The 72,089-nt window shown below is 25.7% G+C and overlaps 3 protein-coding genes and 1 pseudogene across 3 annotated transcripts; 2 read left to right on the top strand and 2 right to left on the bottom strand.

Moving 5' to 3' along the window:
- Positions 1–5,100: 5,100 nt before the first annotated feature.
- On the bottom strand, positions 5,101–5,919 carry LOC132937937 (zinc finger BED domain-containing protein 5-like). Its single transcript, XM_061004575.1, has 2 exons — positions 5,474–5,919; positions 5,101–5,419 (listed from the first exon to the last, which is right to left on the bottom strand). Exons 1-2 carry the CDS (start codon positions 5,917–5,919, stop codon positions 5,101–5,103), a joined length of 765 nt encoding a protein of 254 aa, XP_060860558.1.
- Positions 5,920–9,054: 3,135 nt separating this feature from the next.
- Positions 9,055–12,605, top strand: LOC132934896 (zinc finger protein 131-like). The gene is made up of 5 exons (XM_061001300.1): positions 9,055–9,418; positions 9,903–10,201; positions 10,303–10,565; positions 10,623–10,704; positions 11,849–12,605. Exons 2-5 carry the CDS (start codon positions 9,905–9,907, stop codon positions 12,482–12,484), a joined length of 1,278 nt encoding a protein of 425 aa, XP_060857283.1. The 5' UTR covers positions 9,055–9,418; positions 9,903–9,904; the 3' UTR covers positions 12,485–12,605.
- An 8,784-nt stretch (positions 12,606–21,389) lies between these two features.
- Positions 21,390–22,352, bottom strand: LOC132937930 (zinc finger BED domain-containing protein 5-like). Its single transcript, XM_061004561.1, has one exon. It carries the CDS (start codon positions 22,350–22,352, stop codon positions 21,390–21,392), a length of 963 nt encoding a protein of 320 aa, XP_060860544.1.
- Positions 22,353–26,551: 4,199 nt separating this feature from the next.
- Positions 26,552–29,281, top strand: LOC132936959 (uncharacterized; annotated as a pseudogene).
- The last annotated feature ends 42,808 nt before the right edge of the window (positions 29,282–72,089 follow it).

The following is a 72,089-nucleotide window of genomic DNA, read 5'->3' as shown; positions in this document are numbered from 1 at the left end:
GTGGACCCTGTGCTGTCTGTACATAAGTTATACCAAGTTTGTCGTTTTTACTTAATTCCACCTACGGTGGATTAATATAATCAATTAATACAAAATCCTAACCTAACCTAACCGTACTAAAATCCGATAAATAAAAAAAAACCAAATTTAATCCTTTTTAAATTAGCCTATCTTCTTCCCAGAGGTCTAATCTACACACAAACATTCATATATATATATATATTGACAAAAAATAATAATACAAACTTGCAAACATGCCCGATCAACTGATAGCAACCAATATATAATACACTATTATTATTTCTATTTTTCTTTTTCTGGACAACCCTTAGGGGTATGAAAAATAGATAGTAGCTGATTCTTAGACCTACTGAATATGCATATAAAATTTCATAAAAATCGGTCAAGCCGTTTCAGAGGAGTATGGTAACTGACATTGTGACACGAGAATTTTATATATTAGATTATTTATAAACGATATTTCTTTTCTTTCCTATCTCAATTAACCGTAATTTTATTACTATAGGTTTTATAACAGTCGTATTTTAGGGATCAGAAACTTAAGCACCATTTATCCTTGACGTTCGCTCATAATATTTGACTGAACTATTGCCAACTTAAATTTTAATTGGTCTTAACTACTCTGGGCGAAACGGGAATCATAAAGAAACACAATTTGGGCGAAATTGTGCAAAAAATTTATGCCCCTGGGGGTTTTCTCCAGCACGCGCATGGCAATAACGGTTTTTCTCGTGTTTAGGGGGGTGTACAACATTTAATTTTGCTTGTACAAAATTGTACATAAAAAAGTACATAATACTGTACCATTGAAAATTTAATTTGTTCAACTTTAAGCAAAGGGAGTTTTTGGGAAACATATTAAAATTTGAAAGTGGCAGTGCTGGTGAAACGGAGCTGCATTGTGATTATAAAATGTGATTTTGTATCGGAATTGATGATTGTTAATCGTGTACCAAATATGGTACACGTAGCCCCTTGGGAATGTCAGATCTAAATATAACTCGATAATTAATTATAATTTTGTTAGTTAGGTAATATCGTTGAATAGTAGTTGTAAATAATACTATTTTTGACCACTTGTTGAGTGTGGTTTCATAACTGATAATGATTTTGTATTATTAATTGTTAAATATGTTTGTTGAGAAAAAGTATATTTTTAGACTTATAAACAAATAATATTGTGTCGTTGTCTTTCGATTGATAGTTATTAGTTGTCGTATACGCCGTTTATAATATTATTAGAAATAAATACATTATTTAAAATTATAATTGTTTTTTTTTATGATTTTTTTTTTACCTAAAAAATTGAAATTTTAAGATTTCAATGGACTATTTGAAAATTTGTTTGTCTGGTGGGCTATGAAACATTTTCCCGTGTTTAAATCGTATTTATGTGTACCACAGAAGGTACAAATACACTTTTAGGCAAAGACGTCCCGTGTACCTATAATGGTACACAAAAACTTATTCGTGCAACAACAAGTGTACCAAAAGTGCGTAGAAAAAAGTAAAAGTACACGTAGCGCTTTTGGAAATACCCCGAAAAATGACGAGGTGGAGTGGAGTGGTATGGGGTTACCCCGCAAATTGTTTGTCCACTACTCTGCTTGTCTTAAATTTAAATACTTTTAACACATAAACTGCTCGTCCTAAATTCGATTTTTATTTAGAAAAATATTCTGAATGAAATTAAAACTCTCTGTTGTCATTCAAAAAAGTAAAAAACATAAAAAAATATAAGAATAAAAAATATTTAAAAATATGATTTTATAATAAAAACGTTGTTAACTTAAAACTATGTACAAAAATATTTTTAAAAACATTGATACTTTTTGAGATGATGAGTGTTTTACACTTAATAAATCACCCTGTATAGTGCGCTATTGTTTGTTAGTCTATAGTGACCCGCGCGAGAAAAGAAGGACAATTTTATTGACGATTTGAACAAATCTCGAGGTTTGTTACTCAATTATGATTCAATAAGACAAAAACAAATTTTATATTATAATGAATTTTATTATTAGTTGTATTATAGATTTAAACCATTTTAATATCTCATACGAATTTTCGAAATATTTACTCTTTCTTTCTAGTTTTTTCCAAATAATTAGCTCATAGCTTATAATGATTTTATCATACTATATCATATTCTTTACTTGATGCGATTTTTAAAATTTTTTCACTCGTATTAACTGTTTACGGTTTACGGACATTTTCAATTTTCAATTTTTTTTATTTTTTCTTCTAAAAGTACAATACAATTTTATTCGTTGTGTCAAAAAGTTTGAAAATTTAATAAAATGCTCCTTACACATTGTTTATATGTGTATATAATATAAAGCCGTTGAAAAATACTAAAAATATATAGGCACAATGTTTTTTAAAAACAATTTATAGTTTGAATTTTGACGAAATTTATCAAATGAAAATTTACAAATTATATTGAAGGTAAAAATTTTTAATTGTTTAATTTTTATATACAAGAATTAAATATTTAAAACATGGTTCCACGTAAGCAGTTTATTCTGTATCCAAAAAATATATATACACAGTTTCTTTTTATAGTTATTAAGAGTTCAAATTCGGACGAAATTACATATTAAAACCACGAATAACGATTTTAGTAATTTTAATGTAATTTCAAATTATTATTCGTGTTTACTTGAAGCTTTTAAATATATTATTTATATATTATATTATTTTATTTTATACACACAATGACTGAATGACATTTCAAATGCAATTTTTTCGACAAAAATTAATTTAAGTAGTTATTTTACTGTAGTAGGCACCTAATCGTACACCTATTAGGTTATTTTAGGTATCTATAATGCCAGTATGGAAAAATATTAACACCATATTGTGTGCTCTGAGCCTAATTTTAAGACTCTGTTTTATATTAATTGTAATTTCTAAAAATGTTCATTTTTTTTAAAAAAATGATAAATTAAAATGTGAAATGTGGAAAAGCATTTTGGAGGTCATAACTATAGCTAATATTTGAAGAATTTTCAGGCATGAGGACTGGTTGTACAGGCTTTACTGTTTAAAATTTCACTGAATAATTATTATAATAGATTATTTTTTTGTAGGATATATTCATATAAATAAATATAATAATAATGTAGTGAAACTAATTTTAAAGTTTAGTTATAATACTTAGTACGTACCAATATATTTTTATTGGGTAGGTAGGCCAATAAAAATGTGGCTTGAAAGACTTAATAACTAAATTAAATCTATTTTCAAAACTATTTTCACTGTGAAACTCAGGTCAGTATGTTAAGACTAATTTACAACATTTAGCAGTGAGATAATTTAGATTTTAGGCGTTTTATAACACGCATATGCGAGAGCTGAGAGGGTAACGTTAACCCAGGTCACTGTGAAACGGTTCGAAATAGACTTCACAGTTAATTAAAATATGTTTTCAAAATTATTATCGTAGTGAAACTTCAAGTCAGTACCTACGTTGCATGGAACATAGCGTTGCATGCTAATATATCTTTAGTGATACATTAAATGTTCACTGGTTGTTTATATTAGCATTTTCTATACACGATATAATTTTGAAAATATTTTGATTTGTTTTGAACTGTTTACGGGCATTTTTTAGATTGTGAGCAAAGCGATGAATGTATTGATTTTACAATGATGTGTGTTTTAAGTTTTTTATTTTTATTTCATTTTTATATTTTATATTTTTTTTTCGTTTCAACTCGACTGATAGGTAGGTGTACGCCAACGGAAGAGAGTAAGCTAATAAGCTTATTCTATTCTATTTTTTTTGTGTAATGTTTACTGTATTTATGTATGTCTTATTTGTGCCTCCCCAGCACATTATAACATATTATAATAAAATTGAATCACATAATGTCCTTTATTATACTTGTCTTGTTAAGTCCTATAACTATTTTATTTAGAAAACGAATTTTGTAAAATAGAGTAGTTATTATTCTCATTTTTTTATTTGTACATTCTGTATACGATTTGATATATCAGCTATCATAGTCAAAAACTGTTCAGGCAATGATATATTATATTATGGTAATAATAATTTTAATTTTCTAATAATACTTACTTGATTCAACAAAATGATCCAGTGTTGGAGAGCACTTTTTTGCTCTAGAGCTGATATTAGAGAATACCAACATAGTCAGATATTCAAACAGACATAGGTACCGCATGATCGTTCTTCTCGACAATCTTCCTCTTTCGTTTTACGGTTGTACAACTAATATTAGTTTAAATCCAGTATACCGGCGTGTAGATATAGCTTAAACGCGATTTATGCACACCTATATATTTTTTAGATTTTTTGGTTACAGAATGAAGTATTAACACGGAATCTTGTTTTAAATTTTTGATTCTTGTATATAAAATTGAACAATTTATAATTTATACCTAGAAAATAATTTGTACATTTTCAATTGGATACATTTTGTGAAAATTTGAATTTGAAATGCTTGTAAAAAAATCTTACCTATGTAAGTTTAAATTGAGAATATATAATATTTATATAAACAATAAAAAGTAGTTTTTATTACTTTTCAAACTTTTTGACCCACCGAATAAAATTGTATTGAAATTTATAGAAGAAAAACTAAAATAAATTGAAAATTGAAAATGTCCGTAAACCGTAAATAATTAATAACGAGGGAAAAAATATTTAAAATCGCATCAAAAACAGAATATGATGAAATAAACTTTAGGTGTAAATTTAAAGTATCGTTATTCATTTTTTAATTACAACAAAATAAGAAATTCGTTCCATGAGAAATCAAGTCAGAGGTTCCCAACCTTTTTTGACTCGTGGCACCCTTGGACATTTTCTAAAAATCCGGAGTCACCCTATGCTCTATAGTCTATACTATAGAGTACTTCGGTTCTATTTATTAATGCATAATTATAATCAAAAGTAGTAAGGTGTAGGTGCATACTATATACATATTACATTTTATAAACAAATTATTACATTGTATTTATTTTTATTTGTAATTATTATTTATTTTTATTTATAATTTAATTCACAATATTAATTTAAAATTAAGGAACTTATTTATTTATTTATTATTGGAACTAATGTGACACTTGGGCTTGTTTTTTTTTACACAAATCTTTTATTTGTGGTCGAATAGTTGAAAGACATACTCTCATTTCTTCTTCAATGAACTCCATTTTCATTCGTTTATTTGATTTTATGTTAACAAGAGTGGAAAATCCTTGTTCACATAAATATGATGTCGAAAACTGCAGTAATATTTTTAGAAGTTTTTTGCCAATTTCAGCGTGAATTTTTTCAACCTGAATCCAAAATTCATTTAATGAAACATTTTTGTATTTTAATAAATGAGTTCGATTGTTTCGTATTTCAGCGAGCTTTTCTTCTTCTTCAAGGCTAAATTCAGTTAAACATATATTTTTATCAAATGGGTCATTTATTCAATCGTACTCGAAAATATCTAAATTAGGAAAATACTTGTCTATACTTTCTTCTAAGGCAGTCAAATGCTCCATTATAAATGTCATAACTTCGGAACTTTCTTCTGTTACAGATAATGAAGGAAACATATCAAATTGATTTTTTTGCACACGTTTTTTCCAGATTTGTAATTTATCTTTAAGTGTAAATAACTTACGACACGATGTTAATATATTTTCATTTGGTCCTTGCATACATGAATTTATTTGATTTAAGTGTGAAAATATGTCTGCCAAGTATGATAGATTTTCCAACCATTTTTCGTTCGTTAATAATTCACAAAATTCTGGTACATTTTCAAGAGTAAAAAACACGATAAGTTCATTTTTTAACTCATGTACACTGGACAAAACTTTACCACGCGATAGCCATCGTACTTCTGTATGTAAAATAAGTTTAGTAAATTGTGATTCCATTGCTCCACATAATAAAAAAAAAAGTCGTGTTTTAATGGTCTCATTTTAATAAAATTACCATTTTTATCACTTCATCAAGAACATTTTTTAACTGAGGACCGATAGTTTTTGTACTAAAATTTAATTAGGTATATAAAATTATAAAATATCTAGACACGACTGAAATATATATGTTTCGCAATGATGACTAAAACCAGACTGATTGTACTGAAATTGTTAGTATACCTATATTATTAAATTACTATTGTCGATACATGTTTTACAACAATTAAGATAAGATAAAAACACAAGACATCGAAGCGATAGCAATGAAACTGGTATATGAACATTAAAATAGATCGAACATCGTAATATTTCTACAAAATATATGAAACACGATAGGTTTTATATTATTATAGTCTGTTTTATTACTCACAATGCTATATTTTTAATGAATTTTTTTTTTCCAAAAAAATATTTCAAATAATTTCACGGCACCCTAAAAAAATTTCGCGGCACCCTGGTTGGGAATCTCTGAATCAAGTGAATATCCAATGTTGTAAAAATCTGAACTTCAAATGCTCATAAAACTTTAATATATTTGACTTTCCAGTAGACATTTATTTACACAATATACCATATATTTAAATATTTAATACAATAATATAGATTGTTTAAATATTTTTTTTTGTAAGCCAACATTTTAATGTGAATATATCAAGTTTTTTTTTTTTCGTTATATAATTTTTAGTTACTAACATAGTTTTGTGTTTATTTTTTATTACATTTTTATACATATCTATGTATCATATAGTAACCAATCATGTCTTCAAATTTAAAAAAAATGGTCTTTTGTACTTATGTTATACGCATTTTTAGAAATGGGGTCTGATAGACCCCCACGCGACTATGAACACAAGCATAACATTATTCCAAAAAATATCGTTACTAGACAAATAGTAATTTCCCGGATCAAAAGAAAATGTGAAAACGACTTAATTACGAGACCGAATAAAATAGTTCGACAAGAATAACGTAGCACTGAAAATGATTTTATTTAAAAATTAAAAGTATTAAAGAAAATCGAATATACAAACATCGAAAAGAACAAGAAAACAAATTTAAATTTATATTGCAAACATGGACAAAATTAGAACAACATGAAATATCTAAACTAAAATATTTGAAAGTAATGGGAGTATGGGACCACAGTTTTGTGCAATAAAATTGTAATTCTAATTCTATTGAGTTTTTTTTACACATATTTGGACATATAATATTTAAAAAATATATATATTTTAATAGTGTATACTAATGTGGACATTTAATATTATAATTATTAAAAAAAATGTAATTCGTAGTTTTTGTAATTTTATTGAGTTTTTTTAGGGCGAGACATATATATCACGGAGCGCAATCGTGTTGCGTTTTTTTGCATATAAAAAGGTAGGACGGACGCAATCGTTTTTCACCAAAATCCACCGATGGTAAATGTGGTGGGACGATTGTGCTCCTGTTTGGTTTCTCGCTGCAAATCTCTAGCCGCCCTTGCTGTAATTGTCATCTGTTCATCTAATTCATACCAATTTATTGGTGGTTAAATGTTTAGTGAAAATGAAAAGGTGAGATTTCGGTTCCCAATATTGAAAGGCTAAGGTTTCAAAACCAGTTATTTTCGGTAAGGTTCCAGTCCCTGGTTTAAATCCAATACTATCGTTTTTTTTTTCGTTTTCCAACAATAAACCTATATTATACAACAAATAATAGCGCGCCGAAATCACATAGCGTGGTACAGTTGACTGATTGATGTTGCGCGACACGGTTCATATGATAATTTTATTGTATGATACCATAATTGTCGGTCTCTGTATCACGCGGTCAAAGGAAAATTGAAAAAGCAAAGGAAAATTATCCAATCTTATGCTAATATAATATGTTTGAAAATTCTTAAAGGCAAAAAAGTTGCGATTCGTGGTTTGTGTGCTGCCAGTCTTATGCATCTATTGATTCATAATTTTGTTTATTTAAATAGCTGTTTAAAATGAACGTATGATGTACATCAGCTATACAATACACAACATAGTATGCAACAGTGCTGAAAACCAGTATTTTTTTTCGGGGGGTGGGGCTAAAATATTAAACTTAACTATACTTTACTAAAACTCCCATAATATTTTCTTCGTTAGGCAACCAGTGAAGTTACAACATTGCAATTTTTATTTTTTGTCGGCAATTTAAGTATGTGATTTTTAAAAAAGATATTGCATTACCTATCTAAAACATTTTTCCTTTAATTTTTAATTTACTCATATAGATAAGAACTATAGGTATACACAACTATAAGTTACTAAGTATGTAATTTCGAATAGAATAACCTACGTCAGAGGTGATCTTAGTTATTTTAGATTAGATTGTTACAATAGTAGTTGAAAAATATTAAAAATACATACCTATATGGCTATACACAATTTGTTTTTATAAGCATTTAAAGTTTGGATTCTGACAACATTTATCAAATTAAAAATGTAATAATTATTTTGTAGTAAAAAATAGTATGATAGCAAATTTAAAATGACGTTACCCGTAAATGGGTTATAACCTATAATAATATATAAATTACTTTATTCACATTCATATCATCAAAATATATGCTTATCATATGATTTAATTAAAATGTAACACAATCCATTACAGTGCCCCACTTGTAACATACTGTACAGCATAGCGCCACCCACTTGCCCACGTTTTTATTTTTCATTAAATATTATATAATTATTAGAAACAAATAGTAAAAAAAAAAAAAAATAATACTGCACAAAAATAATTTATTTGTATTTGTGGTTCAAATTGCCCGCCATTAGTTCTACCTAGTACAATTATTAACGGAAACGATAACGTTACCACGTTTGAGTGAAACCATACAATATTTTATGGCCCCACTGGCTGTTGCCGTTGGCACGTCTTTTCCATGGCGTCGCAGCGTCGTGTTTTGTTGTCAGTTTTCGTTCGTTGCGTTTCTAAATTGTGATCATATAATATTTATATTGTTAAACATCGTCATATTGTTGTAATAGTCATAACTGGGTACTTGTCATCTCGAATAACACTATAATTTTTTACGGTATTTGCATCTTGCTTGGATTGAATTCACTCGGTAGCACCCTTCGGCGTGTAGATAATAGAAGAATCTATTATCTTCTATTATAATATATGCTTCGCGGTGTGTGCTGGCCTCGTATTTGATTTTGTTGTGTTTAATATATTTTGAGACTTGGGTTCGATTCTAATGTCGCTATAATCTGTGACGTGTAGTACACGGTCAGTTATGTCTGGGTAGTTTTTGGACGAACGTTTCTTAGACTCCTCGTACACAAGACTGACGACTGTGCCCGACAGGTGCCAAACGAAATACCTATAGTTCAATTCGTACACATAATACGAGCCATCCGATAAGACTGCTCTGATTACTATAACTGAAACATCATCGATTATAAGACTGACGGAAAAGCAATTTGTACAAGTATGTATAGTTAGTTAATAGTTTTTTCATATACACACGGCCTAAGCACTCGCTGTCCGTGCTCTCTCAGACACATAAAATCGAAAATATCCCTCGACGACGCTCGGCGCTGTTTATTATTTAGGATCTAAGCGACTGTGGATATGAACTAAAACTAAATTTTGTAGTAAGGTACCTACATGTTAAATAAAACATGAGTCGGAGACAACAAATGTCAGTGTAAAATCTGCTTAAAAGCTTACAACCTTTCTTATACTTAAGTAGATATCTAATTGATGTTTGCTAGGCTACCTATATCATATTGGTTTGTACATTACTATGATGGTTGATTTAGAAAGTATAACATTCTCGGTGAATAAAGATTATAGTCTTATAAAATAAAATGTTTAATGTATATTATATTTCTAGTAATACTCTTAATATTCTATTAATTATTGTTAAGTTAGTTATCATTTATAACTTAGAAAATGACATTTTTTTCTAGATATGACGGGTGTCTGTTTCCTTTGTGTAGAAAAATTGTACGGTGAACGTACACAGGTGTGTTCAAGCATTACACCACATAGTAATATACTATACCCACAAATAATTGCTCAGCTTCTGGGAGATGATATTATGGTTATTGTGACCCCTGAGGACTACATGTGCAAGAACTGTTCCTTACTTTTGACGCATATGGACAAGTTGGAAAATGATCTGAAAAATGTTAAAAATTCAATATTGTTATATATACAAAAGAAATATGGAATATTACTTCCAGATCAGATTGTTAAGGGTGTTATGGTAAGGATAGAACCTAATTATTAACAAGCTATATGATATTAGGTTGTGATATAAAAAAATTACTTTTAACTTTTATTTCGATTGTCAATGGCCACATAAAGGCAGAGGAAAAATTAGAAAAAGATGATCTTAAAGTACCAAGTGGTCTGACAGTAGGAGTTTCTCCTACTGTAACTACTGCTACTGTAGTTACTCCGGTCCAAACTCCATTAAAATTGTTAAAAACACAACAGCAGCAGCAGCAACAACAACAACGATACCAACCACAACAACAATCACCAACACAACAAGATAGCACTAATAAAATGAAAATTTACAAGTGCGGCATTTGTACATTCCAATCGAATGAGTTTGATCATGTTCGGTATGTACATTATATAATATTATTTTAATGTTATAATTAACACTTTAATTATTTTAGATTTCACTTGCGCACTCATATGAACAAAAAGGAGACTGAAAAACCTATTCTTAATCAAGCAGCAGCTAAAGCATTAACTCCGGTAAGAACTAGAAAAAAAAATATGATCTTTTAATATATTAAATCATATTTTTATAGTACATATTTTAATATAGTTAATGCTACATTTTCACTTTTTCACTATTTTCAATTATAATATATGTTAATGCTGTTAACTACACTAAATTGTATTATGCATCATTGAACCATGTAACTGTGTTACAAAGACAAATTTCCATTATAAATATCTTACTTTGTTCCATAAGATCATAATTTAAAAATATTTATTATTATAGTACTAATGTTTTTATTTATTAACTTTTAAGAGTATGTCATCGTATTTTTTTTTTCTGCCTAGCCTGATCTTTTACTTTATTAATTAATATTTTTGTTGCACATATTTTAATGAAGTTAACACTTTCATTGCTACTTTTTCACTTAACAATTTTCAATTATAATATATTTGTATGCTGTTAACTACACTAAATTGTATTTTGCATCATTGAATCATGTAACTATGTTACAAAGACGTTATAAAAATCCTATTTTGTTCCATAAGATCATAATTTAAAAGTATATATTATTATAGTATTAATACTTTTATTTATTAACTTTTAAGAGAATGTCTGCGAACATTTTTCTCCCTGATACACCCACAATATAACAAATTGTTTGTTCAAAATAATGATCATTTACAAATAAATTTCTAAAATTAGAGCGAAATGACCTCTTATAATATTTGAAGTTAAGATTATTATCTAAGGCATCTCATAGGCATTTAATTATATTTTAAATTTAAAACGAGCTAAGAGTATCATAAAATTGTAAATTGTATGTACAACCTTCAATATTCATAACTTGTGTTAAAATTAAAATATAATAAAATGCCCAAAAGGTGCCCTGAATAATCGTACCTTCAAATTTTTTATGTTGTAATTTCACTCTAATTTTAGAAACTAAAATGATAATGATCATAATTGTAAATGTAATATTTGCTATGTTGGTTGTGGGCGATGGAGAAAAATGCACTGAGATCATCTTAATTGTAAAAGAATTTCTTTCAATATTAATTTTACGTAACTCATTTACTATTATTTTAAATTTAATTAGCAATATGTGACACAATTTTGATTTGATCTCTTAATTTTTATAAAAATAAATAATATTAAATATTTTATTTAATTTAGGTACCGCAACAGAAAAAACGAATTTACAAATGCCAAGTATGTTCTAAATCCTTTAATAGTCGAATTGATTGCCTTGATCACATTCATAAAGACCATACTCAGCCAACTCCATCAACCTCAAATGGAGTAAATGAAAAATTAAATAATGCTATGAATGCTATGAAATGTAATGCTATGAAATCGGAACCATCAAAGACTCAAGAAAATAAAGTGGAGTCTCATATGGACGTAGACAAATATCAACAGGATAACAATAAAGGCACTGTTGACACGGATATGATGTTGAATGACAATGTCCACACTAAAGGATCTGGAGATGTTGAACAAGAAGAAGGAACTGAAAATACAGGCGAAGGAAAGGGAACTGAAAACTCTCAGGAAGATAAGACTGTAAAAGAAGTCAAATCGAAAATAAAACCTGAGCCTGCACAAGAAAAAGCCACCGAAGAAGAAGATACAGTCTTGCTTGATCAGGAAGAAGCTGGTCAAGAAACTCCAGACAGTGTTGAGAAAGAAGTTGATGAAGACAATGCAAATGTGGAAAAAAAAATGGGAGACTTGAACATAGAATCAATGTTAGCCGCAATTCATAATGATAACCCTACTGACAGTGAGTATACACAAAACAAAGATTAAGATTTATTCAACTTCTTTAAAGTTAGTAATCAATTTCATATTTAAAAGCTCTCGTTTCATAATTTAAAAATGATTATTCTATTAAGGTTCTTTTCTAATATTTTCTTTTAATAACTTTTAAGTGGCATTAATTAGTAGGGGCATGTATTATTTTTTAAAATACTAGAAATTAAACCACTATTTTTTTTTATAAAGATAAGGATTACAGTTAAAAACAATATTAAAAAAGTTTGATAGATTTTGAAATACAATAAACAATTTTATATAATGAATCACTTAAATTATACAATACTGATGGTATGATTTCAATCAAATTAACATAATGCAATAATGTTAAAATTATATACCTAACAGTAGTTAGTTTCTACTTACATACAAGTAATTTATTGTTTGAAATTCGTGGTCTATTCTTGATCTAAGGTATTACATTTGTTTAGTAAATATTTAATACTTATAATTATTTCATGATGATAAGTTAATATTCGGTTTATTTTCAAGACAAGTACAAGGTCATATAAATATTCCTGAATCAAATTTGAAATGGTTAGTTCAAATGTAATATATTTAAGTAAATATTTATTAGTATAAAATGAATTAATTAATATTCATGAAGGTTGTGGACGTAGGATTAAATTATTTAATAAGACGAGTTCAGAAGCATAAAATATGTATGAATCTTTGTCATAGTTTTAATAATCTTAGCTTAATCAATAATTTTCCTAGGTAACATTAAATTACATTAGTGTAAAGTATTAAAGTACTAAATATTAAATTCATAATAATATAAAAAAAATTAAAAAAAAAAAAAAAGTATTTATTAGTATCCAGTTAGTTCTTACATGCTTGATATTTATTAGTATTTAATTAATTCACTAGTATTCATAAAGCTATAATAATGTAGTCTTTCCATATGGACATATGGTTTATATTAGGACAAGTTCAGAGTTATAAAACATGCATGCATCTTTGTAATAGTTTTAATAATCTAAGCTTAATCAATACATTTTGGAAGTTACATTATATTACATTAACATAAAGTACTAAACTATTAAAAATTAAATACTCAGTTATGTATATAAAAATAAAATTAAAATTAAAATCCAAAAAAATATTAATTTATTATTATCTAGTATAGTTCTTTAGTTTTAATTATTATTTAATATATGTGTAAATTAGCTTAAAATACTGAAAAGTATTCTTGAAGTTCATCTCCTAACTACTTTTAAGACAAATTCAAACGCATTTAAATATGCTTGAATCATTGTCATAGTTTGAATAATATTAGGTTAGTTAATGATTGTCTTATTATAACTATATTTGAATATATTTAATATGATTAAATATGTAGGTAACATATAAAAAAATTTAAAAATATAAAATTTTAATAAAACATGTTTTAGTTTTTTGCATTTTTTGATATTGGTTTATTATTTGTATGCTATTACATCCCAAAAGTAAATATTTTATACTAATAAATATTTCATGATTGTGTGATAATGTTCTGATTATTTTTAAGACAAATTTTTGAGGCATAAAATATGCGAAATATTTGTCATACTTTTTATAATCAGCTTAATCAAGCTTTCTAGTATCTAGTTTAGTTCTTAATTTTTGTTTTTATTTTCAAAATGTGTAGGTTAGCTTAGTATACTGAATAGTATTCTCAAAGTTATAATGTGTGTTCATTATTTGTAAGCTATTATTTTGATCTTTGCTATTTAAGTAAATATTTATTAGTATAAAATGAAATAATTAATATTTTTGAAGAATGTGGACATGCGATTAAATTATTTAATAAGACGAGTTCAGATGCATAAAATATGTATGAATCTTTGTCATAGTTTTAATAATCTTAGCTTAATCAATAATTTTCCTAGGTAACATTAAATTACATTAGTGTAAAGTATTAAAGTACTAAATATTAAATTCATAATAATATAAAAAATTAAAAAAAAAAAAAAAAGTATTTATTAGTATCCAGTTAGTTCTTACATGCTTGATATTTATTAGTATTTAATTAATTCACTAGTATTCATAAAGCTATAATAATGTAGTCTTTCCATATGGACATATGGTTTATATTAGGACAAGTTCAGAGTTATAAAACATGCATGCATCTTTGTAATAGTTTTAATAATCTAAGCTTAATCAATACATTTTGGAAGTTACATTATATTACATTAACATAAAGTACTAAACTATTAAAAATTAAATACTCAGTTATGTATATAAAAATAAAATTAAAATTAAAATCCAAAAAAATATTAATTTATTATTATCTAGTATAGTTCTTTAGTTTTAATTATTATTTAATATATGTGTAAATTAGCTTAAAATACTGAAAAGTATTCTTGAAGTTCATCTCCTAACTACTTTTAAGACAAATTCAAACGCATTTAAATATGCTTGAATCATTGTCATAGTTTGAATAATATTAGGTTAGTTAATGATTGTCTTATTATAACTATATTTGAATATATTTAATATGATTAAATATGTAGGTAACATATAAAAAAATTTAAAAATATAAAATTTTAATAAAACATGTTTTAGTTTTTTGCATTTTTTGATATTGGTTTATTATTTGTATGCTATTACATCCCAAAAGTAAATATTTTATACTAATAAATATTTCATGATTGTGTGATAATGTTCTGATTATTTTTAAGACAAATTTTTGAGGCATAAAATATGCGAAATATTTGTCATACTTTTTATAATCAGCTTAATCAAGCTTTCTAGTATCTAGTTTAGTTCTTAATTTTTGTTTTTATTTTCAAAATGTGTAGGTTAGCTTAGTATACTGAATAGTATTCTCAAAGTTATAATGTGTGTTCATTATTTGTAAGCTATTATTTTGATCTTTGCTATTTAAGTAAATATTTATTAGTATAAAATGAAATAATTAATATTTCTGAAGAATGTGGACATGCGATTAAATTATTTAATAAGACGAGTTCAGATGCATAAAATATGCATGAATCTTTGTCATAGTTTTAATAATCTTAGATTAATCAATAATTTTATTTGGTTACAAAATTACATTACATATGTGTACAGTACTAAAGTACTAAAATTTAAATATAAAGTAATAAAAAAAAAAAAATTTTAAATCAAAACCCCCAATTAAATTTACTTATTAGTATCTAGGTTTGTTCTTAATTTTTGTTTATTTTTTTCAACATTTGTAAGTTAGCGTTAGCTTAGTATACTGAATAGAATTCTTCTAGTTTTGGCTTATATAACTTTTAAGAATTATTTAAACGCATTTAATTATGCTTACATTTTTGTAAAATTTAAAGTGAAATTAAAATCTAAATGTAATGTGTAAAAAAAATTCAAAACTGAAAATAAGAAAATATTAAATGTATATGTTAGTAATTAATTATTTATGTTCATTATTTTTAATTTATTATAAGTATTTGTCAAAGTGTATAATTAATTTAACCTTTATTAGTTATTATGTAATCGTGGTGACTTGAATAGGTTTTTACGTACATAACCTCTGTATCCATGTCTTGGTCATAGTATTTATAATATGATTTATTTTATTTTTTTTGCTACTGTAGTAAGTATAAAAGAAAAAATACGCTTGTACAATTCAAATCATAACATTTACCGTTGTATTATAGATTCCAAAATATTTTTTATTATAATTTCACATTTTATTTTTTCTAAGTTTATGGTACCTGAATCAATTAGTACTTGGACTTTGATTTAAATTAAATAAAAATAATTAGAAAATGCACATTTTTTAGTTTTATGCACTATAAGAAAATAAAAATCAACTTAAACAAATTTAAAAATATATTTTAAGCAGTTTAGTGGAAGAGTTGTATACAAATAATAATATTTGTAGTTTTTAATATTATATTATACATAATTATACATCTTAATCAGAATTTTAAAAATATACTTCACTTTAATATTTTGAAATAACTTGTTTTTTGTTTTATATCATTGTGTTTGTATTCTAAATAAAAAGAAAATAATCAATAAAATATTGTTCATGTTTGTCGGTTGTCTGTCTAGATGTTTTGTAATCATAATTAACTGAAAAAGTCCTACTGTTAGGAGTTTTATTGCTTATAGTTGCTGATTGTCTAACAACTGGTTCTACAACAAACAATAAACTAGTTGGACTACGTTTGTGGTGGTTACTAGTGTCACTATCACTGCACATCAATGTATCTTCTTGTTTTCCATCTTGATACCCAAAATCATCGTTAGTAGATAACACATATGTTTATGTGGTGTTTGATAAATATAATGATGCAGAGTCATTAGGTAATGGTGGTTGTTGTATGAAGACTTTGCACACATTTTGTCTTCAAAAAAAAACAATTTCCATTAAATAATTTATGGTTAAATTGAACAAATATAATATAGTTCTTAAATATATAGATTTATGAATACAATTATAGATTAGAAATGATTTTAGTTTAGTACAATGTACAAAATGTATTTACTTCTTCTATCATGTATTCTTATAAATTTATTTATATCTTAAATGTTTAACTATTTAATACATTTTTTTATATACGTATTTACGAATGTAGACAAACTACATGGCTAATATATATTGGTAAAATATTTTCACAGTACTTTACTGAAGAAGATAAAATATTGTGATTAAATTGTTTCACACTATACCTTAAATATTTTGTCAAAATATTAACACATTATGATTTATGATTATCATTAACATATTTGAGTGAAATATTTAATATTTAGACATTATTGGATTTTAAAAATTATGTGTATATTTGAGCAAAAACCTTTTTTAAAATATTTTTAATATTTACATATTCTTTCATACACATGAAATATAAAAAAAATATATTTGTATACATAAAATGTATAGGATAAACCATTTTCAAAAACTTTATATGTATTTACTTTATTTATGATACATATAATATATACTTTATATTCACATGCAAAAACGTAATGTGATTTAATGTAAAAACCAATATTATATTGAACTTGTATAATACTCAATTTTATGACTATAAATCAACTTTATTTATTTTATAAAATATAATAAAAATAAAATATATAAACCTACACAGTTGCAAGGATTTAATTGGCAAAAATTGATATTAAAAATAAAAATAAATATTTTCAACTTGTTGATTGTTATTAGTTGTTATAATATATTATAAATTGTGCAACATTGCAGACCTTTTGCAAAACAATTTTGAATATAAAATGTATATTATTAATGACATATTAAAAAAAAAAAAAACATTTTAATAAACTTTAATAACTGTTTGTAATGAGTGAATCATGCTTTTCGCCTTTGTCAGGTAGTGCCATTATTTTGAGTTTTGGAGTAACCTGTGCCATCCAATTTTTGAGAGGCTTTTAAATTTCAACATCAGTGGAATTAGAAAAATTTTTAATTTTTCAGATTGATTTTAAACATGTTAAAAATTAATATTTTATTATTAGCAAAGAAATAATTATAATCAGATCTAAAATGTAGATAATTGCAGTGAAATATAATTCAAAAGATACAATATTTCAGGGTATGTATTAAATCACCTAAAAGGTTCTCAATATGATCAAAGTTTAACTGCAGTAATCAGCACTCTTTAGGATAAGACAAAACTTTCAGTAATTATTTGTTAAAATGAGAGTAAATAACAATAGTTTAATTGTTTTGAAAAAAAAAATAATATATATGTTTTTTAATGATTAGCTGGTTACACTAGTTACAATTACTTTTATATTAATTTAGTGTGATGTGTTGTGTACATTATTCCTATTGTTATTTAATAAATTTAACTACCAAATATGACTTAGCAAGTTTTTAGTGTTGAAATATTATTTTTTCCTTTAAATCCGATGTAAGGAAATTCACTCAGAAATGAATCAGTGAAAAGAGTTTTCATAACTTTCCTCACTGTCTCTGGTATATTTTCTCCCATCAAACGGCTTAACTGTTTAATCTATAAATATGTCACTGTTAATTTTATTGCGTTGTAATGTTGCACAATTACATAATACATATCCATACAGATAAAATTAATAATTTATGTTACGATAGATTTCTTGAAGGATTTATTCACAGATAACTTTTGTTCACGAATATTCAGGTCCTCGTTATTATCAATACATATTATATTATCAATTAATAGATTAGCAATTATTAGTAATTAAAAAGTAGTAAGTATATATTTATTAGTATTAAATGAATTGAATAATATTCATGAAGATTGTATACATGGCATTATATTATTTATCTGAACAAGTTGAGATGCCTAAATTTGCATGAATCTTCGTCGTAAATTTTATAATCTTAGCTTCATTAATACATTTTGGATCTAACATCAAATATAAAGTTATATTAGTGTACAGTACTTAAGTGCTAAAAAATTAAATTCTAAATAGTCAATGATTGTGGTAACATAACTAGATTTACATACAGCAAAGTTATACAATGAAATATGTAGGTAATATAAAAAAAATTGTAAAAATATAAAATTTAAAAAAAATTAGGTTGTTTGTTGCATTTTATTTTATTTATGTTGTTTGTTCGTTATGTGTAAGCTTTTAGTTACTTCCTTGATATTTGAAATATTTATTAGTATTAAATGAATTATTAAAATAATTTTACATTTTGTATTTTATAAGTTTATTGTACCTGAATTAATTAATATTTGGAATTTGATTTAAATAAAAAAAAGGTAGGTAAGTGGATATTGCTCAGCTGTACAGTAGGTTAAAAGTGGGTCACTGTAATGGATGTTGTTAAATTTTAAATCAATGATATAATATCATTGTATAAGAAAAACGATGCTGAGCGAAAACGGTCAGTCAGCCTATGATATTTCCTGGCATATTTAATGATATTAAGGTGTATAAAGTAATTTATATATAACCTATTTACGTTAAGACTTGTTTTAAATTTTCAATCCTTAGCTATAAAAGTTGAACATTTTATACATTTTTAACTACAAAATAATTATTGAATTTTAATTTTGATAAATTTTGTCAAAATTCAAACTTTAAATGCTTAAAAAAAAAATTGTGCCAATGTATTTTCAATATTTTTCAACTGCTATTGTAACAATATATCAGGAGCCTTGCATAAAATTTTCAAGTTTTTCTACCCAACAAATAAATTGTATTGATATTTATAAAAAAAAAAACTAAAAAAATTTAGAACTGACAATGTCCATAAACAGCTCAAAAATAGTCAAATTATTTTCAAAACTTTATCGTGTATAGAAAATGCTAATATAAACATTCAGTGAAATTTTCAAATACCCACAGTCATACGTTTTTTAATTACAACAAAATAAGAAAATCGTTACACGAGAAATCGAGTGAATATCAAATGTTGTAAAAATATGAATTTCAATCGCTCATAAAAATTTAATTTGACTTTGTTGTAGACATTTTTTTTTTTTGATAAAGGTAGATAATCTTATGGACAATCTTGCATTACATTTTCAAATTTTTATGAAAAAATTTAAGAATTTTTTTAAGAAAAATTTTTATGAATTCTCAACTCAAAATAATTTGATAATTTGCGTGATATTTCGTATTTTGACAAGATTTCTTTAAAGGTTTATAAATAAAAACTGTGACTAAGGATTTTTAATATTTTTCAAATGCAATTGTAACAATAGAGTAGGAGCCTTGTATTAAATTTTCAAGCTTTTTTGTCCAACAAATAAAATTTTATTGATATTTGTAGAAAAAAAAACTAAACAAATGGAAACTTAAAATGTCCATAAATAGCTCAAAAGAAGTCAAAATATTTGGAAAATGTTATGGTGTATAGAAAATGCTAATATAAACATTCAGTCAACATTTCATGTACCTATGGTCATTTGTTTTAAAGTTACACCAAAAACCAAAATCGATTTTTCTCTATAACAGATTTTGCGTAAAAATTCCTGTTTTTCCTTAATTTTTCTTTTGCTTTTCATGTCGCTTTTGAAAACTACTGTGAAATTTTTACTTTTGACCCCTCAAAGTACCAACTAGATTCATTTTCTTATAAGAAAAGTTACTGTTGAAGAAAATCCAAGGACTTTTACTGTCCTTAAAGGTGATAACAGAAACAAAAAAAAAATAAATAAAAAAAAAAACACATCATTGTAAAACCAATACATTCGTCGCTTTGCTCAGAATCATAAATTAGAAAATACACATTTTTCCGTTTTTTGCATTATCCTCCTGCGGCCCATCACGTATTTAAATTTTGTAGTACCACAAGCCCAATGTCTATTTCAATGGACATTTTTTTTACACGTATAAACGCCCAGCCTAACCAAAATATTTGTAGTATTGTCAACCCGATGTCCATTACAATGGACATTTGTTTTTTTTTTTGTTTAGTGTTTTTTTATAATTCTTGAGTATATTTAAACTTTCAAATACGTTATGATCTAATTAAATACAATATTTCACACAATGTAAAAACATTATATAATACTAGTTCATTGTTTTAAGTATCAGTATAGTATCAATTAAATTATATTGTTCTATGCAATCTTTTAATGTTGATATCTTCAACGTATATTTTTTATAACTATATAAATATTTTTTTTTTTATTATCTTTGTATATGTGTATATTGTAATCTTATTTTTAACATTGGGGATCTAAACAATTTGTTTAATCCAGCGGTTCTCAAACTTTTTTGTTCGCGGAGCCCTTATATTCCTAAAAAAAATTACGGAGCCCCAAAAATCAGAAATGTCTATATGAGACAACTAAAATTCATAAAAAAAATGATGCCAATTGTAAATGATTTGCTTTTTATTTTTATTTTCTGTAAAATACGAATATATACAAATTATTCAATTAATATTAATTTAATTAGAAAAAAATATAAAATAAATAATAAATAATAAATAATAAAATAATTTTAGCAATTTATTTATTTATTAATGTGATCCGTGATGTTGGCTTTTTTTATTGACCAGTATTTTTATATTTGGCTTGATAGGCGAGAGTTGAATACGCATATCTGCTTCAGCATCCAATTTATTACGATATTTGGTTTTCATTGATGCATATGATGAAAATCCGGTTTCACATAGATATGTTGTTGCGAAAGGAAGAAGTGCTAAGATAGCTTTTTTAGCCAGAGATTGATATTCGTTAGTAATACTGCTACTGCACCAAAAATCTGTTAATGATATTTTATCAAATAAAGTTTTTAAAGATGAATCGGTGGTCATTTCAATAAATTCTTCATACTCCGTTATAGATAAATCTTCGGGCTTATCGTTGATTAAAAATGGATTTTTAACCCAATTATATCGTTGGATAAATTCTATGTCTTTACTTTCTGGAAAATATTTTTCTAATGACGATAGTATTTCATTTAAATGTTGTTCAATTTCGCCATATATTTCATCAAAATCTTCAATATTACCATCAATCGATTCTAAATATTCCTTTAACAAAGGAAAACTATCAATTTTATGTTGAGAAAAACACACAGCCCAAAATTTAATTTTTTTTTTTAAAGCTCGAATTTTGTCATTTGCCGTGAAAACGGTGATCATTTTACCTTGTATTGATAAGTTCACTTCATTCAATTTTGTAAAAATATCAGCCAAGTAACTAAGTCGAAATAACCAAATTTTATCATTAAGTCTGAGCTGTAAATTAAATGGGTGATCGGTGAAAAAAACGTACAATTCATTGCGCAATTCGAGTAAGCGTACAAGTGTTTTTCCCCGAGAAAGCCATCTTACTTCGGTATGGTAAAGTAGTGATTTGTGCATACTTCCCATATCTTCACACAAAATTGTGAACAGTCTTGTGCTCAATGGTCGAGATTTTACGAAATTTATAATCTTCACTGCCTCATCAAGTACATTTTTAAGAGGTATTGGCATCTTTTTAATAGCAAGATTGTGCTATTGTAGATAAGTAAACTAAATAATTATCGTACCATTTGTCAAATGAACGAAAAACCCGACTTTTATCTAATCTCATTTTGACAATGACACAAAATATGACATATGTGGATTTATAAATACCTATTTTAAAGTTTTAAATGTTTAAATGTTTAAAATAATACATATTGGTACGGTCCAAATAGTATTGATTATAAAAATAAAAATTTAACTAAGAAATATAATAATAATTTAATAATTTAAATTTAATTAATACAGATATTCTCAGGGAGCCACGGAGCCCCTAGACTAATCTCGCGGAGCCCTAGGGCTCCGCGGAGCACAGTTTGAGAACCGCTGGTTTAATCTATTTTAATTCATAATTGAAAATTGTCCATTGAAATGGACACTGGGCTTTTATTAATACAATGAGTTCATAAACAGTGACATCAAAATATTTAATTAAAGTTATAGGTCGGTATATCAACATTTTATAATTATATTATTATTTTATATGGCTGTATTTATTTTGGGTTTTATTAAACTTCACATTGTGTTTATTATTTGTATTTAATGTTTATTACTGAATTACTGATATCGAATTCAGTTGGTGCCGTGTCGCCGTGTCGATCGTATTAGTAAATGTGCGTAGTGCGAGTATGTACTTATAAAATAATTTAATTTACGTTATAATTCATAATGAATCGTCGTGGTAAAGTATTGACGAATGACAATATAAACATACTTCTTGAACAAATTGACAATGGCAATACTTTTCAGAATTCGAAGAAAGTGAGGAAGAAGAAGATTTTGATATGGTAAATAATATAACAAACGATAACGAGGACATCGATCAATTATTATTAGAAAACGATGAATATTTTGAACAATTAGAAAACTCTAATTTGAATTTTGGTTATGGTACATCAGTGGATGCGAGTCAGATTGACACTTCTAATAATTCTAATAATAATTTGAATCCAAACGTTCAACAAATTAAATATATAAATACTATGAAAAAACTAAGTACAAATCGTTTTAAACCAAAAAAAAAATTAATTCGTTCTTCACCTGAAGAATATAACGAAGCAGAAAGACATGACTGGACCCCTATAAATAATTTTAATCAATATATTAACGAAAAAAACTATTGAAAATATGGTAAATTGCACTAATATTAAAAGTGTTGTAGAAACAGGAAAATCTATAAAAGTGACATCAATTGAAATGAAACGTTTTATCGGAAGTAATATATTTATGTCAAGCTTAGGATATCCAAGAATGCGTATGTTTTGGGTAAAAACCACTAGGGTACCTCTTATTAGTACTATGTCTAGAAATCGTTTTTTTTAATATTCGTAGTTTTTTAAAAGTTGTAAATGACAATGCAATAACTAATGAAGAGAAAAAAGATTCTTTATGGAAAGTTCGTCCGTTATTAGAAGCAGTAAGAGCTGGCTGCTACCGGTTGATACGAGATGTACATTTAAGTATCGATGAACAAATAATACCATTTACAGGAAATACTAAAATTAAACAATATGTTAGAGGAAAACCTAATCCAACTGGATTAAAAAATTTTATTTTAGCCAATAAACATGGATTAGTGTTAGATTTTTGTGTATACCAAGGTAAAGGTTCATCGTTTATTACAGAAAGTAAATATCCTCTAACTGTAGGTGAATCAGCTGTTATTAATTTATCAAAGACCATACCTCCAGGTACTTGTCTTTATTTTGATCGATTTTTTGCTACGCAAAAACTTTTAGACATTTTGAAAACAAAGAAAATTTTGAGTACTGGCACTGTTATGAAAAATAATATACAAAAAACGGTCAATTTAGTATCAGATAAAATACTTATGAAAAAACCTAGAGGGACAACGATACAATATGTTAGAGAAGATAAAAAAAATATGTCTTATTAAATGGTTTGACAACAAACCTATAAATTTGCGTTCAACTGAATGTCAAAATCCAATTAATGTATGTAAACATTGGAATAAAATGAAAAGAGTGAAAATTGATGTACCTCGGCCTATTGTTGTAAAACAATATAATGAAAATATGGATGGAGTAGATTTATGTGATCGTATGATCGCATACTACCGCATGAAGTATAGAACAAACAAATGGACATTAAGAACAATAATGCATTTTATTGACTTAGCAGTTGTAATTACTGTTAAGGATCGATTGTTGTTGTTAGGTTAGGTTAGTTTTATTTTAATCTTCATAGCTAAACATAATAAAAACTTTTTCTTGAATTATGATGAAGTTTTGGTGGCAATATGAGATAAAGTATTAATTTTGACATGATGGGGCCCAATTTCATGGGTTGGTAAACCTTCAGAGGAACTTAGAACAACCAATGGGATAGAATCATTCCATCGACATTATAACTCACAGTTGTACACTTCAAATCCACCTATTAATGAAGTTTTTAATATAATGTTAGACATCCAAAGTGAAAACTATAAAATAATATAATAATATAAAATATAATAATACGATATGAATATAATATGAATCCGTAAGGCCGTTGCTCACAACGGAGTGCTTAATAATGGATATATTACCTACATTTTCAATTTTTTTATTGTTTACTAATATTTTTATATTTTATAATATCCCATGTGTATTATAATTTCATCCATAATCCATAGTTATTTGTTGGATAGTAAACTTAAAAAATATGAATGTTCAATTAATTTCTAAAATGCACGTGATTACGTATGATGTACATCAGCTATACAATACACAACATAGTATGCAACAGTGCTGAAAACCAGTATTTTATTTCGGGGGGTGGGGCTAAAATATTAAACTTTACTACAAAACTTAACTATACTTTACTAAAACTCCCATACTATTTTCTTCGTTAGGCAACCAGTGAAGTTACAACATTGCAATTTTTATTTTTTGTCGGCAATTTAAGTATGTGATTTTTAAAAAAAAGATATTGCATTACCTATCTAAAACATTTTTCCTTTAATTTTTAATTTACTCATATAGATAAGAACTATAGGTATACACTACTATAAGTTACTAAGTATGTAATTTCGAATAGAATAACCTACGTCAGAGGTGATCTTAGTTATTTTAGATTAGATTGTTACAATAGTAGTTGAAAAATATTAAAAATACATATACACAATTTGTTTTTTGTAAGCATTTAAAGTTTGGATTTTGCCAACATTTATGAAATTTAAAATGTAATAATTATTTTGTAATAAAAAACTTATAAATATTTTATAGCTAATGACTGCAAATTTAAAATAATGTTACCCGTAAATACGTTATAACTTATAATATATAAATTACCTCATTCACATTAATTTAATCAAAATATATAATTAGTTGTATCATAGTCTGACTGTCCGCTTTCGCTTAGAATCATATTTCATATACATTGATATCATATAATTGAATTAAAATGTAACACAATCCATTACAGTGCCCCACTTGTAACATACTGTACAGCATAGCGCCACCCACTTGCCCACGTTTTTATTTTTCATTAAATATTATATAATTATTAGAAACAAATAGTAAAAAAAAAAAAAATAATACTGCACAAAAATAATTTATTTGTATTTGTGGTTCAAATTGCCCGCCATTAGTTCTACCTAGTACAATTATTAACGGAAACGATAACGTTACCACGTTTGAGTGAAACCATACAATATTTTATGGCCCCACTGGCTGTTGCCGTTGGCACGTCTTTTCCATGGCGTCGCAGCGTCGTGTTTTGTTGTCAGTTTTCGTTCGTTGCGTTTCTAAATTGTGATCATATAATATTTATATTGTTAAACATCGTCATATTGTTGTAATAGTCATAACTGGGTACTTGTCATCTCGAATAACACTATAATTTTTTACGGTATTTGCATCTTGCTTGGATTGAATTCACTCGGTAGCACCCTTCGGCGTGTAGATAATAGAAGAATCTATTATCTTCTATTATAATATATGCTTCGCGGTGTGTGCTGGCCTCGTATTTGATTTTGTTGTGTTTAATATATTTTGAGACTTGGGTTCGATTCTAATGTCGCTATAATCTGTGACGTGTAGTACACGGTCAGTTATGTCTGGGTAGTTTTTGGACGAACGTTACTTAGACTCCTCGTAAACACGATGACTGACGACTGTCTCCGACAGGTGACAAACGAAATACCTAGTTCAATTGGTACACATAATATATGAGCCATCCGAAAAGACTGCACTAACTACCATAACTGAAACATCATCGATTATAAGACTGACGGATAAGCAATTTATACAAGTATGTATAGGTAGTTAATAGTTTTTTCATATAGACACGGCCTAAGCACTCGCTGTCCGTGCTCTCTCAGACAAATAAAATCGAAAATATCCCTCGACGACGCTCGGCGCTGTTTATTATTTAGGATCTAAGCGACTGTGGATATGAACTAAAACTAAATTTTATAGTCAGGTACCTACATGTTAAAAAAAAAAAAGTGTGACAGTGTAGTATCTGCTTAAAAGCTTACAACCTTTCTTATAGGTACTTAAGTAGGTATCTAATTGTTGTTTGCTAGGCTACCTATATCATTTTGGTTTGTACATTACTGTGATGGTTGATTTAAAAAGTATTACATATTCCGTGAATAAAGAATATAGTATTATAAAGTAAAATGTTTAATGTATATTATATTTCTAGTCATACTCTTATTATTCTATTAATTATCGTTAAGTTAGTTATTATTTATAACTTAGAAATTGACATTTTTTTTCCTAGATATGATGGTCGTCTGTTTTCTTTGTGATGAAAAATTGTACGGTCAACGTACACAGGTGTGTTCTAGCATTACACCACATAGTAATATACCATATCCACAAAAAAATTCTCAGCTTATGGTAGATGAAGTTGTGGATATTGTGATCCCTACGGACTACATGTGCAAGAACTGTTCCTTACTTTTGACTCATTTAGACATGTTGGGAAATGATCTGAAACATGTTAAAAAAGCAAAGTTGTAATATATACAAAAGAAATATGGAATATTACTTCCTGATCAGATTGTTAAGGGTATTGTGGTAAGGATGGAACCTAATTATAAACAGGCAACATGTTATTAGGTTGTTATATAAAAAATTACTTTTAATTTTTATTTAGATTGTCAATGGGCACATAAAGGCAGAAGAACAACAAGAAAAAGATGTTCTTAAAGTACCTAGTGGTCTGACAGTAGGAGTTTCTCCTACTGTAATAACTGCTGCCGTAGTTACTCCATTAAAATTGTTAAAAACACAACAGCAGCAAAAGCAACAACAACAACAATCACCATCACAACAAAAAAGCGCTAACAAAATTAAAACTTAAAAGTGCTGCTTTTATGCATTGCAGTCAAAAGAACTTGGTCATGTTCGGTATGTACATTATTTTAAATTATTTTAAAGTTATAATTAACACATTAATTTTAGATTCCACATGCGCACTCATATGAACAAAAAGGAGCCTGAAAAACCTATTCTTAATCAAGGAGCGGCTAAAGCATTAACTCCGGTAAGAATTAGAAAAAAAATATGATCTTTTAATATATTAATTCACATTCATTAGTCCTACGTTTTCACTTTTTCACTATTTTCAATTATAATATATTATGTTAATGCTGTTAGCTACACTAAATTGTATTATGTATCATTGAAACATGTAACTGTGTTACAAAATTATAAAATATATCCTAATTTATTCCATAAGATCATAGTTTAAAAATATTTATTATTATAGTACTAATGTTTTTATTTATTGACTTTTAAGAGTATGTCAGCGTATTTTTTTTTTCTTCCTGACCCACCCAAATTATATGTTCAAAATAATGATCATAATCAAATTAATTTCTAAAATTAGAGCGAAATGACCTCGTATAATGTTTGAAGTTAAGATTTTCATCTGGGGCATCTAATAATTTTTATTATATTTTAATTTTAAAACGAGCTATAAGTGTTTTAAAATTGTAAATTATTTGTACAACTTAAAATATTCATAACTTGCTTTAAAATTAAAGTATAATAAAATGCCCAAAATTTGGTATATTGCTTGTGGGCGAGGGAGAAAAATGCACTGACATCCTCTTAATTGTAAAAGAATTTCTTTCAATATTAATTTTACGTAACTCATTTACTATTATTAGAAATGCAGTTAATAATATGTGACATAATTTTGATTTGATCTCTTAATTTAAATAAAATTAATTAATATTTAATTTAATTTAGGTATCGCAACATAAAAAACGAATTTACAGATGCCAAGTATGTTCTAATTCCTTTGATAGTCAAATTGATTGCCTTGATCACATTCATAAAGACCATACTAAGCCAACTCCATCAACCTCAAATGGAGTAAATGAAAAATTAAATATCTATAACAAATCTTCTTGTCTTAATTACTTTATTTTGTTTTTAGGAAAGAGAAATGGAAGATTCTCTTCCATTTATAACCAATTTTATGAAACCGGAACCATCAAAGACTCAAGAAAATAAAGTGGAGTCTCATATGGACGTAGACAAATATCAACAGGATAACAATAAAGGCACTGTTGACACGGATATGATGTTGAATGACAATGTCCACACTAAAGGATCTGGAGATGTTGAACAAGAAGAAGAAACTGAAAATACATGCAAAGGAGAAGGAACTGAAAACTCTCGGGAAGATAAGACTGTAAAAGAAGTCAAATCGAAAATAAAACCTGAGCCTGCACAAGAAGAAGCCGCTGAAGAAGAAGAAGTACTGCCTGATCAGGAAGAAGCTGATCAAGAAACTCCAGACAGTGTTGAGAAAAAAGTTGATGAAGACAATGCAAACGTGGAAAAAAAAACGAGAGACTTGGACATACAATCAATGTTAGCTGCAGTTCATAATGATAATCTTCTGACAGTGGGGAGACACGAAACAAAGATTAAGATTTATACAACTTCTTTAAAGTTAGTAATCAATTTAATATTTATAAGCTCCCGTTTCATAATTTAAAAATGATTATTACATTAAGGTTCTTTTCTAATATTTTCTTTTAATAACTTTTAAGTGGCATAAATTAGAAGCCTGTATTATTTTTTAAAATATTAGAAATTGAACCACTCTATCTATTTTTATAAATTATTAAAATAAGGATTACAGTTAAAAACGATATAAAAAAAGTTTGATAGATTTTGGAATACAATAAACAATATAAACAATTCTATTTAATGAATTACTAAAACTATACAATACTGATGGTATGATTTAAATCAAATTAATATAATGCAATAATGTTAAAATGAATAGGCTAGTAATTTATTGTTTGATATTCTTAAACTAAGCTATTACATTTGTAATGTTAATATTAAACACTTATAATTATTTAATGATGATGAGTTAATATTCAGATTATTTTTAAGACAATTACAAGGTCATATCAATATTTTTGAATCAAATTTAATATGGTTAATATTCAAACTTAATAAATAATTGTAGAAGGTAATATTAAAATATGTTAACGTACAGTAGTAAAAGTAGTAAAACTTAAATTTATAGTAATGTATAAACAATTATATTTTATGTCTAGTATTCCTTTATTTCTGTTTATTATTTTCCAAATGTAAATGTAGCTTATCTAATGATACGGGAAAGTATTCTTCAGCTCTGATCACTAATTCTTTTAGAATTCATTTGTACTCATTCAGGCATCAATTCATTACATTACATTTTATAAGGACATTCAGCGGGCATAAATCTTTGACATAGTTTTATTAATCATAGCTTAATTCATAATTTTAGGAGGTACAATTAAATGACATTAGTGTACAGTACTAAAGTAGGTACTAAAAATTAAAAATGTAGCAATATAAAAATTAGAATCAACACAATTTATTAGTATCTAGTTAGTTCTTACATGCTTGATATTTATTAGTATTTAATTAATTCACTAGTATTAATAAAGCTATAATAATATAGTCTTTCCATATGGTCATATGGTTTATATTAGGACAAGTTCAGAGGCATAAAACATGCATGCATCTTTGTAATAGTTTTAATAATCTAAGCTTAATCAATACATTTTGGAAGTTACATTATATTACATTAACATAAAGTACTAAACTATTAAAAATTAAATACTCAGTTATGTATATAAAAATAAAATTAAAATTAAAATCCAAAAAAATATTAATTTATTATTATCTAGTATAGTTCTTTAGTTTTAATTATTATTTAATATATGTGTAAATTAGCTTAAAATACTGAAAAGTATTCTTGAAGTTCATCTCCTAACTACTTTTAAGACAAATTCAAACGCATTTAAATATGCTTGAATCATTGTGTAAACATTAGTGTAAAGTATTAAAGTACTAAATATTAAATTCATAATAATATAAAAAAATTAAAAAAAAAAAAAAAGTATTTATTAGTATCCAGTTAGTTCTTACATGCTTGATATTTATTAGTATTTAATTAATTCACTAGTATTCATAAAGCTATAATAATGTAGTCTTTCCATATGGACATATGGTTTATATTAGGACAAGTTCAGAGTTATAAAACATGCATGCATCTTTGTAATAGTTTTAATAATCTAAGCTTAATCAATACATTTTGGAGGTTACATTATATTACATTAACGTAAAGTACTAAACTTAAAAATTAATTACCTAATTATAGATATAAAAAAAAAAATTAAAATTAAAACCCAAAAAAATATTAATATATTATTTTCTAGTATAGTTATTTAGTTTAGATTAGCTTAAAATACTGAAATGTATACTTGAACTTCATTTGCCTATTACTTTTAAGACAAATTCAAACGCATTTAAATATGCTTGGATCATTGTCATAGTTTTAATAAACTTAGCTTAATCAATAATTTTATTAGAAAACCTTAAATCCCATAAGTGTACAGTTCTAAAGTACTAAAAAAAATAAAAAAATATAAATATATAAAAAAAAAATTCAAAATAGTATCTACTTCAGTTTTTAATTTTAATTATTAATATCAAAATGTGTAGGTTAGCTAAGTATGCTGAATAGTATTCTCAATGTTATAATGTTTGTTAATTATTTATAAGCTTTCGGTTTCTTCCTTGATATTTAAGTAAATATTTATTAGTATTAAAGGAATTCACTAGTATTCATGAAGGTATAATATAGTCTTTCCTTAAGGTATTTATTAGACCACGATCAGAGGCACAAAATATGCATGAATATTTGTCATAGTTTTTATAATCTCAGTTTAATCAATAATTTTCCCAAAAAACATTAAATTACATTAGTGTAAAGTTTTAAAGTACTAAATATTAAATTCATAGTTATATAAAAAAAAATTAATAATAAAAAAAAAGTATTTATTTGTATCTAGTTTAGTTCTTACATCCTTGATATTTGAGTAAATATTTATTAGTATAAATGAATTAATTAGTATTCATGAAAGAATAAGTGCATTATATTATTTTTAAAGACAAGTTCATTGGCATAAAATATGCATGAATCACTGTCATAGTTTTAATAAACTTAGCTTAATCAATAATTTTATTAGAAAACCTTAAATCCCTTAAGTGTACAGTACTAAAGTACTAAAAAAAATAAAAAAATATAAATATATAAAAAAAAAATTCAAAATAGTATCTACTTCAGTTTTTAATTTTAATTATTAATATCAAAATGTGTAGGTTAGCTAAGTATGCTGAATAGTATTCTCAATGTTATAATGTTTGTTAATTATTTATAAGCTTTCGGCTTCTTCCTTGATATTTAAGTAAATATTTATTAGTATTAAAGGAATTCACTAGTATTCATGAAGGTATAGTATAGTCTTTCCTTAAGGTATTTATTAGACCACGATCAGAGGCATAAAACATGAATGAATCTTTGTAATAGTTTTAATAATCTTAGCTTAATCAATACATTTTGTAGGTTACATTATATTACATTAACATAAAGTACTAAACTATTAAAAATTAAATACTAAGTAATGTGTACAAAAGAAAAATTAAAATTAAAATCCAAAAAAATATTAATCTATTATTCTCTAGTATAGTTCTTTAGTTTTGTTTATTATTATTTATTTATTTTATTATTTATTATTATTTAGTTTTGTTTATATTCATAGTAATATAAAAAAAATTTAAAAATAAAAAAAAAGTATTTATTTGTATCTAGTTTAGTTCTTACATCCTTGATATTTAAGTAAATATTTATTAGTATAAAATGAAATAATTAATATTTCTGAAGAATGTGGACATGCGATTAAATTATTTAATAAGACGAGTTCAGATGCATAAAATATGCATGAATCTTTGTCATAGTTTTAATAATCTTAGATTAATCAATAATTTTATTTGGTTACAAAATTACATTACATATGTGTACAGTACTAAAGTACTAAAATTTAAATATAAAGTAATAAAAAAAAAAAAATTTTAAATCAAAACCCCCAATTAAATTTACTTATTAGTATCTAGGTTTGTTCTTAATTTTTGTTTATTTTTTTCAACATTTGTAAGTTAGCGTTAGCTTAGTATACTGAATAGAATTCTTCTAGTTTTGGCTTATATAACTTTTAAGAATTATTTAAACGCATTTAATTATGCTTACATTTTTGTAAAATTCCATCCCAAAAGTAAATATTTTATACTAATAAATATTTCATGATTGTGTGATAATGTTCTGATTATTTTTAAGACAAATTTTTGAGGCATAAAATATGCGAAAAATTTGTCATACTTTTTATAATCAGCTTAATCAAGCTTTCTAGTATCTAGTTTAGTTCTTAATTTTTGTTTTTATTTTCAAAATGTGTAGGTTAGCTTAGTATACTGAATAGTATTCTCAAAGTTATAATGTGTGTTCATTATTTGTAAGCTATTATTTTGATCTTTGCTATTTAAGTAAATATTTATTAGTATAAAATGAAATAATTAATATTTTTGAAGAATGTGGACATGCGATTAAATTATTTAATAAGACGAGTTCAGATGCATAAAATATGTATGAATCTTTGTCATAGTTTTAATAATCTTAGCTTAATCAATAATTTTCCTAGGTAACATTAAATTACATTAGTGTAAAGTATTAAAGTACTAAATATTAAATTCATAATAATATAAAAAATTAAAAAAAAAAAAAAAAGTATTTATTAGTATCCAGTTAGTTCTTACATGCTTGATATTTATTAGTATTTAATTAATTCACTAGTATTCATAAAGCTATAATAATGTAGTCTTTCCATATGGACATATGGTTTATATTAGGACAAGTTCAGAGTTATAAAACATGCATGCATCTTTGTAATAGTTTTAATAATCTAAGCTTAATCAATACATTTTGGAAGTTACATTATATTACATTAACATAAAGTACTAAACTATTAAAAATTAAATACTCAGTTATGTATATAAAAATAAAATTAAAATTAAAATCCAAAAAAATATTAATTTATTATTATCTAGTATAGTTCTTTAGTTTTAATTATTATTTAATATATGTGTAAATTAGCTTAAAATACTGAAAAGTATTCTTGAAGTTCATCTCCTAACTACTTTTAAGACAAATTCAAACGCATTTAAATATGCTTGAATCATTGTCATAGTTTGAATAATATTAGGTTAGTTAATGATTGTCTTATTATAACTATATTTGAATATATTTAATATGATTAAATATGTAGGTAACATATAAAAAAATTTAAAAATATAAAATTTTAATAAAACATGTTTTAGTTTTTTGCATTTTTTGATATTGGTTTATTATTTGTATGCTATTACATCCCAAAAGTAAATATTTTATACTAATAAATATTTCATGATTGTGTGATAATGTTCTGATTATTTTTAAGACAAATTTTTGAGGCATAAAATATGCGAAATATTTGTCATACTTTTTATAATCAGCTTAATCAAGCTTTCTAGTATCTAGTTTAGTTCTTAATTTTTGTTTTTATTTTCAAAATGTGTAGGTTAGCTTAGTATACTGAATAGTATTCTCAAAGTTATAATGTGTGTTCATTATTTGTAAGCTATTATTTTGATCTTTGCTATTTAAGTAAATATTTATTAGTATAAAATGAAATAATTAATATTTTTGAAGAATGTGGACATGCGATTAAATTATTTAATAAGACGAGTTCAGATGCATAAAATATGTATGAATCTTTGTCATAGTTTTAATAATCTTAGCTTAATCAATAATTTTCCTAGGTAACATTAAATTACATTAGTGTAAAGTATTAAAGTACTAAATATTAAATTCATAATAATATAAAAAATTAAAAAAAAAAAAAAAAGTATTTATTAGTATCCAGTTAGTTCTTACATGCTTGATATTTATTAGTATTTAATTAATTCACTAGTATTCATAAAGCTATAATAATGTAGTCTTTCCATATGGACATATGGTTTATATTAGGACAAGTTCAGAGTTATAAAACATGCATGCATCTTTGTAATAGTTTTAATAATCTAAGCTTAATCAATACATTTTGGAAGTTACATTATATTACATTAACATAAAGTACTAAACTATTAAAAATTAAATACTCAGTTATGTATATAAAAATAAAATTAAAATTAAAATCCAAAAAAATATTAATTTATTATTATCTAGTATAGTTCTTTAGTTTTAATTATTATTTAATATATGTGTAAATTAGCTTAAAATACTGAAAAGTATTCTTGAAGTTCATCTCCTAACTACTTTTAAGACAAATTCAAACGCATTTAAATATGCTTGAATCATTGTCATAGTTTGAATAATATTAGGTTAGTTAATGATTGTCTTATTATAACTATATTTGAATATATTTAATATGATTAAATATGTAGGTAACATATAAAAAAATTTAAAAATATAAAATTTTAATAAAACATGTTTTAGTTTTTTGCATTTTTTGATATTGGTTTATTATTTGTATGCTATTACATCCCAAAAGTAAATATTTTATACTAATAAATATTTCATGATTGTGTGATAATGTTCTGATTATTTTTAAGACAAATTTTTGAGGCATAAAATATGCGAAATATTTGTCATACTTTTTATAATCAGCTTAATCAAGCTTTCTAGTATCTAGTTTAGTTCTTAATTTTTGTTTTTATTTTCAAAATGTGTAGGTTATCTTAGTATACTGAATAGTATTCTCAAAGTTATAATGTGTGTTCATTATTTGTAAGCTATTATTTTGATCTTTGCTATTTAAGTAAATATTTATTAGTATAAAATGAAATAATTAATATTTTTGAAGAATGTGGACATGCGATTAAATTATTTAATAAGACGAGTTCAGATGCATAAAATATGTATGAATCTTTGTCATAGTTTTAATAATCTTAGCTTAATCAATAATTTTCCTAGGTAACATTAAATTACATTAGTGTAAAGTATTAAAGTACTAAATATTAAATTCATAATAATATAAAAAATTAAAAAAAAAAAAAAAAGTATTTATTAGTATCCAGTTAGTTCTTACATGCTTGATATTTATTAGTATTTAATTAATTCACTAGTATTCATAAAGCTATAATAATGTAGTCTTTCCATATGGACATATGGTTTATATTAGGACAAGTTCAGAGTTATAAAACATGCATGCATCTTTGTAATAGTTTTAATAATCTAAGCTTAATCAATACATTTTGGAAGTTACATTATATTACATTAACATAAAGTACTAAACTATTAAAAATTAAATACTCAGTTATGTATATAAAAATAAAATTAAAATTAAAATCCAAAAAAATATTAATTTATTATTATCTAGTATAGTTCTTTAGTTTTAATTATTATTTAATATATGTGTAAATTAGCTTAAAATACTGAAAAGTATTCTTGAAGTTCATCTCCTAACTACTTTTAAGACAAATTCAAACGCATTTAAATATGCTTGAATCATTGTCATAGTTTGAATAATATTAGGTTAGTTAATGATTGTCTTATTATAACTATATTTGAATATATTTAATATGATTAAATATGTAGGTAACATATAAAAAAATTTAAAAATATAAAATTTTAATAAAACATGTTTTAGTTTTTTGCATTTTTTGATATTGGTTTATTATTTGTATGCTATTACATCCCAAAAGTAAATATTTTATACTAATAAATATTTCATGATTGTGTGATAATGTTCTGATTATTTTTAAGACAAATTTTTGAGGCATAAAATATGCGAAATATTTGTCATACTTTTTATAATCAGCTTAATCAAGCTTTCTAGTATCTAGTTTAGTTCTTAATTTTTGTTTTTATTTTCAAAATGTGTAGGTTAGCTTAGTATACTGAATAGTATTCTCAAAGTTATAATGTGTGTTCATTATTTGTAAGCTATTATTTTGATCTTTGCTATTTAAGTAAATATTTATTAGTATAAAATGAAATAATTAATATTTCTGAAGAATGTGGACATGCGATTAAATTATTTAATAAGACGAGTTCAGATGCATAAAATATGCATGAATCTTTGTCATAGTTTTAATAATCTTAGATTAATCAATAATTTTATTTGGTTACAAAATTACATTACATATGTGTACAGTACTAAAGTACTAAAATTTAAATATAAAGTAATAAAAAAAAAAAAATTTTAAATCAAAACCCCCAATTAAATTTACTTATTAGTATCTAGGTTTGTTCTTAATTTTTGTTTATTTTTTTCAACATTTGTAAGTTAGCGTTAGCTTAGTATACTGAATAGAATTCTTCTAGTTTTGGCTTATATAACTTTTAAGAATTATTTAAACGCATTTAATTATGCTTACATTTTTGTAAAATTTAAAGTGAAATTAAAATCTAAATGTAATGTGTAAAAAAAATTCAAAACTGAAAATAAGAAAATATTAAATGTATATGTTAGTAATTAATTATTTATGTTCATTATTTTTAATTTATTATAAGTATTTGTCAAAGTGTATAATTAATTTAACCTTTATTAGTTATTATGTAATCGTGGTGACTTGAATAGGTTTTTACGTACATAACCTCTGTATCCATGTCTTGGTCATAGTATTTATAATATGATTTATTTTATTTTTTTTGCTACTGTAGTAAGTATAAAAGAAAAAATACGCTTGTACAATTCAAATCATAACATTTACCGTTGTATTATAGATTCCAAAATATTTTTTATTATAATTTCACATTTTATTTTTTCTAAGTTTATGGTACCTGAATCAATTAGTACTTGGACTTTGATTTAAATTAAATAAAAATAATTAGAAAATGCACATTTTTTAGTTTTATGCACTATAAGAAAATAAAAATCAACTTAAACAAATTTAAAAATATATTTTAAGCAGTTTAGTGGAAGAGTTGTATACAAATAATAATATTTGTAGTTTTTAATATTATATTATACATAATTATACATCTTAATCAGAATTTTAAAAATATACTTCACTTTAATATTTTGAAATAACTTGTTTTTTGTTTTATATCATTGTGTTTGTATTCTAAATAAAAAGAAAATAATCAATAAAATATTGTTCATGTTTGTCGGTTGTCTGTCTAGATGTTTTGTAATCATAATTAACTGAAAAAGTCCTACTGTTAGGAGTTTTATTGCTTATAGTTGCTGATTGTCTAACAACTGGTTCTACAACAAACAATAAACTAGTTGGACTACGTTTGTGGTGGTTACTAGTGTCACTATCACTGCACATCAATGTATCTTCTTGTTTTCCATCTTGATACCCAAAATCATCGTTAGTAGATAACACATATGTTTATGTGGTGTTTGATAAATATAATGATGCAGAGTCATTAGGTAATGGCGGTTGTATTGGGAAGATGTTGCACAGAAATTTAACAAATATATAGATTTATGAATACAATTATAAATTAGAAATGATTTTAGTTTAGTACAATGTACAAAATGTATTTACTTCTTCTATAATGTATTGTTTTAAATTAACTTATATCTTAATTGTTTAACTATTTAATAATTTTTTTTATACCTATTCGTATTTACGTATGTTGACGAACAATATGGCAAATATATATTGCTAAAATATTTCACAAGTATTTTACTTAAAATCAGCTAAATATTATCAGAAAATTGTGTTAACGTTTTCATATAATTTATAAATGTTGTAAAATATTTTCACAGTGCATTACTGTAGAAGATATAATATTGTAATTAAATTATTTTACAATATATCTTAAATATTTTGTCAATATATGAACACATTATGATTTATGATTATTATGATCATATTTGAGTTTTATTATTTCCACATTATTGGCTTTTAAAAATTAAGTATATATTTGAGCAAAAACCTTTACAAAATATTTTCAATATTTACATATTCTTTCATACGCTAAAAATATTAAAAAAAAAATATATATAAAATGTATAGAATAAACCATTTTTTAAAAATTAAATGTATTTACTTTATTTATTATACATTTAGTATATACTTTATATTCACATGTAAGTATCTAACTGGGTAATAGAGTTTAATTAATATAAAAACCTATATTATATTGAACTTGTATTATACTCACTTTTATGACTATAAATCAACTTTTTTTATTTTATAAAATATAATAATAAAAAAAAAATATAAACCCATACAGTTGCAAACTTAATTTGCAAAAAATAATATTAAAAATAAAAATAAAAAATTTTCATCTTGTTGATTGCTATAAGTAGTAATAATATATTATAAATTGTGCATTATTGCATACCTTTTGAAAAAAAATTTTTAATATTAAAATTATATTATTTATGAAAAATTAAAAAAAAAAAACAATATAATTAACTTTAATAACTGTTTGTAATGAGTGGATCATGCTTTTCGCCTTTGTCAGGTAGTGCCATTATTTTGAGTCATGTAGCCTGTGCCATCCAATTTTTGAGAAGCTTTTAAATTTCAACATCAGTGGAATTAGAAAACTTTTTCATTTTTCGGATTGACTTTAAACATGTTAAAAATTAATATTTTATTATTAGCAAAGAAATAATTATAATCAGTTCCAAAATGTAGATAATTGCAGTGAAATATAATTCAAAAGGTACAATATTTCAGGGTATGTATTAAATCACCTAAAAGGTTCTCAATAAGAACAAAGTTTAACAGTAGTTAAATTGTTTTAAAAAAAAAATTATATATATTTTTCAATGATTAGCTGGTTACATGAGTTCCAATTACTTTTATATTAATTTTGTGTGATGTATTGTGTACTTTATTCCTATTATTATTAAATAAATTTAATTACCAAACATGACTTTGCAAGTTTTTAGTGTTGAAATATTATTTTTTCCTTTAAATCCGATGTAAGGAAATTCACTTAGAAATGAATCAGTGAAAAGAGTTTTCATAACTTTCCTCACTGTCTCTGGTATATTTTGTCCCATCAAACGGCTTAACTGTTTAATCTATAAATATGTCACTGTTAATCTTATTGCGTTTTAATGTTGCACGATTACATAATATATATAATATATACATAAATAATTAATAATTTATTTTATGATAGATTTCTTAAAAATAATCCAATAGAATTCTCATTAATATACAAAGAGCTAAAACATTGTTATAGTTTTCGTTGGGAAAAATATCTTTCAGTACAATGATTCCAGTGTAAAGAACAAACTGACGAAATTCTGTGACTTTCCACATTAAAACTTCTTTTACAGGGCTAAGTTTTCGAGCAAAATCACACGTTATACTACTTTTAACTTTTAAATTTCTATTGGTAATTTGTTGGAACTGCCGACTCAATAAACGACCATTTGATTTGTTTTTACCTTATCCTAACCAATGATTGAGTCATTTTTTAATAATTCCAAGGCATACTAAATGCATATAATCCATTAAAAATAGTTTCACAATATCTGTATCCGGCTTAGGTGCAAGACATGATATTTTAGGATGTGTATGGAGTTCTTCATCCTTCATACAAATATAATCAACATGATATCTTTCAGTTTACTATTAAACGGAAAAAAAAAAAACATAAAAATATTCTCCTTTGTGAGTACATCCAGGGCATGAAAAATATCCAGACTGAGTTTTCATTCTCATAATAAAGGATTCGACCAACAAAATCTAATTGCCATTATTATTGTCGTATTATTACTATTGACATTATTGTCTTGCATAGTTGGCAGTAGCAATTTTGAAAAAAAAAACAAAAATTGTTTCAGTTTTTAACAGTTAAAAACAATGTTTTAAACAGTATATTTAAAATAACTTAATTTTCATTAATTACGTATTTTAATTATATGACAATATGCTGTTTACTAGTATATATTCCACTGCTTATTTTTTACTTTTTTAAATCTTTAAAGTATTTGAAATGAATTAAAATTTTTTCTGAATGGATGTTTTATGTAGACATTATATTATGTATACATTAACTTTTAAGTAAAAACATTTTAAATTTTGTAATTTATTCAATAAAATTAAAAAAAAATAAAACGATAGATGGTAATAGATATAATATATAAATTATATTATATAATTTATAATTATATAATCAATGGTGATATATGTATATAAATAGACAGTTATTTCTCTATTAGTATCAATGTAAATGTAAATTTAATCTAAACACTGTTCCACGAGAAAACATGCCGCGGCCCGACCAGAAAAACAATATTTTAACATAATATTATAATATACTTTTTAGCTGGGTATAGATATGTTTCACTGTGTTAGAATAAATATTTATAACACCTATATGTTTTTAATTTTAATATTGATGAGATAGTGTGTAGATGTTATTAATTATTTTGTACTTTTGACGCCCCCCCCCCATCCAAAAAAAAAATTCGCTCAGAATCGTTTTTCTTATACAATGATATTATATCATTGAGTTCAAATTTAACACCATCCATTACAGTGACCCATTTGTAACCTACAATACAGCAGAGCGACATCCACTTATCCACCTTTTTTAATATTATAAGATTTTTAATAATTTACTGTATGGTGCATAAATAGATATTGTGTAAAATATCAATATTAAGCTTATTTAATATATTTGTCACAACTATAAAAAATTAGGAACAAATTGAATTTATTATTTGTCTAATAAGGAAAAAATTTTCTACAATTTCAATAAAATATTTTTTGAAATTTGTAAAATAACAAAAAATCTTTTATTTATTTATTATTTTCTTTAATGAGTATTACAGTAATTTAATACATTAATACAGTACGTTGAATTAAATTTTGATAAAAAAGTTGCATTTTTAAGTATCATTGTTTGTATAAAAAAAAAATAATTTAAGTAAGAACCTTAAAAGTTTCATATAAACCCATTAAAAATATTATTAATTTAAAGAAAATTGTTATTCTTCGTATATATATTTTATTTTGTCCAAATTTAAAATATATAATATAAAAAAATCTCAAGAGTCTACTTTTTTTTTAGAATTTTTGGTGACGGCTCAAGTACCTAACTTATTATAGATACCTTTTTTAAAATATTCAATCCTTAGCTGTAATAATTGAATCATTTATACATTTTTAAATGCAAATAATTTGCAAATTTACGAGATTTTGATGAATTTTGTCAAATTTAGAACTTCAACCCGTTTTAAAAAATAATAGTGAATTTAGGCTCAACATTTTTTTTAAACCACACAAACAAAAAAATGCATTATATAATCTTGGCTATGTAACTTAAATAATATTTAACTGCTATATTGGAAACTTATGAGAAAACATAATATATTAAATTTTCAAATCCTAAATATAAAAATTACCAATTTTCTACTTAAAATGCATGCAACAAAGTTAGGTTAGGTACCTATTTGTTTTAATTTTAATATTTAAATTTAATGTTTCAGAATAATCCTCGAAGACCATACTACTAAAACCAAATAGGTATATTTAAGCAATTTACTTAACAGTAATTTGTGTTTTAAATTATAGTATGTATTTCGTATAATTGTATTGTTTTTTTGACAAATTATTAATATCTGCTAATTTAATCATTTTGATTTGGTTGATATTGTAAGTTTATATACTTAATATAAATTATATTATGTCGTATGAAAAATGGTTGATTTAATAACAATTTATCCTATTCCCTGAAAAAAGTTCATTAAATTCTATCTACCAGGAACAATCTAGTCTATAAATACCAATACAATTTTATTTGTTGGGTAAAAAACCTTGAAAATGTAATACGAGGCTCTTAATATATTGTTACAATGATATTGGAAAAATATTAAAAATCCATGAAAAATATTTTAATTATTATTGTATTTCAATTTTGTGATCTTTTTGTACATTGTTTTCTTTGTGATCTTTTATTGATGATATAATGCACTGCGCCAAGAACGGCATATATATATACTATATACTACTTGTGTATTATGTGTATTATATAATGAAACCTTCCCTAACGGAGGTTTTCTTGGGAACATAACGGATAACATTTTGAAAAATTTTTTTTGATGAAGTTATTTCATATCCTAAAATATCAAGAATATCCTTTGCTCTAAACCAAGGAGTATTTGCAGATCCTATGACTTTTATATCTTTGTTATTATATGAGAAAATATTACTAAAATTTGTTGCAAAATCTTCAACTAAACTATTTTTCAAGGGAACATTTTTTTCGTTTTGTAAATTATCAATTATTGAACTCATTATTACATTAATGTTTGGAACAAATTAATTTAAATTCAATTTTTTTAAAAATTGAAAAAAAAAGTTAAAACAGTTAAAACAACTGTTGAGTTGTTGAGTTATTGCTACGATAAAGTAAAATAATATGGAATACTAATTTAAACATTATATTTCTCGTCATCTAAATTATTTATCAATTCTAAAAATTTCTCCTCCGAATAATCCAATAATTTCTCTTTCTAAATTTAAAGTTTTTCTGCGTTTTTCAGTATAAGATAATGTATTGTAGGAATCTGAACATTTAAAATTATCTATAGTATAAGAACAATTTCTTTTGACAAAATCTTTAAGTCTGTTAACTAAATCTATGGGGTTAGGATTTTTCTTTGATCCATAACTATGTCAAATTCTGTCTTATATAAATTTTTTCTGGTTTTTATATATTTTTCCTGTCTTTTTACAAATATGTATTCGTTTGAAGAATCTTTACTTTTAAATAAAATATAGTAGTGTTTTAGTTCTTTATCATTTGGATCAACATTTGGATCAGGTAAAGCTTTACTGAGTTTATTATTAATGTCATCCAATTTAATATTTGTTTCTTTAACAATAGATTCTAAATGCATGAGAGCTAATGCATTTCGGGATATTATATCACTATTCTGAGATCTCAACTCATTTATTTTGTTTTCATATTTTGTTTGAAATATTTTACGTATGCTTGGTAAAAGTTTATTATAAATATACTTTTGAAAATCTCTTGCAGTTTGTAATTTTGATTTAAATATTAAATTATATAGTCCAGGCTCGTTTACATAGATTTCTTTGCCTTCGTTATAGGTACAAGAGGTGGACATCGTGGAAGTGTCCACCTTTTTTAAAATATGTTTATAGATGTTTTTATATTCTGGGTCTAATTTTAATAGTTTATTATTCATTGTTTTCCCTTTAGTATCATATCCTAAAGTTTCCATTATATCTTTGGCTCTAAACCAAACTTCATCAACTGTTCCTGCAACCTTAATAGTTTTTTTGTTCGAAGTAAATATTTTATAAAAGCTGTTCATGAATCCTTCATATAAATCTTGACTAGGTGTAGTGTTAACTGAATCAGTTTCCAAATTATTAATTACTTAATTCATTGCAAGTATATTTAAAATTTAGAAAATCAAAAAACAAATTCAATTTCTTTTATTATGTTATAAAATGTAATATTTTTTTTTTCAGAATTAAACTAATTAATTAATTTAAAAAATGTTATAATTTCTCATCTATTCTTACAAGTTTACTAAACTATAGCTTTCAAGTTTTCCAACAATCCTGATTTCTGAGATGTTAAGGTCAATTGGCAACACAAACACTTTTCAATAGCTCAACACGAATCAACAGTTCAACCTTCAGACATTCTAAAGTCATCATTCTATCTATTCCATTGGCTCAGCAACTCATCATTCCACAACAGCTCAACAGACACAGAACTTAAATCTATGATTTTTAAAAATTGTATAACTTTTAAAATCTAAACCAAAATTGCACACAAATAATATTGTAAAAAATAGTTTCGATTATGAATATATTATTATCCTTATAGAATATTGCAATTTAACTTTCAAATATTTTTTCAGATTATTAATGCATTTCAATTCTTAATTATTTGTGCAACTAGTTTTGAAATATTTTTTAGATTATTATAATGATTGGTTCTGTGAAAAATATTTTAATTATTAATGAAATTCAATTTTAATTATTAATGCAATTAGTTTTGAAATATTTTGTGGAATATTACATTTAAATTGTAATTATTATTGCATTTAAATTTTGTGAAAAATATTTAAATTATTATTGCATTTCAATTTTGTGATCTTTTTGCACATTGTTTTCTTTGTGATCTTTTATTGATGATATAATGCACTGCGCCAAGAACGGCATATATATATATACTACTTGTGTATTATGTGTATTATACAATGAAACCTTCCCTAACGGAGGTTTTCTTGGGAACATAACGGATAACATTTTGACGACCAAGAGTGCCAGCATTTAGAGGTTTCACTGTATATTAATATTATTTTAATACTCTATTATTTTTTGATTCTGAGCGAAGCTATGAATGTACTGATTTTACAATGATGTGTGTTTTTTTTTATTTTACTTTTTTTGTGTCTGTCATCGCCTTTTAGGACAGTAAAACGCAAAAGTGCTAGGATTTTCTTCAACAATAACTTTTCTGATAGGAAAGTGAATCTAGTTGGAACTTTTGGGTGTCAAAAGTAAAAATTTCCCAGTAGTTTTCAAAATCTCCGTGGAAAACAAAAGAAAAATTAAGGAAAAACGGGAATTTTTACGAAAATCTGTTTTTGAGAAAATCAATTTTGGTTTTTGGTGCAACTCTAAAACAAATTATCGTAGGTACATAAAATTTTGACTGAATGTTAATATAAGCATTTTCTATAAACCATAAAATTGTGCAAATATTTACTTATTATTTTTAGCTGTTTACTGACATTTTCAGTTTCCGTGTTGTGGTTTTGACGAATTTGTCAAATTTCGAACTTCCGATTTTTATTAAAAATTATTGTGAACTTTTAGGCTAAATTTTCTTCTTAAATCACACAAACATAACCTAACCTATAATTTTCTTAAAAAAAATAAAAGTAGAAATTGTGACATCATTGCAAAATCAATTCTTAAACGCTCCGCTTAGAATTTAAAATATAATACAAGGCTCCTACTATATTGTTACAATGACAATTACAATTGAAAAATATTTAAAATCCTTAATCACAGTTTTTTTTTATAAGCATTTAAAGGTCAAATCTTGATAAAAATACAGATAGGATTCAATTTAAATGTAATATGTTTAAATTATTGCACATACTTACTCTATTCAACTATTTTTTTCTTTTTACTTTGGAATTATTTTGGTCCAATCATTTTTAACAATAAATTGTTGTTTATGATATTATTCTTTTTTATATGACAATTATATACCACGGGATACCGTTGCATATCCATTGATCTTCGTTATTGGAAACAAAGTATTGACCAACAAAAATTTTAGTGCCACGATCAACCTTTGAATGCTTTGTATACAAAAGTATTCTCTTTTCAACCACCGATAGAAACTTTTACCGCCATATTGAATTACGTCCGTAAAGAGAAACTAGCACAATCCGACAAAAATCAACAATTTAATTAATTGATGTATTTGCTACCTATATTCGTATACAATGTTAAATTTTGTATATTATATTATTTAGTGTATACAATTAAATAATAATAAAAACTAGACTTTATCAAGATAAAATAATTGATTTAATATAATAACAATAATTATACACTTGCATTAATTGTCTATTGGAGTGCTATTGGTTAAAGTTTACTTTGATTTCGTGGTGTGCAGATATTTTGCTAACGTAATAATTAAAGTTAATTTTGTTGTTTGACTTGATAGAAACACAACGCGTAGCTCCAAGGAAATTTAATCGATATTCTCCCTGAAAAAATTATAAAATCGTGTTCACCCGTATTATATTATGTTATTGTACACATATTTGTTAAAATACGCAATTGACACATATAACTAAGTAGGTATTAACAAACGTTAATTGTGGAAAAAACATACGTTTACCTGTATCTGAATTAACAATAATTATAAAAACAAAAGGATTCACTACAAGATTTCATCTTTGGTCTACTCTAATATTATAACAATATATAAACAACAACAAAGTTCGTTGTCCTACTGTTATTCATAGCAATTGTATGATTTTGGTCCAACAATATGGTAGATATTTTTTATTTTAATAATGTGTATCTATGTATATCATTACTTTTCATTGACAATTCGGAATAATACACTTTCAATTATTAACAAAAAAATTAGCAAATTATTAGGTATCATTTAATTGTTGACAATTTATTCAAGTGCGTGATTACTAATATTTATTATGACCTTAAGGTAATATATTATTAACTATTAAAATTTTTTTAAATTTTGGTTGGAAATTATAATAATTTATATGGTAATATTCATGCCAGTTAGTGCTTGTAATAGTTATAGGTACTTACGAATATTATTCATGAACGTGAAATAAATTAATTGAAACACAGTTTTTGGTATAGACTTACACGTTAGGACAAGTACTTGTTTCAGTATGTAATTTCATTAATGTATGTGGAAAAAAACACGCATCATTGAAAAGCAATACATTTGCTTAGAATCTAAAATTCATCTGATATTTTATATATTTAAATGTTTAATGTATATAAATAACTTAACAATAATATAATGTGACAAAATTATATGAATCACATTTAGTGTTGTATCACAAAAAAAAATATAGGTACATGAGAAATATATAAAAAAAAATATCAAGTCTAAAAATGTTGAATATTTTTAATGTAAGTGAGCATAGATAGTCTAAAAAATGTAATATCACCATTTTATTATATAATTATAGCTTCCCGTAGCAAAATCACTAGAGTAAAATGACGAAAAATAGTTGTATAATTGTGTACTTGAACTTGAATAGGTAGTACCTAGGTAGTAGGTACTATAGGTAATACTATAGTATTATAATAATATATTATTTATTTATTTATTAATATACAGCCTCAAAAGTAAAGACTGTGAGATAATATTTAAATGAAATATGTATATTTATATTAACGGCACTTAAGAGGACACCCTCACGGGCATTTGTTGTATCCGTCTTATAAACTGAACAAAGTTCGATTCATATAGAGTTGGTACATTTAACGGGAAACAAAGTGCACGGATACAGCTAGTATATACATATATTTAACATTTAATGTTAAAATTCCATACAAAATGTAAGTTTTCATTACACACTTGGAGTTTTTATCAAATTAAATTAATTATAAGAAACAGGAAAAACACACGTTTTAGATATTCAACTTGAGTTGGAATATAAAATATAAAGTTATACAAATTATATAGATGTTATAATATATAAGACAATTAAATTAGAAATAATATTTTACATCTAATGTATTATGACTAGGAAGGCCAAGAGAAATGTGATGAAAAAAAACAATTTAGTGCAGTGAAAATAATTTAAAAATAAAACTTCAAAAATAGTTTCTTCATTACATTTGTGAAAAATAAAATATTGCACATAAGTATTATCCAATACCTATAATGAAGAATACAGTTAGGTATCTTGAAATGTTCCTTTCTGTTATTGTAATGACTTCATTACTTGTTTCGTAAAATTATGTTCAAAATATTTAAATTGTTTTGGTTTGATAATTTGTCTTTTATAGTACCTACTTAAGGTTTGATTTTTTAAATTTTTTTATGGGAGATGTAAATTAACAATCGATAAATTACTATCCATATTTGCCATTTTATTACGTTTGTCAACGACCATTGATAGAAATATTATACTTTTACTTTTATTATTATCAAGAGAAAGATCTAACTATAGGTAGGTACCAGTATACTTTTAAGTTTTGATATACTCAAAACTATGAAAACATAATATATTATTATATTATTATATTAAGCTAATTAACTATTCAAACTATTTAATCTATATGTTTTCATTTCAAATGTTACGTCATAATGTTATAATCTATAAAACTTAATTTTGCCATAATTGCTCAAATTTATAGATCATATTCTGCATTGAATATTTGTATTAAAGTATATATTTAAGTATATATTATTATTATTATTTATATAGGTATTATTTATTTTTACATTAAACAGAAGAACGCATAATTTATACATTTTACAGTAGTTACAAAAAATTGATTCATGTGATTTAATTTTCAATTTGCTTAATGATATTATTAATTTAATTTGATTGCTTATACTATTATAATAATATATAGGTACCAATCGGTTTAGTTAATGTACATTAATGTACCATACGATAATAATATTATTATTGTTAAACAGTTTTGCGCATTACCTATATATTGTTGTCCATAACCATGGATATTAATATTGTCATTTTATTAATGTTTAAAAACATAATAAACATAGTACGATATTATAACATTATTATACTGTGTTACGCAGAAATAAGACGACTCCCGTTTTTTTACTTTTATCGATCCACACTACGAATCTATTTATTTTGGAACAGTTTTGGTATGTAGCTCGACGGTCGACGGTGGCGATCACATACCTGATAATTGATGGTAATATGATTATATATACCTAATATATCTATTATCAGGTCTATGGCGGCGATGCATCGGTGCCTTCGGAACGGATAGGAACACAGCCCAGAGGCCGCAGAACAGCCAGTAACTGATGTTGTATTGAGCTTTAACTACAGTCGCGAAACTCATTTGACGACGCGATGACCCTCCCCAGGAGATCGGCTAACTCGACGGCGTCAGATTTCCCTTCCGGTGTTAGGAACAAGTGGTTCCTCGGCCTGGTTGAGATGGGCTTAGGAGTTCTTACCGGATGTTGGTGGAAAACGGATCTTGGAGCTCTGTGGACGTAACGTACATTACATAATAATTATCTTTATCATTAAACAAAACAAAACGCATAAACTCATTGCTTCAATATATAGAGTTATTGCAAATAGCTTATATTTTCATCAAACAAAATAAAATGGCAGCGTGAGGGTACATTCCATATAGTTATAACTTATTAGTATGGGTCGTCCCCTTTCGCTGACGTTTTAATTCCCCAACGTCGAGGTATTCAAATTTTTTCATACCACGGCTCCTTTGTGTGTTCACAATATTTTCACGGCTCACGAATTATCATGAAAAATTTGAAACAATACGGATAAAATATTGCCAATATCGGTGGTGATAACAGTGACTTTTGTACTAGAAATAAAACTTTAAATAGTCGCGTAATGTATTTCACTCCTCCCCCCGCCTAAAAATCGTGTTTTATACAGTATTACCTACGTTATATTTATTTAAAGAAAATTATTTTTGTAAATAACTGCAGTTGAATCTGAATGCAAAAAATGTTTATATTTTTAAATAGCTATCATTTTCCTTTACAATATGTTTATAATGAATAATTGGTAAGACTGCGTAAATTTAAGTATCATTTCTCCAAAGTTCAAAAACGATTAAAACACTGAAAATTTCAACTTAATAAAGCAAATACTAAAAAAAAAAATTATTAAAATAAAATATTATGTCATTATTACATGTAGAATAATATAATAACTAAATAAAAAAAAATTATATATTTTATCGTTTTAATAGAGAAAATTAAATAATATGAAAATGTATACAAGTTTGAAAATATCAATCAAATAATATATATAATTTATACAAACAGCTCTATAAGTCGGGCGTATGTTAATAAATTTTTTTGAAATTCTATTTTTAGTGTCAGAATATTGTAAAGATAAATTACCTACTGATAAAAAAACCGATAATTTTTTTTGTTTTAAAATAGTACGTTTCGCCGGCTAAAATTACCATTCATCCCACACAGCTGATCTCGATTAAACAGTTATAAAAACTTAGTAATTATTATTATTATTTTCCAAAATGATCGAATATAAATAAAATTATTATTATTGTGTGTGTCAATATTGCATTGTAACGAGGCATTTCATTAGGATGACAAGTGCGTGTGGTCGGCTACGTGTTTCAGTTATAAAATCATAAATATTTTGATGCTAGACATTGGGTATGGTCGGCTACGCGTGTCCCAGCTATAATATTTATTATGATCATTACATTAATCGTCGCAAAGAGCAGTATTAATCATCGGGACGATAAGAGCGTTTAGTCGGACACGTGTTTCAGTTATAAAATCATAAATATTTTGAAGCTATCCATTGGGATATTCACCCATAAATTAAAAAAATTCTCATGCAATAATTTTCTTATTTGGTCGTTATTCACAAGCTATAATAACCATAAGCTAAATTTTCGTCAAATGTTTATTTTATCATTTTCTGTACACGATATAATTTTAAAAATATTCTCATTTGTTTTAAGTTATTTATAAATAGACAATATCAATTTTCAATTTTTATAGTTTTTTATTCTATTAATGTTAATACAATTTTGTTCCGTCTGAACCTTTTGTTTATTTAAATTTATATATTCTTTTTTTTTTGATTTCTTTTTAGAACGTCCTGGGTTTTGAATTTATCGTTTGGTTTACGATAATAGTAGGTGACATACGGTTAAAACAATATTGCAATGCTTCGGATAGTAAACCCATATAGTAAATTTAATGTATTGATGTTTATTTGATATTCAGTTAAATACGTTTTTGGATATTCGTTGGTTAATAAACATACAATGTTTTGAAGATAATCGAAAACCAATGCATTAGTATATAATATATTTCTATGATAACTTGTGTATATCAAGATTCTGATATTAAAAAAATAATTTGTACGCAATGTACATAAGATATATTTTTTATGGTATCTGCTGTACATGTTATAATTAATATATATTTGATATCTAAAAACGTTTATCTTGAATAAGATATTTGCAGTGTATCTATTTAATATCAGAAAGAATTATATCAAAAACTTATTTTGGTGTACGATATAGTACAAAAAAGTACATTGATAAACAATTTTCAAGTGAAACCATTATATTAGTGATTGGAATTGATGGGTTAGCTGGGTTGATGAAAAGCTCAGAAAGTGCATTTTGGCCAATATTAGTTTATACCAACTATGATGTTTTAAATTATAAACATGCACCATGAGTAAAATACATAGACTAATTAAAAACAATGAATGTAAAAATGTACCATAATAATATTTCATTAAATTCTTCTGTACAATAGAGGTGGTCATAATATTTTAGTAATTTTTTTTCGTACAATAAGTCCCGGGTGGACGTATTATGCACTACGCCGGTAGAGACGGTTTATAATTCATTGAAAATCAAAATTTTGTACTACGACTTAGCTAATCATATCCCCTGGCTTCGTTAGGGTCTCTGCTATGAAAGGATTGCATTTTGGTGAGTAACATTAGTGTACTGTGGTGGTGAGATCTAGTTGTCCAGAAAACAGTACTTGGTGCAGGATTACGGGAGTAAAATACTACGTTAAGCCGCCACTATAATTTCAAATCGTTCACCAGGCGACCTCAAAGACTTTGGTGGTATAGAGTAAGTCATCCGGAGTCCAGTGGTATCATTTTCATAGTCGTAATATGAAATTTTGATTTTCAATAATTTTTTTTCGTACGGTATGTCCCAGGTACTCATAATATACAGAACGCCGGTAGACACGAATCTTTGTATAATTGGTGGTATAGAGTAAGTTATTTGGAGTCGAGTGATATCATATGATTATCATTGGCTTAGTAATAGTACAATACTTTCAATATAATAATCCTGAATTTACAACTATTAGAATATAAATAAAACGTTTATTTGGAATTTAAATATCAAACAATATTTAAAAATCTTCAGTATCACTCTCGTCATAGTACTCATAATAAAATGCCGGCCGATTTCGTTTCCGCACCGGCCTTCGTCTATCGGTTGTGTCATGTTGTTTGCTCGAGCAAAGCCTGTCGACCAATGACTCATTTCCACCTTATGTTAAGTTTAAGGGGCAAGCGGTTTCCTTGAAAAATATATGTACTTATATGGAACACAGTTTATAATACAAAACATTAAAAACACTTCTATCGTCGGCTATGCGTGTCCCAGCTATAATATTTATTATGATCATTACATTAATCGTCGCAAAGAGCAGTATATCATCGGGACGATAAGAGCGTTTAGTCGGACACGTGTTTCAGTTATAAAATCATAAATATTTTGAAGCTATCCATTGGGATATTCACCCATAAATTAAAAAAATTCTCATGCAATAATTTTCTTATTTGGTCGTTATTCACAAGCTATAATAACCATAAGCTAAATTTTCGTCAAATGTTTATTTTATCATTTTCTATACACGATATAATTTTAAAAATATTCTCATTTGTTTTAAGTTATTTATAAATAGACAATATCAATTTTCAATTTTTATAGTTTTTTATTCTATTAATGTTAATACAATTTTGTTCCGCCTGAACCTTTTGTTTATTTAAATTTATATATTCTTTTTTTTTTTGATTTCTTTTTAGAACGTCCTGGGTTTTGAATTTATCGTTTGGTTTACGATAATAGTAGGTGACATACGGTTAAATCAATGTTGCAATGCTTCGGATAGTAACTTAAAAAATCCAGACTGATAAATCGTCTCCGCTCAGAATCGTTTTTCTTATACAATGATAATATTATATCGTTGAATTCAAGTTTAATACAATCCATTATACATTGTCCCACTTGTAACCTACTATACAGCAGAGCGACATCCACTTACCCGCTTTTTAGAAAGTATTCCCATCAGCATACTTGTGCTCTCCATCTTACAAAATAAATGTCCGCTACATAGCAAATTTACGCTCAGGAAAACGCGTTTAGCTCTTTTTAGTTTTTAGTCTTTATCCTTTTTTTCAATAAATTTCTCGTGTACCTATACTTGTTTTTTTTTTTCACTAAAATGTGATTTATACATTTTTGTTAATTGAAATCACATGAACACAAGGGTCAGAAATTATTAGTGTCTAAGGGGGTCTAGAATATTAAAAAAATTAATTTCGAGGTACAGAAACCTTATTTTTTTTTGCTTAGCAAGTTTTAGGGTTTACGTGGAGAATATTCAGCGTTAAAGCATAATACTCATAGGCGTCACTAGCTTAGAAGTCTCAAAGGGTACTTTTGTTACCACAAAAAAATACTGATTTATAAAAAAAAACTGAACAAATGTAATTGAAATAAGTATGAAAATTTACGAATTATAAGGGCGGAAAATTCGGTAAATAATTACAGATTGAAATATTTTTGATAAGAGTGCATTAATTACAAAAAAGTCGACAAATGGGTAAACTCTGTATTTTACTTTTTTTTGTACAATTTTGTACTGGCAAAATACAATAATATACTATCATATATATATAATATATATCATAGTTTATTTTAAACAGATCGATAATTATATGCTAGGATATTTTTACCCCTCTGATGAACAATTTTACCGAGGAGAGAGGGTAAAAATAATCTAGTTTTTTCCTGGGGGTAAAATAAACTTGGGATGATTTTACCCCCCTTAAAATTTTACCGGGGGTATAAATATCCTAGGTTTTTTTTACCCCCAGTAAAAATATGATAGGTTATTTTTACAGAGGGGGGGGGGGGGCGTAATATCCAGGGATAAAAATCGCATGTTACCCTGGGCTTAAGGATCAATAAAAAAAAAAAGTAATTTGTATTGCCTATGGATTAAATTATTGCGTTGACAGACTGAAAAGAATATCTGAATATCAGTTTATATCAGTTTTATCATGTTGTACAGTACACGATGTAGTCATGTAGGTACCTTTGTTATCGGATATCGTTATTCGTTATTCATCAAATCATCGAATAAGAATGATCGTGATTTTATCGGACATCACGTACACTACATTACATACCTACCTAATATTCTTGTCTGTATTTTGGTTAGTTTAATTGTTTTAATTAGTATAATTAAAAAAATGGAGTTAATAACAAGCATGAGCGAAACAAATTGTTGTAGACAATGGCCACGATAGAACTTTGATATTATTTTGGCTTATATTCTTCTTCTCAGAATGTTGAACGGTGGCGATGATCAAATAAACCAAAATATTTATTTGGGATGGAAAAATAAATTATCAAGAGACATGGTATGTTGCAAACATATATTTTATTTTTATAAAACAATATGTAAAATATAAATATTAAACAATATTAATATATCTATAAAACAAATTAACTGTTTTCATAATATTCAATTTTTATTTTATAGACTCACATAATCACAAACAATGTACAACTTCTGTTAAAGCACATGTTCCGTTGCAATGTTGCACTGTTAAAAAAAAGTATAATGACTAAAAATATTCATATTAATATATTTATGAGCGTGAACATAGGTTGTATTGAATAATTAATTATTCTAAGGCAGAGGACTTGTAGCTCTAAAAAATCACTAAATATGCGAGCATTTATGCACTTATGGAACATTTTTTTAGCAATTTCATTTAAAAATATTTATAAAATAAATAGCATTTAAAATAAGTCAAAACAATTACATAATTTAAATATATCTTAAACCATTGCCAAATAAACAAAATGCATTTTTCTTATTTTTCTATTTTTTATTTATTTATTTCTTTCTATTAATAAAATTAATTACAGGAATTTAATATTATTGTCTTATCAGCGATCCTCAAGCGCTTCTAGAAAAAACTTGTGCCCGCGGACTGTAAAAAACCATATTATGCGTCAAAAATTAAAAATAAATACATTTTTATCCTTACATTTAGGCAGTATTATTTTGAATAAAAATGTCGGTGTGGAAAAAATTAATTGAAGTTAAATATGTCTCAAAAAGGTTTTTTTTTATTTATTACAATTAAAATGTTTCAGCATATTGTGCATGCAATTACAAGTTTCCGATTACAATATAACCACGGTTAGTTATTGATTTTCGGTTATTATACAAATAGAATATAGTATAAGGCTTGTAGATAATTTTAATGAGGTTTGTCTCTAAGAGATTTAATGTTAGGAACATAATGACTGTTATGGGAATTGTTGTAAAATAGTAAAAAAAAAAAGTATAAAATTTCGTATAAAAGTGTACCTAACATATTTCCTATCACAAAAAGGACTCAAAATATGTATTTATATGCAAAAAAAAAAATTTCAAAACCAGTTTTGTGAAAGCATGAAACGTATTTGTGTCGTACTCTGCTATTATTGTGAATGTGCAAAACAAATATGCAAATGCTACAAGTTCTCTACCCTAATTATAATAGTTTATTGTATAATTAGTTGCCTATAGCAACTTTACAAATGTAAAATGAAGACAAATATAAATGTATAATTCTGTACTTGAACATAATACTATATAGTTAATGCTATTATTAATTTATTTATTAAGATAAACGCAAAATAAGCTCAAATACAGTGTTTAATATTATTTATATGTGGCGTAGGATACGTTCTAAAAATAGAGTTTAAGTTGTTTAGTAATTTATTGTGATTGAAAGAAAGGGAATGCCTGCATTTTTCCTAGAAATACTTCTTTAAATGATTGAGATAATTTGCTAATTTTCGTGATTTTTCGGTATTTTGTCAAGATTTGAACTTTAAATGCTTATAAAAAAAAACTGTGGCTAAGGATTTTTAATATTTTTCAAATGTCATTGTAACAATATAGTAGGATCCTTGTATTACATTTCCAAGCTTTTTTAGCCAACAAATAAAGTTTTATTGACATTCATTGAAAAGAAAGTAGGTAAGTGGATGTCACTCTGCTGTACAGAAGGTTACAAGTGGGTCACTGTCATGGATGGTGTTAAATTTGAATTCAATGATAATATAATACCATTGTAAAAGAAAAACGATTCCGAGCGAAAACGGTCAGTCAGCCTATGATATTACTAAGTATATTTGATGATATTATATTGTGAATAAAGTAACTTATTTACGTAAAACCTTGTTTTAAATTTTCAATCCTTAGCTATAAAAGTTGAACATTTTATAAATTTTCAACTACAAAATAATTATTAAATTTTGTCAAATCTCGAACTTTAAATGCTTATAAAAAAAATACTTTGATTATGTATTTTTAATATTTTTCAACTGCTATTGTAACATTATATCAGGAGCCCTGCATACAATTTTCACGCTTTTCTACCAAACAAATAAAGTTTTATTGATATTTATAAAAAAAAAAAACTTAAAAAAAAAAGAACTGACAATGTTCGTAAACAGCTCAAAAACAGTCAAATTATTTTCAAGATTGTACGGTGTATAGAAAATGCTAATATAAACATTCAGTGAAATTATCATGTATCTACTACAGTGGTTCGTTTTTGAATTACAATAAAATAACAAAACCAAAGAAATAAGAAATCGAGTGAATATCCAATATTGTAAAAATATGAATTTTAAACGCTCATAAAAATTTGATATGATTTGCTTATAGACATTTTTTAGATTCTGAGCGAAGCAATGAATGTATTGATTTTACAATGATGTGTGTTTTTTTTTTATTTTTTTTTTTTATTTTTGTGTCTGTCATCACCTTTTAGGACAGTAATAGTGCTTGGATTTTCTTCAACAGTAACTTCTCTGATAGGAAAGTGAATCTAGTTGGTACTTTGGAGGGTCAAAATTTCCCAGTAGTTACCAAAAGCGACGTGAAAAACAAAAGAAAAATTAAGGAAAAACGGGAATTTTTACGCAAAATTTGTTTTCGAGAAAATCAATTTTGGTTTTTGGTGTAACTCTAAAACAAAATATGACCGTAGGGACATGAAATTTTGAATGAATGTTTATATTAGAATTTTCTATACACCATAACATTTTCCAAATATTTTGACTCTTTTTGAGCTGTTTACGGACATTGTCAGTTTTCAATTTTTTTAGTTTTTTTTTCTATAAATATTAATAAAATTTTATCTGTTGAGTAAAAAAGCTTGAAAATTTAATAGAAGGCTCCTAGGTTATTGTTTCAAAGGCAGATGAAAAAAATTAAAAATCCTTAGTCACAGTTTTTATTTATAAGCATTTAAAGTTCAAATTTTGACAACATTTATCAAATTTATAATTTATTAATTATTTTGTAGTTAAAAATGTATAAAATGTTTAATTTTAAGGCTAAGGAATGAAAATTCAAAACAAGGCTCCACGTAAATAGGTTATATATAAATTACTTTATTCACAATAATTTCATCAAATATACTTGGTAATATCATAGGCTGACTGACCGTTTTCGCTCAGAATCGTTTTTCTTATTCAAAGATATTATATCATTAAATTCAAATTTAACACCATCCATTACAGTGACCCACATGTAAGCTACTGTACAGCAGAGCGACATCCACTTACAAACCTTTTTTTTTATTAAGGTAGACAAACTTATGAGGAATCTTGTATTAGTTGTATTAAATTTTAAAATCTTAGATTTAAAAAGAAAAATTTTAATGAATTCTCAATATAAAATAATATTTTAATTTTCATGATTTTTCCGTATTTTGTAAAGATTTGAACTTTAAATGCTTATAAATAAAAACAGTGACTAAGGATTTTTAATATTTTTCAAATGTCATTGTAACTATATAGTAGGAGCCTTGTATTAAATGTTCAAGCTTTTTTGCCCAACAAATAAAGTTTTATAAGGACATTTTCAGTTTCCATTTTTTTTAGTTTTTTTTTCTATAAATATCAATAAAATGTTATTTGTTGGTCAAAAAAGCTTGAAAATTTAATAGAAGGCTCCTACTATATTGTTACAATGATATTTAAAAAATATTAAAAACCATTAGTCACGGTTTTTATTTATAGGCATTTAAAGTTCAAATCTTGATAAAATACGGAAAAATTACAAAAATTAGCAAATTATTTTATATTCATAAAAATTTTCTTTTTAAATCTAAGATTTGAAAATGTAATACAAAATTATCCATAAGTTTGTCTACCTTTATCAAAAAAAAAAAAGTCTACAAGAAAGTTAAATTAAATTTTTATGAGCGTTTGAAATTCATATTTTTACAACATTTGATATTCACTCGATTTCTCATGTAACGATTTTCTTATTTTGTTGTAATTAAAAAACGGATGACTGAATGTTTATATTAGCATTTTCTATACACGATAAAATTTATAAAATGATTGTACTCTTTTTGAGCTGTTTACGAACATTGTCAGTTTTCAATTTTTTTTAGTTTTTTTTCTATAAATATCAATAACATTTTATTTGTTGGATAAAAAAGCGTGAACATTTAATGCAAGGCTCCTGATATAATGTTACAATAGCGTTGAAAAATATTAAAAATAAATAAGCACAGTTTTTTTTTGATAAGCATTTAAAGTTCGAATTTCGACAAAATTTAATAATTATTTTGTAGATGAAAATTTATAAAATGTTCAACTTTTATAGCTAAGAATTGAAAATGTAATACAATGTTCTACGTATGTAGGTTATAATATATAAATTACTTTATTCACAATAATATCATCAATTATACTTGGTAATATCATAGGCTTACTGACTGTTTCCGCTCAGAATCGTATTTGATATTATATTAATGATATTATATAATTGAATTCAAATTTAACACCATCCATTACAGCGACCCACTTGTAACCTACTGTACAGCAGAGTATTGTAAATGGATGTCTTGCCCACCTTTTTTGTGTTACAAGTACCGAATAATTTATATTTAAGTTATACAAATTACAATGCTCAATTTTATTATATACTTGTATTAATAATAATGATTATAATATTTAATTTCACGCGGTAATTATTTGAATATTATCTTATATTTTCTATGCGTAGATATCGAATAAATGTATGAAACAACAACGGCTTCGCAATAGTTATACTTTCCGCCAGAACTGTGGCATTTGGAGGCTCGTCGAGTTCCGATCTCAACCTACCTTTAAGGTTCACGCCCAGTCCGACGTCTGAATTAAACTGTTAGTGGCAAAAGAATTTTCGCTGTTTTTCAAAGTATTTAAAGTTCGAGTTTTGACATTATTTAATAATTATTTTGTAGTTGAAAATTTATAAAATGTTCAACTTTTATAGCTAAGGATTGAACATTTAAAACTAGGTTGCACGTAAATAAGTTATATATAAATTACTTACACGTCTTACTGGTAACAGGTTAGGGTTCTGACTGTTTCCAATTCTTTGCGAATCTGTCCTCGAGTATAATTATTCTGTCGTACGCATGAGCCTTTTAAATCTTTTATATTTTTATTTACATCCTCTATGGACTCAATGCATGATTCGATTTTAGTATTATTTTCTAAAAAATATTTATCGGCCGCCTGCACAGATCCGATTGCTCCTAGTCGAATTATTTACATTTCGTTCTCTAGGACTCGATCGTTGAACGACGATATTTTTTATCGGTGGCCGTGATTAAGTCAATGTATAAACCTAATTCATTGGTAAACTTTTCATCAGGCTTTGCGATTTTCGAATAATTTTTCCAATCAAATTAACGTGGGAGTCGAGTTTTTCGACAAACTTTTCTTTCATGTCGGTGATTGTCTTATTCAATTGACTAGACGGTGACTCCCCGAACACATCCACGACGTCGTGATAACTGCACTTATATCCTAAGATCGGACTTATTTATCCAACTATTATGCTCGTCAGTAAAACCTAAGTCTGCGGCCCCCTGACCCTGAGGATCCGCGATACTCGTGTCAGGGATCCACGGCAGTCTTAACACATACCATACGTCAATAAGAGACATTTGTGCATTATTACAATATTGCTGGTTTCTTATTATTTTTTTCATACATAATATGTAGATTCTACACCAAATCAGTTTTTTTTGTTCATACGAAATATACATGCGTACAGCACTTAACGACAGTAACGACAGTAACGACAGTAACGACAGTCTTATATTTATTGCCACCAAGTGCAGTTGATCGATCGTACTCATTTATAGTTTTATATTACATTTTTATAAAAAATTAATTTTAATAAAAATAATTATAAATGTGAATGTTTTGTTATGTCTACTTATGTAATTTGTAATATTATAAAATAATTATTATAATTTTGGTTATGATAACATGAGATGTTTTGTAAAAAAAAAAGGTTTTCGAAAAAAGCTTTGTATGAGGGTTCGCGATTTCTAAAATTCTTTCATCGAGGCAAGGCTGGGCATTGGGCAAGTTAATGATTTTTTTTTAACTCAGTTAAGTTAAGTTAATATACACCAATAACAAAAAGATAAAAGTTAAAAGTTAATTTAACTATGGGTTAACTCAGTTATGTTAAAAGTTAATACACATTTTTTGTTAACTTTTTATTAAGTTAAAAAAAAGTTAATTTGTTTATACAACGCTAATGTACTTAATTTTTTTCCAACCCAAAACTAAATTATAGGATATAGTGTTAATACTTCATACAGATTTCCATATAAGTAAGATTCGAATGTAAATTTTTAACTTTAAACAATTTACAATACATATTTTTTGACATGAAAACGAAATAGATTGAAATAGTGAAATATTATAAAATTAAAAACAAAATAAATTAACTTAACTTACTTCTTAAAATGAAAAATTAACTCGTTAATTTCACGTTAATTAAGAAAGAAATTTAATAAGTTAACAGTTAAGTTAATGAAAAGCCAAAAGTAACTAGTTAAGTTAAAAAGTTAAAATAAAATAAACTTTTTAACTTAACTTTAACTTTTTAACTCGTTAATGCCCAGCCTTGCATCGGGGGTCCGTGATCTGTAAAAGTTTAAGAACCGCTGTATTAAATCATGTACATTTTATTAATTAATTTCATGATTATTAAATGTTTGAAATTTCTTTTAACTAGCTTTTCTTTTACAACACTGATGTATGGCCCAGTAAATTTGAATTGGCGCGATGAGGGCAATAAAAAAAAACAATAAATAATAAATTTAGGTACCTAAATATAAAATAACATTAATTAAATACCTAAATTATGAATTACCTTTTTGGTGTTTTTTTTTTAATTTATTGCTGAGGATCTAAACATCAAATTATTGATCTTCATCTTTGTTTATAAATTAAATTTTGTATTTTCAACAAAAAGACAAGTTAAAAAACCCAGAGATTGTTGGCTTATCAGAGATCTAAGTTTGGTTATTAAAATGTTAAGTTTTGTTAAAATTCTCATTTACACTTAACTTGTATACACAGAAGTATAATAACATATTTTAATGTTATGCACAATGTGTTGAATTAACGATACTATTTCTTTTTTCATCGAATCAAATAAAATTTTAAATGTCCGACATAGGTACGACTCAATAAGTGATTTATTTATATATTTTTTCACATTTAGTTATGAACCTCCAATATTGAAAGGTTTAGGTTCAGTTACACTCAGAAAAAATGTTATTTAGTTTATGAAACAAAAACTGGTATGATTTTAATCCATTGAAGTCAATTTATTATTTTCAGAAAATGTATTTCATTAAATCAATAAAAATGAAAGTTCTTGAAAAAAAGTTATACCTTTAAAGTTAAAGGTAAAATTCACAATTTCAAATACTTAACACTTAAAAACTTAATAAAAGATTAAGGTACAGTAAACTAAAAATAACTATTAAAATATGTAAAAAATTGTGAGTCAAAAAAAATAAAAAATTACAAGTTTAAAGTTTAAATTACATAATATTTACAATTTTTTTTTTAAATTTAATTATTATGTACATTATATAAATACTTTGTAATGCAATTTTTTATGTAAGAGTTGTCGTTTTTATTATACATAGCTGCTTGTAGGTAATTAACAATAATTACTAGACATTTATAAAAAACGTTCAAAACCTTTAACAAATTAATTCATTATTTAGAAGAGTTCCACACTATAGTAAGCTGAGCATCAACAGAACATTTTTTAAAAATGTATAAGCTTATACAATTACTAACATCACATTCAAATTCTTATTAATGAATAATTATTATACTCCATTAACCTTATTCTGCGCCGAGGTGAACTAAGTGAGTCAATAGTGTCCAACACTCGGTGTCCGCAATATATTATATTCCGTGCATTTTCGCAAATACGTGTTTACAAAACTTGGCCAGTGCCCTTAAAAATCACTATATTTTATGCCAGTCTTGTAAAGTATTAGAATAAATGTATTCAAATACTTTTTTTATTCGAATACTATTTTAAATACTTTTTGAAAAAATATGTTGTAGGTACGTATTCTGAATATTTTTTTTTTGTCATTTTTTATTTATTAAAAACAAATTTTTGATGTGAAAACATCTTATACGGCACTCAGATCTTTCCACTTGGCCATTGAACATTTTCGAGCATTACCGTTTTTGCGTAACGCTCGATAGATACCTACCTATTAAATTATTAAAAGTTAAGGCGAATTTAATATCTAAAGTTCTACTGGTTTTTCAAATTTTTTGAAAAACAGCGAAAATTCTTTTGCCACTAACAGTTTAATTCAGACGTCGGACTGGGCGTGAACCTTAAAGGTAGGTTGAGATCGGAACTCGACGAGCCTCCAAATGCCACAGTTCTGGCGGAAAGTATAACTATTGCGAAGCCGTTGTTGTTTCATACATTTATTCGATATCTACGCATAGAAAATATAAGATAATATTCAAATAATTACCGCGTGAAATTAAATATTATAATCATTATTATTAATACAAGTATATAATAAAATTGAGCATTGTAATTTGTATAACTTAAATATAAATTATTCGGTACTTGTAACACAAAAAAGGTGGGCAAGACATCCATTTACAATACTCTGCTGTACAGTAGGTTACAAGTGGGTCGCTGTAATGGATGGTGTTAAATTTGAATTCAATTATATAATATCATTAATATAATATCAAATACGATTCTGAGCGGAAACAGTCAGTAAGCCTATGATATTACCAAGTATAATTGATGATATTATTGTGAATAAAGTAATTTATATATTATAACCTACATACGTAGAACATTGTATTACATTTTCAATTCTTAGCTATAAAAGTTGAACATTTTATAAATTTTCATCTACAAAATAATTATTAAATTTTGTCGAAATTCGAACTTTAAATGCTTATCAAAAAAAAACTGTGCTTATTTATTTTTAATATTTTTCAACGCTATTGTAACATTATATCAGGAGCCTTGCATTAAATGTTCACGCTTTTTTATCCAACAAATAAAATGTTATTGATATTTATAGAAAAAAAACTAAAAAAAATTGAAAACTGACAATGTTCGTAAACAGCTCAAAAAGAGTACAATCATTTTATAAATTTTATCGTGTATAGAAAATGCTAATATAAACATTCAGTCATCCGTTTTTTAATTACAACAAAATAAGAAAATCGTTACATGAGAAATCGAGTGAATATCAAATGTTGTAAAAATATGAATTTCAAACGCTCATAAAAATTTAATTTAACTTTCTTGTAGACTTTTTTTTTTTTGATAAAGGTAGACAAACTTATGGATAATTTTGTATTACATTTTCAAATCTTAGATTTAAAAAGAAAATTTTTATGAATATAAAATAATTTGCTAATTTTTGTAATTTTTCCGTATTTTATCAAGATTTGAACTTTAAATGCCTATAAATAAAAACCGTGACTAATGGTTTTTAATATTTTTTAAATATCATTGTAACAATATAGTAGGAGCCTTCTATTAAATTTTCAAGCTTTTTTGACCAACAAATAACATTTTATTGATATTTATAGAAAAAAAAACTAAAAAAAATGGAAACTGAAAATGTCCTTATAAAACTTTATTTGTTGGGCAAAAAAGCTTGAACATTTAATACAAGGCTCCTATTATATAGTTACAATGACATTTGAAAAATATTAAAAATCCTTAGTCACCGTTTTTATTTATAAGCATTTAAACTTCAAATCTTTACAAAATACGGAAAAATCATGAAAATTAGCATATTATTTTAAATTGAGAATTCATTAAAATTTTTCTTTTTAAATCTAAGATTTTAAAATGTAATACAACTAATACAAGATTCCTCATAAGTTTGTCTACCTTAATAAAAAAAAAAATGTTTATAAGCAAATCAAATTAAATTTTTATGAGCGTTTAAAATTCATATTTTTACAATATTGGATATTCACTCGATTTCTTATGTAGTGGTTTTGTTATTTTATTGTTATTCAAAAACGAACCACTGTAGATACATGAAAACTTCACTGAATGTTTATATCAGCATTTTCTATACACCGTACAATTTTGACTCTTTTTGAGCTGTTTACGGACATTGTCAGTTCATAATTTTTTTAGTTTTTTTTCTATAAATATCAATATAATTGTATTTGTTGAGTAAAAAAGCATGATAATTGAATGCAATGTTACAATAGCAGTTGAAAAATATTAAAAATAAATAAACACAATTTTTTTTTAAGCATTTAATGTTCGAATTTCGACAAAATTTATCAAAGTTAAAATTTAATAATTATTTTGTAGTTAAAAATGTATAAAATGTTCAACTTTTATAGCTAAGGATTGAAAATTTAAAACAAGTCTTAACGTAAATAGGTTATATATAAATTACTTTATTCACAATCATATCATCAAATATACTTGGTAATACCATAGGCTGACTGACTGTTTTCGCTCAAAATCGTTTTTCTATTACATTGATATTACATCATTGAATTCAAATTTAACACCATCCGTTATAGTGAATTACTTGTAACCAACTGTACAGCAGACTGACATTCACTTACCCACCTTTTTTTTGTAGTACAAGAGCCAAATAAATTACATTTGAATATTAAAATACTCAATTTTATTATTTACTTGTATTAATATAATAATGATTATTTTAATTAAATTCACGCGGTAATTATTTAAATGTTATATTTAGTGTTTGAAGTATGAAGTATTTCACTACATGGTGAAATATTTCACAAAAACGTGAAACATTGAAATTTTTTTTAACATAATATCAATGATGGTTATTTATCAATTATTAATTATATATTTATATAGTCCAAGATTTCTAGGTATAATCATTGACATTAATAGAATACGAGTACTACAATTGACATATTACTATATAAGGGCTTGTTTTCGACTATTTATAGCAAAATATAAAAATATTTAAATATGTTGTATACCGTTTTAAATGTATAATTCCAAAGTTTAGGTATACATACAATTATGAAGGTAGTTAATGACAATTATATGTAAATATATTGTATGTATAATATTTTACTGAAATATTTTTTATCGATAGCTTTCCTATCTATCGATGAGGAAAGCCCTGATGATTATGCGTTGTCTTTATAGACGCTCGCGTGATACTGATAAGAGACTCGTACGTTTACGTTTCCCGGTGTTTGTGATCAGATACATTACTTAAGTACTACGTTTTATTTTGATTTTTCTCCAGTCGTTTTACTCGTTCACAACTATTTAAAAGTCAGTATTTTTCGTGTTTCCAATCGGTATTCCAGTCTCCAGGCTTCTTCTTGCTAGACGGCCACATAGTCCAGACGCCAGTATCGCATTTAGTAGGTATTGATTTCTATGATTCACTGTGCTGCAGCTGCCTGCTGAAGTGCTGACATTAAGCTCAAGGCACGTTATCCAAAATAATATTTTTATTCCTCGGTGCTGTCTCAGTCGCTAAATCGTATTTACACCACATTTAATGCACATATATAATATATATATAATATATATATATATATATCAGGACAAACTGAGAAAGCACTGGAGTAAATTGGTCGTTGACGCAAATACGGTATATTTTTTACTTGTGCACAAGTAAAAGTGTATAAGTAATATCTAGTTATTGACGTACACTTTTCTAATGGCGGCTAATTATAAGGTTGGTATTTATATTCATTATATTTATTCATTACCTACCGATAAAGTTTAGGAGGTTTATAACAATATATTAACATCCTGACTTTAGTGTATTGCTGCAATGGCTTTAGTTACTTAATGTATTTACTTATATGACTATATATATTAAAATTTTTAATATTTTTCAACTGCTATTAGAACGATATATCAGGAGCCTTATATTAAATATTCACGCTTTTTTACCCAACAAATAGAATTTTATTGATATTTATAAAAAAAAAAACTAAAAAAATTAAGAACTGACAATGTCCGTAAACAGCTCAAAAAGAGTCATATTATTTTCAGAATTGTACGGTGTATAGAAAATGCTAATATAAACATTCAGTGAAATTTTCATGTATCTACAGTTGTTCGTTTTTGATTAACAATAAAATAACAAAACCACTACATAAGAAGTATTGTAAAAATATGAATTTCAAACGCTCATAAAAATTTAATTTGATTTGCTTATAGACATTGATGTAGATAAACTTATGGATAATCTCGTATAACATTTTCAAATCTTAGATTTAAAAATAAAAATTTTATGAATTCTTAACTCAAAATAATTTGCGAATTTTCGTGATTTTTCCGTATTTTGTCAAGATTTGAACTTTAAATCCTTATAAATAAATACGATGACTAAGGATTTTTAATTTTTTTCATCTGCCTATGAAACATTAACCTAGGAGCCTTCTTTTAAATTGCCAAGCTTTTTACCCAACAGATAAAATTTTATTGATATTTATAGAAAAAAAAAAACTAAAAAAAATGGAAACTGAAAATGTCCGTAAACAGCTCAAAATATTTGGAAAATGTTATGGTGTATAGAAAATGCTAATATAAACGTTCAGTAAAAATTTCATATACCTATACGGTCATTTGTTTTAGAGTTACACCAAAAACCAAAATCAATTTTCTCGTATACAAATTTTGCGTAAAAATTCCCGTTTTTCCTTAATTTTTCTTTTGTTTTTCACGTCACGTTTGAAAACTACTGAGAAATTTTTACTTTTGACCCCCCAATGTACCAACTACATTCACTTTCCTATCAGAAAAGTTACTGTTGAAGAGAATCCAAATACTTTTACTGTCCTAAAAGGTGATGACAGACACAAAAAAAAAATTTATAAAAAACACACATCATTGTAAAATCAATACATTCATCGCTTCGCTCAGAATCTAAAATCATTACAATAATTTCACGGTGAAGGTAATTACGTAGATTGAACGCAATTATATTATTTTAGATTTATCGAAGAATTAAAAAAATATGAAGCACCGAAGTACATATTTATAAATTTAAGGATAATAAGATGGAATCAGTATGCTTTAACTGGCACATGTTAAAAGCAAACAAAAGGTTAAATGAACGTTATGATTTCAGAAAATTAAATAAGATAGCCAGAAATATTGAACTTTTTATGAATGACCATTGTAACGGAGAATGTAAGGAATTACTAAAATTAATAGAAAAAATAGGAGTTCCGAGCTATATACTTGATTATCCTAAGTAAATAGAATTATGTTGACATATTATGTGTGTAACAGTTTATTATATTATTCACATAATTAAATATCAATTGGTGGAAGATTTATAATCACTAAATAATATTGTATTCAAAAGGGGAAATATAAACTTATACTATATAATTAACTAACATTTTAACACTTCTAATATTATAATTTCAGGTAATCAAAATATTCTCTTATTATATTAATTTTAAAAAAACAACAGAATGTAATTGAATAAGTATTGTAAATTACATTATAATTGTAAAACGTCATAAAATATGTATAACAAAATTGTAACCTGTTATAACTAGATTGTAAATATAAACCATATATATCAATTGCAACTTGTTATAACAAGATTGTAATGAAATGTAAAATATATATAACAAAATTGTAATCAATGTAAATGTATATCGAAATTGTAAAATCAACTACTGTTGACTATTGAACTTAAATATCATTGTTAAAGATTCTTAGCCTTTATAGGCTAATAACCTTTTTTTTGGCAGGGAGGTGTAAAGGAATGGCTTTACGTACTAATATAAAATATATGTAGGTAATTGATTCACGTATTAGTGTATAAGTATTACTCTACTCGCAGAGGCAGTTCTCCTTGAGTTGTTATGGTCTCCTAGACGTAACCTCATAGTTAGAAACCTCATTCTATTTTGGCAAACTAATCAAGAAGAGCGGACAACAACAAATTACCATTTCGAGGCGGCAGTTTCACTAAATTGCGAGAATAACAACTTTGTGAACAGCTACATCAACCTCAACGTCACCCTGTGCACGCGCCAATACTATCAAAGGAACCAACATCGTATAAATGAGGGCTGGGAGCACAGCATAAGCAGATGTACCTGGACCAGCAACACAGAAGCGCTTTCACGCCACTAGCCATATACAGGACGACTACTACTACCACGACGATATTATACATTTTATTCTGTTATAATAAAAACATTGCATTTACTATTCTAATTTGACTACTATTATTTTCAAAATCATCTACATAGTGAATCTCTGAACTCTGAAGGGGCAGCATGTAACAGTATAATGGATGGTATTAAATTTGAATTCAATGATATTTGAATTCATTATATACGAAAAACGATTCTGAGCGGTGACGGTTTGCCAGTGTGGATATTTTATATTATATTTATATAGTTTTACTTATTATTAATACGGCAGCCGGTAAGTTGAATTATAAAATTACAACAAAATAACTAAAATCGTTATTCTTGGTTATTTAATTTCGTCCGAATTTGAACATAAAATAACTATAAAAGAAACTGCATGTATTTTTGGTGATAGTATATGAAAGAAATATGTTATTTAACTTACAATTTTAGCTTTATAGTTGCAATATAAATATATAATTTATATTCATTCGTAATTTTTATGAATTTCGTATTTTTTTCATACAATATACTTTCATTTTACGTTGTATTTTAGTTTATTTTTACCAAATTTAGAAAACCATTTAATGAGAAATAATCTTATACACTTAAATATCCAATCTGCTATGAGTATAAAAATTGTTATGAACAACAATTATAAAAAATAAACCGAAACTATTAGAAACTCAATTGCTTAAAGAAGCTTTCAATTTGGAGCTAAAAATTATTTAAGCAAACAAATTGTAAAACAAAAAAAAAACGTAAAAAACGTTGAATGTATAATGTATGAACAAAATTCCCCATCGATTCATTAAAACTACGAAAGTATGCAGGGGCGTATACAATAGATGGGTATACGAGTTTTTTTTTAATATTTTATAAAATTGTGTTCTAAGTGTTAGCGCGTTAAAATAAGGATACAAAAAAATTAAATAAATTGTGTACTTGATAAATATAAATAAAATATTTTTTTAAATGTTATCAAGTATCGAAAATAATAAAATAAACATATGGTTGATAAGCATTTTTATTTTAAAGAAATTACCTACTGTGGAATTCCGGGAAACATAAAAAAAACTGTAATACCTTTGTACAAAAAAACTAATAGTTCCGCAGATAACTGGGTCTGCACAGGAACACCAATACATTACCAGTAACAAACCTTTAAATATCGTCAAAAATACAAAAACAAATAATACTATTTATACTTATTATTGCAGATGACGATCTCGCATATTTGACAGATAAATATAATAAAAATTTAATTATTATAAAAGGCTATGATGAAATAAACAATAAAACAGTAAAAGACACGGCAATAGTTTATTATAAGCCAAACCGATCATTTATAGGAATATTTCACAAATACAATCATTGGACCCCGGGTAAAATAAACGCTAATAATCAAATATTAACCGTACGTAATATGATAGTATTTACGATAACACCTGACCTACAAACTATTAATAAACAAAGAGAACAACACATACAAAGTAGCAACACACAGCAAAATATAAAATACGACGGAGTGGATATTACACAAAACGAATTTGATGAGTTAACACATTATGTAGAGCAAGAATTTGAAAACATGATTGAACATTTTGCTGACACAATATTACCTCAGACAAGATTACAAAACACACTTGTAAAAAATAATGAAAACAATAAAACGATATGTAATTTAACAAATTTAACAAATAGTAAAAATTAGAATTTGATATTAACCCTGATTTGGAAACAAATCAACAAGTAAAACTAAAAAATATATTGATAAGATTCGCGGATTGTTTCGCGTAACATGATATGGACCTAGGATCCATTGATATTGGAGATATTATATCAATACCCACATTAACTGATGACCCAGTAAATTTACCACCATATAGATTGGCATTATGCGAACAAAATTAGTTACAAAGACAAGTCAATGAACTCTTAAAAGCAAGTTTAATTATACCATTTAATTCAGCATATGCTAGCCCAGCATTTTAATAAGGTGGATAAGGCAAAAGGATTATTAATCGACTATAGACAAATAAACAAACAAGTACCTCATCAGAATTTTCCAATCACGAATATACAAACAATATTTGATTGTCTTGAAGGGTCGAAATATTTCAATATAATGGATACGCAGCAGGGATTTCTGAACATCCTACTGGGTAAAACAGACCGATATAAATTAGCATTTATTACCCCATTTGGATTATATGAATGGACAAGATTTCCATTCGGGTATAAAAACTCTCCAAGACAGTTTTCTAAAGCATTGGCTACTGCTCTCTCTGGACTACTTTATTTGGGCACCATTAATTATGTAGACGATATTGTGAATCATGCAAAAACATTTGAAGAGCTACTTATAATTTTAGAAAAACTATTAGAACGAATTAGAAAAACAGGGTTTAAATTGAAACAAAAAAAATGTAAATTTGGATATTTTTAGTTGAAAATACTAGGGCAATCATTAATCAATATGGAGTTAAGCCAAATGAGGAGGGATTGGTAGCGATAAATAAATTTCCTATTCCAGAAAATATAAAACAAACGAGAAGTTTTTTAGGATTATGTAATTTTTTTAGAAAGTTCATACCAAGATACGCTGAAATTGTAGCACCTATAACCGATTTAACTAGAGGCCACTTCAAATCAAAAAAATCTCCTGTAAAATGGCGAAATAAACACACAGAAACGTTTAAAGTACTTAAAGAAAAGTTTACAAGCCCACCGTTGTTAAAACATTTCAGCCTAAACCTACCAATAGTCTTATGGACCGATGCAAGTAAAATAGGAATAGCAAGTGTTTTATTACAAAAGGACGGAGGTGACGAATTATTACATCCCGTATAATACATTTCTCGGCGTGTCACTGCCACTGAAGAGAAATATAGTGCAATTGAACTAGAACTATTAGCGATAGTACATGCGCTCGAAACCTTTAGACCATATGTATATGACACAAACATAGAAATATGGACAGACCATGCTCCGTTAAAATATTTAGACAATATTAAATCATTATCAACAAGAATTCAAAGACTAAAAAGTAAAATTATAGACTACGACATAACAATTAAATATAGAAAAGGACTATTAAATCAAGTATGCGATGCTATGTCCCGAAATCCAGCGTTCGAACCACCCACGATAGAACAAGAAATACAAATGGATAACGAACTGACAATTTGCACAGTAAAAACTATTAATATACACCTAGAACAATTACGTGATGATACATATTATGCCAAATATTATTAAAGCAATACAGAACCTAGAACTTTCAGACCATACATGGATAAGAAAATCAAAAAATTATTTTATAAATGAAAACCAAATACTCATGTAT

The sequence above is a fragment of the Metopolophium dirhodum genome, chromosome 1, assembly GCF_019925205.1.
Source record: "Metopolophium dirhodum isolate CAU chromosome 1, ASM1992520v1, whole genome shotgun sequence".
Taxonomy (NCBI): Eukaryota; Metazoa; Arthropoda; class Insecta; order Hemiptera; family Aphididae; genus Metopolophium; species Metopolophium dirhodum.
The sequence above is the reverse complement of the archived record's forward strand: the minus strand, read 5'-3'. Positions and strand labels throughout refer to the sequence as shown.

Bases quoted from the DNA above. Each gene is read 5' to 3' on its own strand.
- LOC132937937 (XM_061004575.1), bottom strand. From the start codon at position 5,919: ATGGAATCACAATTTACTAAACTTATTTTACATACAGAAGTACGATGG. The intron at 5,420-5,473 runs GTACGATTGAAT...AACTGAATTTAG, and splicing joins CCTAATTTAGATATTTTCGA to CCTTGAAGAAGAAGAAAAGC.
- LOC132934896 (XM_061001300.1), top strand. From the start codon at position 9,905: ATGACGGGTGTCTGTTTCCTTTGTGTAGAAAAATTGTACGGTGAACGT. The intron at 10,202-10,302 runs GTAAGGATAGAA...GGCCACATAAAG, and splicing joins AGATTGTTAAGGGTGTTATG to GCAGAGGAAAAATTAGAAAA. The intron at 10,705-11,848 runs GTAAGAACTAGA...TATTTAATTTAG, and splicing joins CAGCTAAAGCATTAACTCCG to GTACCGCAACAGAAAAAACG.
- LOC132937930 (XM_061004561.1), bottom strand. From the start codon at position 22,352: ATGCCAATACCTCTTAAAAATGTACTTGATGAGGCAGTGAAGATTATA.